This window comes from Propithecus coquereli, unplaced genomic scaffold (assembly GCF_000956105.1).
Source record: "Propithecus coquereli isolate 6110/MARCELLA unplaced genomic scaffold, Pcoq_1.0 Scaffold155, whole genome shotgun sequence".
NCBI lineage: Eukaryota > Metazoa > Chordata > Mammalia > Primates > Indriidae > Propithecus > Propithecus coquereli.
In genome coordinates this window covers 1,235,820-1,301,478 of record NW_012139969.1, presented here as the reverse complement: position 1 = coordinate 1,301,478, position 65,659 = coordinate 1,235,820, and the positions used below count along the sequence as shown (strand labels likewise).

At 55.8% G+C, this 65,659-nt stretch overlaps 2 protein-coding genes across 3 annotated transcripts; both read right to left on the bottom strand.

The window, feature by feature from the left end:
• Positions 1-14,376: 14,376 nt before the first annotated feature.
• SEMA7A (semaphorin 7A, GPI membrane anchor (John Milton Hagen blood group)) lies at positions 14,377-39,138 on the bottom strand. The gene is made up of 14 exons (XM_012640601.1): positions 38,933-39,138; positions 24,464-24,615; positions 23,924-23,965; positions 23,479-23,571; positions 23,173-23,257; positions 22,917-23,027; positions 22,138-22,277; positions 21,438-21,622; positions 20,474-20,582; positions 20,182-20,380; positions 16,925-17,052; positions 16,592-16,746; positions 16,350-16,411; positions 14,377-16,078 (listed from the first exon to the last, which is right to left on the bottom strand). The coding sequence occupies exons 1-14, from the start codon at positions 39,102-39,104 to the stop codon at positions 15,717-15,719; spliced, it is 1,995 nt and encodes a 664-aa protein (XP_012496055.1). The 5' UTR covers positions 39,105-39,138; the 3' UTR covers positions 14,377-15,716.
• A 10,606-nt stretch (positions 39,139-49,744) lies between these two features.
• UBL7 (ubiquitin-like 7) lies at positions 49,745-64,444 on the bottom strand. 2 transcript variants are annotated; one of them, XM_012640599.1, is made up of 11 exons: positions 63,923-64,444; positions 62,843-63,055; positions 61,918-62,037; positions 56,722-56,804; positions 55,845-55,929; positions 55,214-55,271; positions 54,356-54,489; positions 54,048-54,097; positions 53,620-53,787; positions 52,916-53,038; positions 49,745-49,994 (listed from the first exon to the last, which is right to left on the bottom strand). In XM_012640599.1, the coding sequence occupies exons 1-11, from the start codon at positions 64,011-64,013 to the stop codon at positions 49,857-49,859; spliced, it is 1,263 nt and encodes a 420-aa protein (XP_012496053.1). In that variant the 5' UTR covers positions 64,014-64,444; the 3' UTR covers positions 49,745-49,856. The 2 variants fall into 2 exon arrangements, with proteins under 2 accessions (XP_012496053.1, XP_012496054.1); XM_012640600.1 differs by having other exon boundaries at positions 64,368-64,438.
• Between the last annotated feature and the right edge of the window lie 1,215 nt (positions 64,445-65,659).

Genomic DNA, 65,659 nt, shown 5'->3' with positions numbered 1-65,659 from the left:
ATCTCAAAGGACACCCAGAATCTGACCACTGTCCTTTCTTATCTGAATCACTGCAGAAGCCTCCTAATTGGTCCTCCTGCCCCCACCTTCCCACTCCTGCCCCCAGCTGTTCCCTGCACAGTAGCCAGAGTGGTCCTGTTCACACATGTCACCAGATCATGCCTCTCTCCCATTTACACTTCTCTGATGGCTCCCACTTCTCTGGGCGTCAAAGCCAAGGAACATCTGGCCCCTGGGCCGCCTGGCCGCCCTTCTCTCCTCCCTGCACCCTCTCCTCTCCACTACACGCAAGGGCCTCCCTCGTCCCTCGGCGTGTCAGTTAGCACAGCCGGGCATGCCACGGCGACCGCCCCGTCACTGGACCTTAAAGCAGAGCGGCTCATTTCCCATCATGCTTCACATCCGTGAGGGTCAGCAGGGCGTTCCTCGGCGTCCTCCTCACGCGGCGACCACGTCAGGAACACCTGGCACATGCCCTGCTCCCTGGCCGGGTGAAGGGGGATACCGAATCACTCACCGGCCCTTGAACACCTCAGCAGGAGGTGACGCTCACGTCTCCTACTCATATCTCACTGGCCAGAGCAAGTTATGTGTCTGTGCCCGGCCTCAAAGGGAAGAGCAGATTCTGCAGTGCCCAGAAGCGGGTGAGAGACAGACACCGGCGGGCAGGGCTCGTGGCCACAGCACGGCTGCTCCTGGAACACGCCAGGCACACGCCCTCTCTGGGCCTTCGCCCTGGCTGTCCCCTCTGCCTGGAAGCCCCTTCCCCAAATATCTGCACGGCTCACTCCCGCCCTTCTTTATGTCTCTGTTTAAATGTCGCCTTCTTGACAAAGCTCACCCTGACCGCCCCACTTAAAACTTCAGACGCCTCCTTGACCTGGACTTCTAGTCACCCTTCCCTTGACCTTAGTTTTTCCGGGGTTCTAACAGGTTATATGATTCCATATTCCTTATGTTCATGATTTATCGTCTGTCCCCCCCGGCTGGAATGGAACTCCCAGGGCAGGGGTGTTTGTGTGTTGCGGCGCCTGACGTCAGCCCAGCTCCTGGCCCCCAGCAGGCGCCGTCATTTTGCTGCATGGATGAACTTGTGGGTCTCGGGCCCTCTCTCTTCCATAGCATCCGCGCCCCGTCACCTCCAGGTCCACTTGTCCCCGCCTCCTTAAAACCTGAGCCCCTGTCGCCACAGGCTCTGCCTTCCCCAGTTGTTTCTCGTCTGGGTCTTCATCTTGTAACAGCCTCCTGACCTGACTGTCCCTCACCCCGCGCTCCCTTCCAGCCCAGCCGCTGCGCTGAAAGGCAGGGTGGCCGAGGGCCCCAGGCCGAGCCGGTGCTGTCTCTGGCGGTGCGGTTCACCAGCTGTGTGGCTTGGGGCTGGTTCCTCGACCTTCCCGTCCCCATTCCCACGCTCGTAAAAAGGGGATGACAATGAGAGCACCTCTCTCATCTGCAGTGTTGAGAGGTTTCAACGAGACGGGGCGCGGAAAGCACGTCGCGGGTGGGTCATTGCTTTACAGTTGCCAGATCTTGTCACCTGGCAGAGCAGATCTGAGTCAGCTGAAAACTGTCCCTTGGCTCCGGCAGTTTTCAGTTTCCTCTCTGGCCCTCCCACCTGGTCCCCCTCTGACTCGTCTGGCACCGGCCCTTCGTTCCCATCCCACCGAACTTTCCACAGTCCCCCCACCCCCGCCTGGGCATGAGCCGCTTTCTCTGCTGTCACTGACTTGTACTTGCTTTTTTACATAACAAGAATCCCAGGACTTTTTTGCACATTCATACACAGAAAGCGGTCACGTTCTTGCTCACAGCTGCGTCGTGCTCCATCATGGGGACCTACCACTGGGACATACCAGTCCCAAGCTGATGACTCTAGAGAGTGTTTCCAGTCTTCTGCTGTCACCAGGGTACAGCTGTGCACAATTATATACATATGTCATATCTGTGCAGGTGTCTCTGTAGGACGAACTCCCAGAAGTGGGATGGCCCCGTCAAAAGGTAGCTAGTGGGGTGTGAGGTGCTGCTCCCCACGGCCCGGCCAGCCCAGCCTGCTCCCCACCAGAGCCGGGCTCTGGCCCCCGGGCCGCGTGACTCAGAATTCATGCCCTCCCTCTGCGCCAGCCATCCCGCCTCCTCTAGAAGCAGGCCGGAGCTCTACCGCCTGCCTCAGTCAAGGTCAGCCCACATGAGCGCGGAATGTGGGGGCACTAGGAGGCGCTGGAGTTGGCCGGGGAGGAGAGGCCAGCCCCCAGACCCTTCCAGAACGCTGTGAGCCTTCACGCAGTTTGGGGGAGGGTGCACGGGCTCTCACCCAGGTCGTCCCCGCCTCCCGTCAGCACACACCAGTACTCCCTGTGTTGGCCCCTCGGAGGGCTGGAGGGCTGCAGTGGCATGCCCAGGCACCAGTGAGCAGTGTGCAGGGCCTGTCCCCAGCTAGATCTCGGCCGTCAGACCCCTCGAAGAGGACATGGCAGAACCTCAAGACCCTAGGTGGAGGGCAGCCCAGGAGAGCCAGCCCCTGGCCACACGGCTGCAATGGCTCACAGGGGCAGCCTCCCACTGGCCCACACAGAGGCGGAGCTGAGTCAGCAGCCATCTGCCCCGGGGGGGGGGGCAGCTTCATGCAGGGGGCGTCCCTACACAGAAGTGAGAGGGGCTCAGGAAGGGCCCAGCTCTCTGCCCCCTGCCAGCTTCGGGAATGTTCCTGCTCCCTGGCTAGGCCCTCAGGGTCCCTGAGTTGCCTGTCTGCCCTCTGCCCTCCTCCAACATCCTCCCCGCTGGGGCTCTCACACTCGGTTGGTCTGGAGACACTTGCAGTTTTCTGGATAGGTTGCTCCGCTCCCTCCCTCCGAGCTTTTGACCTCACCTTTCTCTCCTGGCACCTCCTTTGACCAGCTAATTCCTACTTTTCCCAAAGCCAGAACTCAAGAATCATGTGGATCAGCCTGCTTGTACCTACGGACTAACATAGTATCTGGCTTTAAATGGCCCTCCCGGGTCCTCTCATCTGGGTTCATGGTCAGAGCTCTGAGCCCCACTGGACGGTGGTCCCAAGGGCAGGCACCATGTCCTGCCATCTGTCCACACAGCCGGCACAGCCCGCTGGGGCAGCACAGAGGCTCACGCTCGGACAGACCAGCCGTCCAGGGAAGTTTCAGCCGTGAGGAGCCCCTGGCGATGCCGAAACCCCCACCCCACAGTGCCGCGGCACCAGGACAGCCCCTAGGAAAAGCCAGGCCCTCGGAGGCCTTTGCTAAAGACCCAGGAATTGCCCCCAAAGCCCCGCAGGAGCTCTACGATGGGGAAGTGAGCCTTCCTGAGGCGAGGTGGCAGGAGGCACCTCGAGGACATCATCTTCTGGACTTCCCCCAGTTACTCGCGCTTCTGGACAGCAGCCACAGGGGCAGACTTGGGGGCTGCTGGGAAACAAGACCAAAAGGCAACGTCAGCCGGAGTAGACTGAACCCCGAGACGAGGAAATGAGCAGACGTTAAGGGGCAAGAGGGCAGGGGATGGGCTTGAGGGACACCCAGCTCCCTCTCAGCGCCCAGAGCTATGGCTGAGGCCTCAGGAAGGCGCCTCCTGCACAAGGAACGGAGGGGCTGGAGGGAGAGTGTGTCCCCTCCCCGCAGCCCGAGTCTCTCCGCCAGTGCCCCGTGCCCCCACAGGATGCCTCCCACCCCTGGAGAGACCCCAAAGACATGGAAGCAGCCCAGACACCTCCCCTGAAGGACCCCGACAAGCCGCAGGCTGTCCAAGGCCTCAAACTGGGACTGTCTTTGGTACATCCAGGGTGTGGTCTGTGAGCGCACGTGATCACAGTGTGGGAAGTGGTCCTCCGGGCTCGGCAGGCTCTGGGACTGCCAGTCCACCCACTGGGCACCCATGTCCGGCTGGTCCCGCCTGTCAGCACCCCCATCGGCACCCGCTGCCCTCTCCAGTGCCCTGACCACACTGGCAGCAGGACTGGGCTTCTCCCGCTGCCCAGGAAGACAGGGAACTGCATCCCGCCCTGTCCCTCCACGCCCGCCACACCTGCCATGGCCGGTGACGCCCTGCGGCCTGTGAGTCAGGCAGGAGTGTGAGGAAGGGGGTAAGAGAGAACATTTCAACTCGGCCCCAGAAAGTATGAGGTCATCCAGCAAACATTCCCCAAGCCTGACTTCGGGCCGGTCATTACCCACTGGAGCAGGGAAGGCCCTCGACATTGCGGCCAGCCAGGCCCTGCCCCAGCCCAACCACCCCGACCTCCAGCCTCTGCCCGTGGACAGAGGGGTGCTGAGGGGGAGGCTGGCACTGAGCCCATCCCCCACCCCACCCCTAGGGGCCAAGACGGGCTTGGCTAAGAGCCACCCCCAACCCTGGGGTCTCAGGGGACAAATGAGGCAGAACTGAAAGTAGGCAGAGGAGAAGCTGGTCCGGGCAGGCCCCAGGGGCCTCTGTCTCTCACCCCTTACCCACACACATCCTGGCCAGAGCCTCTCCGAGCCTGGGAAAGTCTTTGAAGCCTGGCTCTCTCCCACCTGGGCCCTTCCCCATCCCCCAGCGTCCTTCCCCGCCCCCAGTCTCTTCAGCCCAGGCTCACCCATCAGAGCGAAAAGGACCCCAGACTGGGCGTCTGGAGATCCGGGCTCTGGTCTTCCCTCTGCCAATGCCTTCTGGCGTGACCTTTGCCCAGTCATTCCCGCCTCTGAGCCTCAGTTTCCTCACGTGGCTTGCGCTGCTGGCACACGATCTGGAGACGAGGCCTCAACACAAAGGAACAGGCTCTAGTGGATGGATTTCAGGCCAGGATGGGACTTTTCAGGTCACAACACTGAGGCGCCCGGCACCTCGATCACCACCCGTCCCAGGGACATAGATGCCAGGCGGAGGCAGAGGCGGGGGTGGGCAGTGACAGCCACGACCTCCCCAGGGCGTGAACGCTGCCCCCTGAAGCCTGCCCTGCCGGTGCCTCCCACACTGGGCCCACTCCCTCCACTCAGCACCTGCCACCACTGAGTCACGTCTAGAGCAGCCTGGGCCCCACATTCCCTTCCTCAGCAGAGGCCTGGCACCAAGTAGGTGCTCAACAAAATATGTGTTGCAAGAATAAAGACAGAGAAAATAACAAGTGTTGGTGAGGGTGTGGGGGAATTGGAGCCCTCACACACGGGTGGTGGGGATGTGAAATGGTGTTACCTCGCTGGAAAGCAGGTGCGCAGCTTCCCCCAAAACTTAGACATGGAGTTAGCGCACGATTCTCCAGTTCCACTCCCAGGGAGGCAGATATTCCAAAGAGTTGAAAGCATGTGACCACACAAATCTCGTGCACAAATATTCAAGCAGCGCTGTTCTGGCTTCTATTCTAACAGCCAACCCAAGTGGCCATGAGCTGACAAATGGGTCAGCCAGCCATGGCACAGCCACGCCACGCAGTATCGCCCGTGTAGGTGTGGCTCGCTCATCCGAGCTATGGCAGGGTGGCCCTTGAAAACAGTATGCGGAGCGAAAGAAGTCAGGCACAAAAGGTGACATTGGGTGATTCTGTTTACATGAAACGTCCAGAAAAGACAAACCCGCAGAGACAGAACGTAGATTAGTATGGGGACAAGGAAAGAGGAAGTGACGCTAACAGGCTTCTTTGGGGTAAAGAATATTCTGGAGTTAGTGGTAGGGGTCACACAGCATTGAGAACATACTAAAAACACTGGATTGATTGTATGCTTTAAAATGGCAAATTCTATGTTACTTGGATTTTTTCTCAATACAATAAACAAATAAAGGCAAACAACTTCCCCAGGGACAAGTTTGGAAGGCCAAACCTGTCTGTCTGGCTGGTTGGCTTGTCCATTTCTGTCTCTGAAAACACCATCCCAGAGCCATTCTTTGCCCTGTCTCCAGACGGGGCCTGTGAGGAGCAGGTGGGAGGGGAGGGACCCTAGGGAGACCCAGTGGGCCTTGCAGCAGCACGGTGCCCACTCCTTGTGTCCCCAACTCAGGGCGGGTGCCCCCATGATGAGGGGACTCGAGGTCCGGCTGCAGTCCTGCTTGGTACAGGGCCTGCCCCCTTCCTCTGCTTCCCCAGCCTCACAGGGTCTCTGAGGGTGGGATGCAGCATGACACAGCTTGAGGATGGTATGCATTCCAGCCACATGGGGGACCAGCAGTTGGAAAGTTCTTTCTTTGGTCCTACCACAGTATTCCACTTGGAAACAGCAGTAGGCAGAGGTTTCCACTGAGTCACCCTGATTCAACCTTACTCAGCTTCAGGTCTCCGTGGGGTCCTTGCCCTTGGGTGCTCACTTCACCGTAATGGGGCAGGATGTGGGCTTCCGCCAGCCCCCACAGCAGCTGTTCCCTGAGATGGTTCTGGTGGGAGCCAGCGAGAGGAGAAGGCTGATCGCAGCCCCACCCCCTGCAGTGGCTCCCCAGCCAAAGCAGAGGGGCCTGCGCCCACCCAGTCCACCCCTGGACCAATTGGCAGGTGACCTGCCCCTCTTGGAGCCTCAGTGTGCCTTGGAACAGGTGATCCTAGCATCTTCCTCTGATGTCCAAGCCTCAAGTCCTAACGGGCTGTGCATGAGGGGCCCTGGTCCCCTGGGCCTGACTCTGCCCCAGGCCTGACCTTTGCCTTTTTGGCGGAGCGACACACCTGCCTGCTCACCTCTGCTGCACGTAAACCCTGCATGAACCAGCCAAGAGCCCGGCAGACAAGCGGAGTTCAATAAATAACTGCAGAACAAGCTGACGAGATCAGATAAAACAGTCCAAATCGCTGTTTCTTGAGGACAAAGACCAGATGCATCCTTCTGCTGTGAAGTTTTGGTGACCTGCTTACCCTTTCTGTGCTTCAGCCCCTTTCACCACAAAGTGGGGACAATAACAGCATCTACTTCGCAGGGCCAGTGAGAACACCAGCTACGGCCATTCACATGAAACTTCAGAACCGTCCCAGGCAGGTGTGTGACGTGCGACACCCGTTTTCCACTGTTGCTGTCTCTGCTGTCATACGCTTGCCTGTGAAGCTGAGGTAGGCCCTGATCAGTGCCCCTTTCTGGTAAGGAAGGTGGAGGCAAGTGACACATTTGAGAAAGATCCCTGGGCTTCTGTTGGGTCCTCCCCAGCCCCTGGAATGTGCCTGTGGGGGGTGTAGCTCCTGCCCCAGCAGTGGCAGGCACCCCTTCCCTGGTGCCCAGCCCCGGCTCTGCCTGCCCCACGCATGCCTCCTCCCAGCAGAGTCTGCACTTAATAGGTGCTCAGTAGTGGGTTGCCCTGAGGCAGGCCCATGTGCTGAGGGTGGGGGATGGATGCAGGCTCTGAGGACCACCTGAGTCCAGACACCAAACCCGGGGGCAGGTCTTTGGTGACCCCAAGCACTTCCTGCCTGCCCCTCCTCCAGTGGGATCACTCCAACCCTGGGAGACCAGAAGGTTGGACATTCCAGGAAAGCCCCAACCCTCCCAGGAAACCCAAGAACCTAGCAGGGCTTCATCCGGTCCATTGTCCTAAAAGGACATGAACAAAAGCCCTGTCACCATAACCACACACCCTGGGGACGGCCAGCCCCCAGCTTTCTGTGGGCGGGGCACAGGATCAGTCAGCCTTCCTCCCTACAGCCACCTTGCTCTGGGGCCTCCTGTGGTCCCGTCATCATCATCATCATCATCGCCTGTTCTCGGCTCAGGTGGGTGGTGGAGCTTCTCAGCAGGACCACAGGGAAGGGGCATCACGGGGCAGGGGCTAGAGAGCCCTCTGGGCCTGCACCATTCACTCCACATCTCGTCTCCCTGTTCCATCCTGCCCTGCTCACCTGCTCACCCCGCACAACTTGCTGTCTCCGCTGGCAGGTCATGATGGCCCAGTGATCCCTGCTAGAGTCCCGGATATCGGTGGGGATCCCAGTCTGGGTCTCCAAGCTCCCAGATGCCAGTGACAGGGAGGCAGGGACAGCCTGGAAATGAGATGCGGGTTTTCCCTGAGCCTGTGAACACCCCAAAAGGGAGCTTCGCCACAGCCCCCCTCTCCGAGTAGGTGTACGGACCCCAGGAGGGCGGACTCTGCGTGCAGATGCACGTGTGGCAGATGCGCATTTCCGCATACGTGCGGTCCTGCGTGCCTGCGTGTTGCATATACGCGTGCTTGTTTGACATACGTGAACACAAGAGAATAAGCCAAAGAGAAAATCGGGGGGACACAGGATGAAAGAGACAGAGAACAGAAACAGAGAATGGGTAGAGAACCCACAGTCCCATCTTCCCTGGTGCTGGCTGCCAGGGCGGCGGGCTCTCGACTCATTTCACTGATGCTCTGCTGTGTTTGCATTCATAATTGGAGAGGAGTTCAGGAAGGGATGTATCAGGGCTAGGATGCCAGCAGGCCCCACCTCCACACTCACAGGACCAGTCTGGGTTCTCTCTGAGGGCTGCAGTTTCCCCAAGCCGAGAAATGGGTCTGGGACCCCTAGGATGCCATCCAGGTGCAGAAGCACTCCAGGTGGCCCTGGGCTCTTGAGGGGCCTGGGGGAGGGGAGCACCTCTGACAGGCCCAGAGCCAGGGGCAAACGTGTCTGACACGTCATGGGGCCGACATGCACATTGAGGTCTCCCATCTGCTAGGAAATGAGCGGGGAGTAGAGGTGAGAAAGCCTCAAGGGTCTATAACCTTCACCCACACTTTCAACTCTGCTGAGAAGCATCTAGATTCTACCCACTGCTGCTTTCTTGGGGGAGGGTGTTGAGTGTGGTGGGAAGAGGGAGGAGTCCTGGGTCCTAGGCCAGGCTCTGATGCGCCAGGTAGCTCTGGGCAGGCAGCTCTGTCCCTGGCCTTGCACCTGGTCTGTCTAACGGGACAATAACGCCCACACCGGCGCTCTGCCTCTGAGGGCTGTGGTGAGGCTACTGGGAGATGTCGGGACAAGAAGGGCCTTTGGGAACAGATTCCCGGCACCAGCTGTGGGAAGAACTGCCCCATAAGCTCAGCATTTCCCCCCTGGCTTCCTCTGAAGCTGTCCCCCACCCCCCCAGAGGACTGTGACTTCCTCTGACCCCACTTCCTGCAGGTGGGACCCCGCTCAGCTCAGAGGGTAGAAACTGTCATGGGCCAGCAGTGTCACCCGCACACTCAGTCCTGCTGCCGGGAAAGCCCTCCACAAAGCGGCCGCCAAGCCCCATAGCTCAGACTCAGACCAGGATGTCCCCCAGCAGTGACTGCACAACCGGCAGTGAGGGGAAGGGTCCCAGGCTGGCACCAGGATGTGGAGGGCATGGTCCCAGCTGTGCCACTGAGGCACTAGTTGCCTTAAGGACTTCCCCTTGCCGGGCCCACCTGCAGTCTGAGCAGGCAAGAACCCCAGAAGCTCAGGGCTGCAAGGCACCGGCTTCCCACAGACAAAAGGTGTGGAACACCCCAGATAGGGAGTTGGGCCCTGGCACCTGAGGGTGCCTCCTGGGCTCTACACAAGGTATGGGTGGCAACAGCCCTCCTGCAGGCTGCCGGACATGCGGGCAGGGAGAGACACCACCCTACTCTGGGTGCTCCGTGCATGTGGGTCAGGCTAACAGACCTGCCGTGCTGCCTTGCAGCCTGGCCTGGCCCCGCCGCTCGCCCTTGCATGCCTAGCGGCTCACAAAGCCCACCCTCCCCACCATGGGCTATGGGCTCGCGCTGCTTCCACTGCCTGGACACTCTCGCCCCTCTTCTGTGTCTGGCTACAAGAATGGAGAGTGGACAGAGCATGGGGCTCGGTGGTCCATGGGGTCAAGGGCCAGTTCGTTTGGGAGGGCAGAGCGGGAGGCAGCCCCACAGCAGGCCACCAGCAGGGAGTGCGAGCTCAGGGTTCCCAGGACCGGGATGGGACTGGGCCGGGAGACGGGTTGGTGGCTGGGGCAGATTGCGCAGACAGTCTGGAGTGCTGAGGAGCTGGCGGCGCAGGGCCCGGCTTGGCGCGGGCGGCTGTGGGGGAGGCTGGAACTGTAGACTATTTTTAGGCTCCTGCTGATTTGAGAGAAAGGATGCTCCGGGCTACAAGCCCTTATTCGCTGGGGAAAGACGAAGGTGGCCCCAGGTTCCCCTCACTCAACCCCTGGAGCACAAGGTCTCCAGAGCTTCCTCTTTCTTCCGTAGGGACTAGGGGTTTGGGCCAGGAGGCAGACTGGAAGCAGCCCCAACACCCCAGATATGCAAACACCCACGAGAGGTGATTTCCACCCCATTCGCACGCTGCCACCTGCTTCCTGACCAGAAGGAACTGCGAAGTCCCATTGAGAGGACCCTCAACGGAGCAGTGCGCTCACCCGAGTCCACCTCTGCCTGCCGGCCTGGGTAGCAGGAAAGTCCCGACAGCAACATGAGCTCTAAAGTCAGCAAGCACAAACTCGGGGGGAGGGGATGTTAGCACCATGGCGGAGCCACCGCTAGGCTCGGGGCAGCAAATACGTTCCATCGGACCAATCGTGGTGGCTCCCGAAGAGCAATGAGGACCCATTCACCCCACGAATGACATATTGAGCACCTACCCCATGCCAGGCACCTTCTAGGTGCTGGAGGTTTAGCTGCAAACAAAAAAGACAAAAATCCCTTCCTCACAGAGCAGATATTCTATAGCAGTGCGGTCCCATAGAAATACAGTATGAGCCACGCATATCATTTTAAATTTTCCACTAGCCACATTAAATAAAAGGTAAATAGGTGAAATTAATTTTATATTTTATTTACCCCAATATATCCAAAATACTACCATTTCAGTGTGTAATCAATATAACGATTTGAGATCAATTCTCTTTTCTTCATACTATGCTTTCCAAAAGCCAGTGTGTCTTTTACACGCACAGCACATCTCAGTTGAGATGAGCCATGTTTCGAGTGCTCAGTAGCCCAGTCCCAGAAGGCAGAGCCGGAGTTCTAAACTGCTCCTCCGAGCTCAGGAGAAAGGACGCCTGCCACAGCCGATTAGCGACGTCTGCTCTGGGCAGGGGTTGGAGCTGGATGGAGCTGCAAGCCATGTGTTTGCCCACCATGAAACGAGCCCAACCCCGAACTCGCGGTCACCTCTACCTAAGCCCTTCTGAGCCCATTCGTTTCATCTGACCTGAGAAAACTGCCAGTCAGAGTTCTGGGACCTTGACCTGGCCTGGGTCCAACAGTTCTGGCACAAACGCTACCCTACAGAAAGGCCCAGCGCGCTATCAGGGCAAGTGCCTCCTGGGTGTGGTCCTGTGCTCCTTCCCTTGGTGCGGGCTGGCTCATGGCCACTGGTGACCCTGAGAATGTGGGTTTTGTTTTTGTTTTTTCCCCAAGGTCGCTTCCTCCCATTGCTAACCAATAATAACATGAAAGTGTTTCCTGAGCCTGATTTAGCCATTTCAGCCCCACTCCATCAGCCCACGTCCGCAGACCCCCTGTCTGGCGCCCTAGCCGGGATCGCTCCACTTTCTTTTCCAGATGACGAGAGGCTAAATTTGGGCCTTGGAAGGAACTGGAAACACCTGGGAATGGGGGACGGGGTTGTGCTTGGAGTGGGGCAGGCGGGGATGGGGTGTGAGAAAAACTGGATCTCAGGCCCCCATCATGATCGTCACCATCTACCCACCCCTGCTCGAAATCCTTCAATGGCTCCCTAGTACCTGCAGGGTAAAGATTTGGGCCTTAGCTCCCAGGACCTGGCACTGATGGAGTCATCCAATCTCAGCTCCAGATACTCTTCCTTCCTTCATCTTATTCATTCATTCAACAAGAATGTATTGAGCACATACTATGTGCCAGGCACTGTTCTAGGAGCTGGAGACACAGCTGTGAACAAAACTGACAAGGATTCCTGCTTCACGGAGCTCACTTTACTCCAGCCAGGCTCGTAACACCCAGGCCCTCTCATACTCCCAGGTCTTCGCAAATGCTGTTCCCTCTTTCGTCCGGTCACTCTCCTCCTGGGGGACTCCCACGCATCCTCTAAGGGCCCCACTCAAAGCCTTCCCTGAGCACCCCTGCAAATGGGCTAGGTGCCCCCTCTGAGCGCCCACCTCCAGCCTAGGATCATCACACATGTGGTCCCCAACCAGCCCCACTTCTCCGCCACCCCACCCCCCCGCCAGGCTGAGCCTCCTCTCCCAGGGACCCCAGGGCCTGCTTCCAGGTGCACCCTCCCTCTTCCCCGCAGCTTGGGGGTGAGAAGGCTGCACCATTGGGGTGGGAGGATTCAGGACTCCTCTGGAGAATTCCAGGTCACTCTGAAACCTCTGCCTGGGAGCATCCTACTCCTGGCATTCCAGGGCAGGGACTCACGGGGCAAAGGTGTGGAGTGGTTCCAGCAGAGGTAGGTGGAGGACTGAGGAGAGGTGGGGCTAGCAGGGCCTCGAATGCCGGAGCAGGACTGACTGGCCTGCAGGCGTGGGGGTGTTGAAGGGTCATGTGCAGCAGAGAGACCAGAAAGCAAGAGCCTTCCCCCAGGGGAGAGGGTGGCAGGGCGTGGACAGGGGATAAACGTTAGTGGCCTCTTAGATTTATAAGGCAGGAGGGAGACATAAAGGAGTCTCCAGTTCCCCGCTGGCTCCCCCAGGACGGCTGAGCTTTCGCAGTCTTTCCCTCTTACTCCTCCCCGGAGAGGATGCACAGGACGTGTCCCGCCTGGCCCTCAAGAGGCCAATGTTGATACCGTGTGGATAACCCTGTAGCAGATCCTCCTGCCACCAGGGCCCGGGGGCCGAGCCTGACGGTCCTGCCCACACACCGCCAGCCAGAGTTCTGCTGCCCTGCTTGTCCATCCGGGGGACAGGACCGGCCCCTCCCCACCAGCTCATTTACATGGGATTTACACGGGCTCATTTCATGCCTCAATGCACACGGCTTCCCTCCCAGCCCAGTCTCTCCCGGTGCCTCCACAGAGACAAAAGAGTGGGTTCTGTCCCTCAAACCCCCTGCCATGGGCCCATCAGAGCACCAAGAGCATCCCCGAAGGGAAGAGGGAGCCTGCTGAGGTCCAGAGAGGGCAGGGACCCCACTGGAGATCACCCAGCACTTCAGGAGGGACCAGGGCTTGAACCCATACTGTCCCCACCAGCCGCTCGGCTCACTTGAGGCTGGAACTCACTCCTGTCCCTTGCTTTGCCACCAGGCAGGGGCCCGCTGAGGGAGCCCGTGAAGCCCCCTGTGCCGACGCTGACGTTGGCTGGGAACTGGACTACAGACATACTGGGACAGACGAGATGCAAGAGAGGGCTCCGCAGAAGGCCGGGCCCTGCCCTTCCTTTGACACGTGAGACGCCTGAGGCTCTGCCCTGGACCACAAGGGGTGACAGCAGTCCCAGGTCTCTGCCTCCAGCCCAGGGCTCTTCTGGGTCCCCCAAACTCCCAAAGACCCCAGCCCCAAGTACCTGCTGCCACCTTGGTCACCCTGGGAAGGCTGGATGCGGGAGAGGAAAGAGCCCAGGAGAATCCTCAGTGCCAGGCGGCCCTTGAGAGCTCAGAGCAGACTGAAGGCGGAGGGGACCCCTGCGGGGGGCGATTCCGGTGCTGCGGGGCCTGCCAGAGCCCCAGAAGCTGGGCTCAGACTCAGAGAGGGGAACTGTCCCAAGTCTGCCACGAGTCACTGCTCAGGAAAAGCTCCCAGCAAACCCCAAAGGTCGAGGTCCCCTCCACCAGGGGCAGAGGACAAAGAGAAGGGAACAAAGGGGAGAGGAGAAGACAGAGGAGAAGCCTCTGGGGGACATCTGGGGTCCTCTCTGCAACACCCCCTTGCCCCCAAACCCTCGTCCTGACCTCCGTCCCCCCAGCAGCCTCCCAACTCCCCTCCCCACCTCCGTCTCAGCCTCAGGGCCCTTCTCGCAGACTTCGGTGTTCTAAATCCCATTTGCTTTACCTTGGAGGGGGCTCTGAGTTTCTAAGACACAAATCCCACCTCATCCCTGCCCCCAGGTCCCTCCCCACTCTCCTCCCCATCCCCTCACCTCCACACCCCTCCTCACCGCCACCCCTACCCTACCTGTTGGCCTGGCCTGGAGCAAATCCCCTTCCCTCTTCCCCGGTGCGGCACCGCCTCCCGCCCAAGGGAGCACACAGCTACCACCGGGGTATCCCAAGGGCCGCACTGATCAGCTTCCCCTCCCAGAACTTGCAGGCAGAGAGGCCTGGGCCAGGCCCCCCAGAGAAGGTGGCAGGTGGAGGCTGGCAATGGGGAAAGGGTGCAGGAGCCATCAGGGCTCCAGGGCCAAGGCTAGGGCAGGCAGCGTGCTGCCCAGGAGCTGGGGGCTCAGACCCCTAATCCCACCTCTCACTAGCCAGAGTCTGCTGAGCCGGTTCCTGGGCTCTAACAAGGCGATGTGAGAATGGAGGCCTGGGTGACAAACAGGAGCCCCACGTCCCGCCCTGACCAGGACTGCAGCACAGGCAAGGAGCAGGCACAGGTAAATAAATAGCTCGTTTATTAGTAATATGTTACATTATTAAAGTGCATTGAGAAGAGATGCAGGGGCCAAAGCTGGAAGGCCGCCAGCCCCAGGCCCTGCCCCGGGCAGCCAGACACAGCCAGACACAGCCAGAGAAGGGCCCAGCTCTCTGCTGAAATCCATGGACTGGGCTGGGCAGGGCCACCCACTAGGAGAGCTTGGCCCGGGCCATCCCCACGGGAATTTTCACAGTTTAGCCTAAGTTATAACATGTCCTGAGCGGAAGGTGGGAGGCTAGGAGAATGGAAGCACAGCCCCTGGGGAAGGGGGCTGACGGGAAGGGAGGAGGCCCCCCTGCCCCCCAACCCCCAATGCCAAGGGCAGAGTCCTGGAACCTCCCCCTGAGGACCTGGCTCCTCCTTCTAAACGAACACCGTGAACCTAGGGCTCAGTTTTCTCCTTCACTCTCCCGTCTCCCCACCCTCTCCCATAACCTCCCCCCACACCGGGGGCTTGGACGACATCCTCTTCAGACCGGGCTCCCAGGGCAGAGCCAGCTCATGCCACTCTCCAAGAACCCATGCCCGTCGCTAGACTCTTAGCCCACCCCCAGGAGCCTCAGACTGGGATCACCCCCCTCCCCAACCCATCCCTTCCCAGCCCCTCCCTCTCCCACCCCACCCCAGCATGTAGTTTTGGTATTTTCATACAGATGCAGTCGGAAGTAGCTATACATGAAATAAGCCTAACATAAAAATAGAGCTTTTTCCGTCCTTCCGTCCGGAAAGCAAACATCCTTCAATAAACATGCAAGGCGGCTGTCCAGTGGGACCCGGGACTGGTGAGGGAGCTGCAGAGGGCAGGGCCGGGCGGAGGGTGGCCACGGGCCTGCAGGAGCACCGGCCACCCCAGACGTGGGGAGGGGGAGGGGAGGAATGAGGCCATTTGGGTACAGAGGGTCCCAAAGGACTCGGGCCTCAGGCCCAAGGTCCAGAGATGGGGGTCCCAGCTCCTCCTTTCCAAACCCCTCTTCCCAGCCCATGGGCTCTTGGGCCAGGAGCATCACTGTCAAGCTTGAGGAGTTTCTGAAAATATTCTCCAGAAGATAAAGTCTTGGGTCTTTGATGCCCCAACTTCACAGTCGGCGCCTTCGTTCTCAGCCCCCCACCACCCCCGCCCCAGCTGGGCCCAGCAGCCGCCTGCGGCTGGACGTCTCCAGGCCTGGCGTCCCCCATCGGGTTGTTCAGTCCCCTGGAAGCAGAAGCAGGCAAGGAGCTCCCGGGCCAGCCGGCTCTGAGTGTGAGACTTCCCAGCGCCCCTGGGCTACAGGAGCCTGCAGCACGCCCAGCCCAGGAGGCGCTAGTGGACCAGCAGGCCAAGAGTGAGTGTGGGCAGGACCCCCAGCCAGAGGGAGGCAGCCAGGGCGTGGGCACGGCCCAACAGGTGCTCGGCCATCATGCCGTCCTCAGGCAGCAGCTGCCAGTGCTGAGCCTCGCGGAAGTAGGAGCCCTCCCGGGCCACGCAGAAGTAGTGGCCGTACTGCTGGGCCGTGAGGTTCTCAATGAACAGGATGCAGCTGGGGCTCTGGTGGCCCGGCTCGCAGCTCTGCTCCACGTTCTCCTTGTGGTGCCACGAGTAGGTGGCGTGGCGGGACTCCATGGGGCAGCTCAGGTAGTAGCGAGAGTTCGGGGCCAGGGAAACCTTCTGCAGCGGGGCCTTGTCTGGGGAGGCAGGGGGCGCAGAGTGAGGAGGGGCCGGGGAGGCTGTGCCCACCCACAGACCGGGCTCGCAGGGGCAAGGCTTCTGACTGATCGCGGGAGCCCAGCCCGCGGTTTTCTCCTGTTCCCCACCTCCCTCATACCGGCCCCACACCGCGGGCTCCCTCTGCCTGGGGCCCGCTGACAAGGCCATGTCTCTGTCAGACCAGGACAACGGGGCATGGCTCTACCTCCCTCATAGGACCACGGCCTCTGGCTGGGCCAGATCAGGTACCTGGTTTCGGGTTGGGACATTCCTCGTGTGGCGCGGCTGGATTGATGGACTGCAGCACTGACCTGGGGTTGGAAGGAGGAGGGAGGCTCAGCAGACAGGAGGCTGCAGTCCCGGCCCTTCCCCGTCCTCGCCCCACCGCAGCATCGGCAGACGACAGAGCCAGCCAGAATGGGCCAGCACCGACACCCCCCCCACTCCCACGTCCACCTTCTCCCAGGGACAAGGGATCCTGGCCAACGTACCGCTGGGAGCTGTAGATGGAGACACAGCGGCCCTGGTCCCAGCCGCAGTAGGGGTCTCGGGACATGAGGCAGCCATGGCAGCCCCCGTTGTAGACTTCACACAGGTCCAGGGGCACCTGGCTCACCTCCCACTGGGAATTCACATACAGCTTCCGCTGGAAGGAGAGTAGAACTCGGGTCACACCAGGACCCCGGCCTACGCTGAGTCCTAAGCCCCCAGGCCCAGGGGCCCAGAAGCTCTTATAAGGACATGCAAATCGCATGCTAAGGAGCCCTGTCCTCAGCTGGCTGTCACTAGGTAGCCCCAAAGGACAGATTCGGGGGTAGGCTCACCCGGTCAGCATCCAGCGACATGGCCTGGATGGCAGCCGCGCGGCGGAAGGGTTGGATCTCCATGATGTTGAAGACGAGGCCATGTTCCCGCTCCCCTGACTCCACCACCTTGTGGATGGTGCCCCTGTCTGTGGGCGGCGGGCAGAGGGTCAGCACATGGGAGCCCCACGCCAGAGCCAGGCAGCCTCTCTCTAGGCTGGGGAGGGGCGGGAAGTCACGGCTCAGGCGAAGGTCACAGGACTGGGGTGGGTGGGGCAAGGAGAGTGTGACTGGGGAGGGATGTGGGAGCCCCAGGGCTAGTCCAGAGAGGCCATCCCAGGAGGCCCAGGGCTCCCCAGAGAGGGACCCAGTGCCCAGGGCTGCACGGGAAGCGTGAAGAACAGAACCCCAAGGCCCACACCCCCAAGTACTACGTGAGCGCTCTCCACACATTAACTCGGCTAACCCTCCTGCAAGGTGGGTGTGGTGGGTGTGCTCTTCCTCATTTGGCAAGTAAGGAGTGAGGCTCAGAAAGGCTCAGCAGTTTGCTCCAGGCCACACAGCTGCCCACCGGCAGAGACCAGGTTGGAACCCAGATCTGTCAGAGCCCTGCCCTTCCGCTTCTTCTACGACTCCCTGCCTCCTGGACTCTTAGGGGATATATTTTCTTTAAATACATTTTTTTTATTTTGGAATAATTTTAGATTTCCAGAAAAGTTGCAAAGATAGTACAGAGAGTTCCCATCTGCCCTTCCCCAATTTCCCCTAACGTCACCGTCTTACATAACCACGGTACATTTGTCACAAGCAAGCAATTGACACTGGTGCATTACTACTAACTAAACTGCAGATTCACCCGAATTTGCCCAGTTTTTCCACTAATGTCCTTCTTCTGTTCCAGGATCCAATCCAGGACTCCACATTGCATGTGGTCTCAGGGGATATCTTAATTTTTATAAAATCTTAGATCTGAAAAGGACCTTAGACCCCACATCAGAGTTCCCAGGTCATATAACCAGGCAGCCTGCCTCCCAGACCACTGCTCTCTCTGCTCCCACTTGGGGACTAATGGGCATCCTGACCCCTAGTCCTCCCAATCCCACCTCACCTGCTGTCCCAGTTTCTAGAATAGCCCGTCTCCCTCTCTCCCTCCCTCCCAATCTCCCAGGGCATCACTTGCCCCAAAAAAGCAGTCAGATGATCTCCTGCCTAGGACGTCTCCTCTACGTGCCTGTGATCCCTGTCTGCACACTCCGAGATGTGGCCAGGGGCTCCCTGAGCCCGCCAAGCCCCCAGCCCAGCCACTGCCCCACACCTCCTTCCAAAGCAGCCCCAGAAACGGCCTCTTGTCGGCTAATCCTTAGGAGCAGAGTCAATAACTTCTCCCAGTTGTGAGAGTCTCCCATTCTCTGCAGAAGACTCAGAAAGTTCTGCTTTTTGTCTGGCCCCAACATTTCTGAATGCCGCAGGCTCCAAAATGGTGTCTCTCCATTGCCCCACAGAGAGAACAAACACACCTTCCCTGATCACTCAAGTGTGCTCCCACCCACCTCTGCAGGAAGGGAGTCCACGGCCCACACCCAGCCTTCTTTGTCCTGGCTCCTGCTCCCAGTCCCGCGCATGACCTCTCCTCCGCTGCTCCCCAGTGCCCTGCCAAGCCCCTGGCTGACCACAGCAGCTAGGCCAGCCCCTGCCGGAGCAGGGACAGGGGCCCGCAGGTGCAGTCATGAAGCAGGTAGGGGGTAAAGCGGTGGGGACTCAGGACCCAGAACCCAGGCCCTGCACCGTGGGAAATTCCACTCCCCAGGCTTCTAGGAGCCAAACAATGGTGCTGGGGTTCTAGTTTCCGATAAGGCCACCATGGCCAAGATAGCCCCAAGGCGAAGCAGCAGTAGGAAGTCACATGGGGAAATGTGAGCAACTGAGGAGGGAGCCTAGGGCCTGAACCACACGGCCCCAGAGGTGCTAGGGGCCCTTTCTAGTCTCCGGGAAGCCTGTGGCCAGCCAACACTGGTCTCCGAGCCCACTCCCAGGACCCCCCTTGGGCCACAGCCGGGACCGGGAAGCTGTCACAAACTCAACTCAGGGCCAGCTCCTCCATGTCCAGGGGCTTTTGGAACGCAGGAGCACCCCCAGGGCATCCCCCAAGCCTCCTCCACCGAGGCCCTTCCAGGGAGGAGGAGAGGCTGCCCCTCCGCAAACTCTACAGAGGCACTGCCGACTGGAATTCCTGCCTCACATCTCACTCAATCCTTTTTGTCCTACGGTCAACAGAAAAGAACCCAAACTCTGTAAAATAATTTAAAGAGGCTTAGTCTGAGCCAAATTTGTGCAACCGTGACCCGGAGAGCCACGCCCGAGAAGCCTTGAGCAAGTGGTCTCGCCGTGGCTGGGTTACGGTGTGGTTTTATACAGTCTAGGGAGACAGGAATTGCACATAAAGTCGTAAATCAATATGTGGAAGGCGTACATTGGTTTGGCCTGAAAAGGGAGGACATCTTGAAGTAGGGGCTTACAGGTTGTAGCTGGGTTTAAAGGTTCTTTGACTTGAAATTGGTTAAAGAAATGAAGCTTTGTCTAAAGGCTCGGAATGTTTAAGTTAAAGAAGTCTGTTGATCAGAGACAAGCCACTGGACGTATAACGAGACTCAAGTGATCTGTTAAGTAAATTTATGACCTGCAGGTGTGGTTTAACTTTTGTCTTACATGGCCTTAGGCCTGTTAATAATTCTGTATCTTATTTTTACAAAGAATAACTCCAGAAGGGACGGGGCAGAACTAGGCATGTCTGATCTCCCTTCTCCTCACGGCTGCAACTCAGCTTTAAGGTGTACACTGCCCACTCCTCAAATGTCTCCTCTCACTTGCACAGCCCACAGCAAGCAGAAGTTCTGACTTCTTCCCTCTGCCTGCCAGAGGCTCCCAGGACGCCCTGTGACCAGGTCCCTGCTCCCGACCTTGCGCATCTCTTCCCTGAGTCAGACATCGCGACCAAAGCTGCATCCAGCTTTGCTCAGACTCGCCACCTTTCTGCCTCCGACTCCCAGTGTGTGGTCTCCCCCTACCCTGGGATGACTTTCGCTTTTCCCTCTGCCCGCCATCCCCCAGGAAGCCCTCCCTGCCTGACCTCCACAGCCGCACACGCTAACCCAACAGCTGTAGTAACTCAGTTTTTCCTTCCATGTGTAAAGATGCAACCCGATGTTAACTACGTTATCCTCCACACCTTTCGTATCCATTTTTACAAAGCAAACCAGGGCTCCCAGGTAGCTCCTCACCTGTGGTTAGGTAAAGCACGTGAAAGGTCTCCCCGTGGCTGGCTTGCATGCGGTGGACGACGACTTTCTGGTAGTGGTACTTAGAGTGGAACAACGGCGTCTTCAGAGGCCCCATGGGCTCCACCCTCTGCGCCACCTCAGGGTGACTGTCGGCCACCTGGAAGGTCTCCGTGGGTATCGGCTGCTGGTTTGGGAGGCACTGGCGAGGAGAGCAGGGCTGGGTCACTGGGGCAGCTGGGAGGGGGGTGGCGGCAGGGCTGGGGCCTGGGCCACGGCTGGTGTCACCGCTTACCTTGCCCGGCCGAGGGTTGGGAAGGCTGGAGTGGTAGCCCTTGAGTGAGGAGGTGCGGAAGACCTTGTCAATGTCACCAAGGGAATACACGCAGACAGCCGAGTAGTTCCTGCAGGGACACAGAGACCACCTCAGTGGGGGGCCCAGGATCCACCCACCTCCACTCCCCCCGGCCAGCAGACAGGGCACAGCCACACCCCTCCAATCAAGCTCCCCAGCCTGCCATCCTTGAGCCACGCCCCGTGGCTGGAACAGTTATCAAACAGCACTGAAAGGAGAGAGGGAGGGAGGAAGTTCAGCCTAATTTCTTTCTGCTGCAGTCTAAAACCACAGCCTCGCGCTCTGTTCCAGAATCACTGAGTTCAGAGGCCATCTGCTCTACCCACCCCAAGGCAGGAGGATCCCAGCATGGGCTGGGAGATTCTCTGACCCTGTAGCACAGGCTGCACTGCAGAATGCTGGTACCCCAGCAGGACAGGCCCCATCCACGAGGGAGCCACGGAGCAGGGTCTTGGCTCCCCACATCCTGTCCCCCTTCTCTCCCCATGCACATAACACTTTTGCCTGCCTTGTTTTCGATCAATGAGAGCGATTAAGAAGTGCAAATTATCAGGCTCAGGCAGTGCCTGAGCAGGTGTGATAGCACCCAGCACCCAGCACCCAGCACTGCAGCAGCCTTTTCCCAGGGCCCAGTGTCCGCTCTGAGCACACGCAGGTGGCAGGACACGGGCACGAGTGCAGCCATGAGTGTGCATTCAGTGCATGCACACACCCATGCGTACAGACTCACGAGCACAACAGGACACACAGCGCACTGACTGTCCCCCAGGCAGACCCCTGTCCCTTCAGCCTGTAGTCCCAGCTCATGCCACATTGGCTGTCCCCTCAACAGAGCCCAAGTCCTCTGATTCCTACTGGACACTGAACCCATGCCAGTCCCAGCCCCAGGATGAGGGCCACTCACCAGGGGTTGGAGAAAACACCATAGACCCTGGTGTCCCTCCACTGGCCACTGGGGTCGGGGAGCAGGAAGACGTCCTGCAGCCTGTTGAAGTTCTTGTTGGTGGTGGCGTCGCTGCACACCAGCATGGCTTTCAGGAAGGTGTTCCACTTGGAAACTGACAGCGAACTCTCGCCACCCTGGTCCCCCTGGAAGAGCGGATGGGAGAGGAGGCCCCTCAGCACCTGCCTGGGCTGCCAGGAATGCCAGCACGCAGGCTGCAGAGGAGGAAGGCAGGCTGAGGGGGGCCAGGACCAGCAGGGGACGAGGCGGAGGTGGCCCCGGACTCAGGCCAGGTTTCCAGGTGAGGCTTCAGCCAGCAGGCCTGGCCGACCCAGGGCACAGGGCCAACTGTGGGGAGCTACAGGTAAGGATACTGGGTCCCCACAGAGCAAGTGGGCTCCGACACACATGTGCCCACTCACACAAGTGAAACAGTCACACTCACGCATTCACACGCACGCACACACACACACACACACACACTGCACACCGACACACGTGCACAGGAGCTCAGCCATGTTACCGACTCACACACACGTGATGCTCTGCACAGTTGCCCTCAGTCCCAGACACAGACCCGCTCACACTCTGCAGGCTCCTCCACGCGTGTGCGCACGGGCCCTCACACCCTCGCTCAGCCACCGCCCCACGTCCCCCTCACCCTGCACAGCTGGGCCACGCGGGACACGTTGAGAGGAGCCTCGGGATTCTTGTCGGGATTGTCCTCTCGGAAAAAGTAGTAGATCTTGTCATCGTAGTCCTGGTCTTGGTGCACGATGGTGGCCTTGATGAACTGCGGGTCTGTAGGGACACGGGGCAGGGGGTGTAAGACCGGGGAGCCTGCCGGGGGACCACCCGGCCCTGCGCACCCTGCTGCACTCACTCTGGGGCTGCCCAAAGCCAGGGCAAATCAGAGCTGGAATAAAACTCAGACCACCAGGTCCGACCCCTCAAGGGGCTCTAGATGCTGCACCTCCACCCCACACCTGTTTTGCCTCCTCCTACAAAGATGTCATCAGCCCAGGAGCAATGACTTCATGTCTAGGGACTGGGGGAAGATCCCTGGGGGCCCCAATGTCACTTCTGCCCAGTTGGCAGAGTCCTAATGAGGAGGGGGAGTGGGCTGCCCCCCCCATGAGCTCAGCAGAGGATAAACTTTGGCTCTTGGGGACCCCACACTGGGTCCAGAGCTTCCTCTGTTTTTGTTCCCCAAAGCGTGCTGGGCCCACCTGCCTCCACACCTTTGTCTCTGCTGTTCCCCTGCCCCCAGCCAGCCCTGACTCCTCAGCTCTGGCCGCTCAGCCCTGTGCCCAGCTCCTGCTTTCCTGAATGATCCCAGTGGTCCCCAGGGAGCCCTCCCAGGAAACATCAGGATCCCATCTGCCGCCCTGGGCATTCACACCCCCTCTCCGCCCTCAGCCCAGCCGGAGCCTGACTCACTCTGCATGACAGTGTCACTGGTGTACAGCTCACTCTCGCCCCGGATACGGCGGAACCGAGGGATCTTCCCATTGTACTCCTGCTTCCGGATGGTGGAGTACACTTCCTCCCCTGGGGAGGGCAGGAGAGGGCGTGGGCAAGGGCAGACAGCTCCTGGAAGTCCCCCCACCAGGCCGGCCACTGGACATGGAGCTGACCACCCCCTGCCCCAGCCCAGCAGCGTCCCTCTGGGGCCCCCGCTCCAGCACTGCCCTACCTTCAAACAGAACCAGGGAGTTCTCGTCCGGGCTGAAGGGGGCATAGCCTCTCATCTCGCCAAGAGGCACCACAGTGCCATTCGCCTGCCGGAGACCCAAGCAGCCAGATGGCCACATGATCCCATGGCCACAACCCCCCATGGGGGCTGGTTTCCCAGCCAGAGGCCCCATCTTCTCAGAGATTCTGCCCAGGGTAAGGCCAGCCTCAGAGTGTAACCCCCCCCGCCCCTTCCCACCGTCAGGGGCAGAAGCCCACCCAGACGTGAGCTGAGCAGGCTCATGCACACGGGGAGGGGCCTTCTCACCAGGTTCCAGCAGCTGGGGCGGCGGGCATTGGTGCCACAGACCAGCAGTCCCTCACTCCTTCTCTCCAGCAGCGTGATGTAGTTCTCACAGTCCTGCCCAGGGAAAGGGAGAGGGGGAAGGAGAGAAGTTGGTTGGTGGCAGGCCCTGGCAGGCCCAGCACGGGGACCCTCAGTCTCGAGGAAGAAGGCATCGGAAGAGCTAAGCACAGGCAGCAGCCTCCAAGGACAGCCCAGAGGAGGTGCAGCAGACTCCATCCCCCAAGCACAGAGGGCTCCGGAGAAGCACTATGTGTCCCCATCAGCCTGGGCCTCCTAGGACTGGTCCAAACCTCCCCCATCAGCCTGGGGCTCCCAGGGCAGGGCCACGCTTCCTTCTGCAGACTCTTGGGACCTCCTCTTCCTTTTCCAAGGGGCTCGACCCCGCCACGCTCCGCCCCCCACTCACCCGCTTGTCCAGGCAGGACCCCTTGGTGGAGCCGATGTTCACCTGGGGGAAGGGGAGGAGCATCAGTCCATGCTGCCAGGGGCGCGACGCCCTTTCCCTGCAGCCTCGGGACAAGCCCTGGACCAAACAGCCACTACTGTCATTTGACAGATGAGCAGCAGAGGCTCTGAGAGGATGAGTGACCTGCCCAAGGTCACAGAGCTGCTTGCGCAGTCTCACACCCAGAGCCGAAGCCCAGAGACCTCAGGTGGTGAGCCATGGTGCTGCCCACCTGGACAGGCCTGTTAGCACCCGTTTTTTCTCCACACTGCCCCAGCTCCGGCTCCAATCTGGACTACCTTTAAGGAGCCTCCCTCAGAAGCCATTTATAGGATACGGAGGTGGGGGCCAGTTTAGGAAGAGATGCCAGCTCCCCTGGATTCCCTGAGGCCCCTCGCCAGGTCCAGAGGAGAGATAGGAGGGAGATGGGAGGTAAGGGGGAGAGAGGGGAGGGAGGGGCTGGGCCGGTCCCTGGGGCCAACAGAGGGGGTCCAGGCTCACCGTTCGCACTGACGCGTTCTTGCCCTCGGGGAAGTCGAAGAGGTAGACCTTGCCGCGTCCACCCACCCACACAGAGGAGCTGCCCGGCTCGTGGAAAAGCACCGTGTGCGGCTCAGCCTGGCCAAAGTCCACCCGGTCCTGCCCTACACGGCCTGCGGAGGAAGCAATCGGTAGAAATATTAAAGCGGGGCCCTGAGAGAGAAGATTCTGGATGCCCCACCCGACCCCCAAGCACACCAGAACCCGTGTGGCAACTAATGCTTGGTGCTCGGGGCACTGGCAGGGCCTCAGAAACAAGGTCTGAGCTGGGGTGGCACCAGGGCTTGGCCACAAGCAAGAGACCCTTGGCACGGTCCAGCAACCAAGCTGTCCTCACCAGAGCCACAGCCCTCCCCCAGGATGGCAGCCTCTCTCCCCCTCAGTATGTGTGACCTCAGCGTGGGGCAGGGTTTAGGGACCTCTGGAGAAAACAGATTCCTCCTCACACACACAACACTCTCGAGGGGCTGGGCCGCCTGGCTCTGCTCTGTGAGGTCTGTTCCCCCAGGGCAAAGCAAGCAGCCACCTGCACCTGGGCCTTTCAGCAGAAGCAGGGCCTCTAAGCACCCCACTTAGAGCCCAGGTTCCCAGGAATCACTTTGTTCGAACCCCACCCCTCCTTCAGGAAGCCCTCTCCAACCCCTCCTGGGCCACCCCCAGTCCCTTAGTGAGTACTAGATCCTAGCCGGAAAGGAATCTTAACATCCACTCCCTCCCATTTCACAGATGGGAAAACAGAGGTCAAGGGAGCAGCAGCCCACAGGCACACAGAAGCAGGTCAGTAACAGGCCCCGAATCAGAGCCCATGCTCCTGCCCGCCAAGCTGCACTCTGCAGCACGGCCGCTCCGGTGTGGTTTCACCCACCAAGATGCCGGCTCTCCTGGGGGAAAAGATCAGCTCTCCGGCCCCAGTAACTGGGACAGGGGGACCTTCACAGAGCGCAGCCTGGGCCTTTCAGCAGGACTGACCGGGACAATTTTGCCCAAAAAAGAAACTGGCTACAGCCATTGCCTCCAGGGAGATGTCTCATCTCCGGTGACATTGCTGAGTTTGTCCCGGTTGCAGGACTAAATTACAGGGATGGGCTGCCTGTGGCCGTGCCCCCAGCAATCAGCCAAGGCCAGCATCTTCCCACGTCTGACCACCCCGGGGCCTCACCCAGGAACTGGGTCTGACCACTGTTTTTCCAGCTGCAGCAAACTCTGGGGCAGCCAGAGTGGGTGTCACTCTGGGGCAGCGACACCCGAACTCCAGCCCCAACAGAAAAGAACCGCCATTTCCTCAAGTCTGCCCCAAATCCTTCTTGCTGCCGTTTGAGCCATCCCTACTATACTGCGTTTACCAGGGCAAGGAGCGGTGGACCACACACTGCAACGACTGTCATTCGCTTTCCTTAAATACCTCCCTGCACGGCCAGTCATCCCTGGAAGTGGGAACATTCTCGTTCTTCACCTCTGCTATGGCCTGGCTCACTGTTCAGAGGAGGAACCTGAGGCCCCCTGGGGGACATGCCTAGCCCAAGGTCACACTAGCAGGTAGGACAGATCAGCTCGTCCAGACTGAGTACGGGTTCTCAGGAACGTGCGGGGAGATACTAGTATGGCTGCCACAGACAGTAGTGCCGAGCTCACCGCCCTTGGGTGGCCTGCCTCTCCTTGGGCATTCCACAAACAGCCACTGAACGGTGGACGTCAGCCCCAGGTGTACCGGGCAGGGGCTGAGAGCCCAGGTCTGTGCTGGTGGTTCACGGGGAGGGAGGGGTGCTGGCCAAGGCCTGGGCAGGGATGGCAGGTCTCGGGCGCTGCCCTGCTCCCCCTCCTTCCGGCTGGGTCAGCGCCCGATGGTCTTCCTGACTCAGCTCCCACGGCTCCCTTTCACCCGCAGCCTGAGCGGCAGCCCAGGATCCAGTCCATAGCCCCAGCCCCCAGCCCCCAGCCCTTCCCCCACGGCCAGCGGGCAGCCAGGACAGGTGTATGTCTGCGCCTGGAGATGTGGGGCTGGGCCTCAGAGCCACAGCCCCGCAGGGACCAAGGAACGCCCCAGCGCTCAGGCCATGCTGACCGCCTGCACCAGTCACCTCAGCCCCGGGCCTCAGAGGGGGCTGGCAAGGGCTTCGCAAGGAGATGGAGGGGCCTTGGTCTGGGGGTGCAGGACCGTCAAAGGGAGAGGGAGAGCAGTCCTGCCCAGGGAGTCAAGCCTGGGGGGAGAGGCCCAGCCACACTCTGAGAATGCGAACTGAGGGCTGAGACAGCCACAGCTCTCAAGCAAAGCTGTCTCAGCACAGACCTCGGCGCCGCTCACAAAGTATTTGCTGAAGACAGAAGGGAGGGTGAGAGCCGGCGGGGGTGCGGGGAGCTGCTGCAATGCTAGGACCAGGACAATCCCATGCGGGTCTGCAAGCCTGAGCCCAGTTCCCCTGAAATCCTAGCCGCTGCGGCTGGGTGGGAGGGGTGAGCACTGCTCTTCCCATTTTGCAGAAGAAGAGACAGGAGCCCAGGAGCATTGCCTCCCCTGACCCCCAGGTCCCTGGCCCTCCCAGCTGTGTGCCTGGTGATGTGTATGGGCAGGGGAAGGACACGAGCTCTGCCCCAGCACAAGGCCTTGGCCCATTCTCCACCCAGCCCCGGCCTGGGCTCCTGCACTGCCCGCGGCCCTCAAAGGGCCTGATTGTGCCCGGGAAGTGTCGAGCGGCAGCAGCCCGATGAATACATGAAAGGAAGCTTTGTTCAGGTTGGCAGGAGCGGGGGCTGGGGGCTCGGGGGCAGGAGGCCTGCCTGGAAGTGAAGGCAGCACCAAGGCATCGCGGCCAGGGTCTGTGCCCCGCCGGATCAGCGCGGAGGGAGCTGGGCCTGGAAGGGGCGTCCTCCAAGGCTCTGCCAGCCAGGGGCTGAGCAAGGCCAGGGCTGCCCCTAAAAAGGCCCAGGCCACGGGAGTGTCACATCCCTAAACACTTTCTTTTTGCTGCTTTATGAATCCAAAGGGATGAGGAGGGCGGATAAAAGCTAGATGGGCAGGAACAGGTGGGAGAGAATTCCCGGCAGGGGGAACAGGCAGAGCGATGGTGGGAAGCCAGTGTTCGTAGGTACAGGGGACAGAGGCACCGTGCTGCAGACCAGCCAGTCCTGATGACAGAGTCAGGACGGTGGGCTGAGGCCCCGTGCGTGGCAGGGGAGGGGAGGTGCAGCCAGCCCAAGGAGACTCTCACCCACTGGCCATCCGTCCCCCTGCTGCCTGCTCTCTATGAGCCGGGCGGGAGTGGACAATGCCTCCCCTCCTCTGGCGAGCCCCCACCTCCCGGCTCCCCCTGCTTGCCGTCCTGCTTGTCTAAAAGGAGCACCGTCTGGCACCATGACCCCCCCTCGCTCCCCAGCCTGACGCATTAGTGGCTGACTAAGTGGTAGCTAAAAGCTCCCAGAATAACCAGGGGTTCAAGCAGGGAGGGGCTAGGGGCACATGGGGAGGGCATGGCCCAGAGGCAGGCTGGGCACAAAACAACTCACCTCCACCGCCATGTGACTCCAAGCCAATGCTCGCCCTTGCTATACCAAGAAAGCACATTCAGGCTGCCCCGCGCCCAGCCTGACTCCATGGTCCTCCTGAGTCCCACCTCCTCACGGTGACAGGGCCAGCAAGGCCCACCCCAGCCAGATGTGAGGGCCACGAGGATGGCTGGGCTGTGGGAGACAGTCCCCCAGACACAGCCCCCTGGCCAGGTGCTCGCGGAGCTCTGAGCCTGCTGGAAAGAATCAGGTCTGACTCCTCTTGGGGCCCTCGCTCCCATCGCCATCCCAGCAGCGGATGACGGCAAGTCTGAACTTCTGCGGAGTGGGTTTTCCTAAAGCAGGACTGCCTGGCGGAGCACCACTCCTTGTCCTAGTCCCTCTGGGTGCCGTCGCCATCTGTCACCCGCTGTCCCCACAGCCTTGTTGCTTGTGCAAGAGGACGGCCTGAGGGAGGGGTGGAGTGGGGGTTGTTTTTGCCAATAAAAGGACTGGGTCCCATGGTCCAGCCTGACCCACTGACCCAACAGGCCTTGAATGCTAGCCTCAAGGAGCCCTTGGCAGGAATGTGGGCGCCCCACAGGGAATGCCCAAGTCAGGCAGCCAGGGAGGCCCTGGGCCAAGGGGCAGGAGCCAGGCTAACCTCAGGTTAGGGACCCAGCCACACCTGGCAGGAGCCACCACCCATAGCTGTGCTCCCCCCTGCATTGCCAGGCCCACCTCATATCCTCTCCTAGGCACAGGATGGCACAGAGAGGAGAACGCGGGCCCACGTGCGGCTCAGTAATTAGCCTGCAGCCTCTCCACCCTTTGGAATCCCACATCCCACAGGTCAAGGTAGAAGGGCAGGGATCTGAACAGTCCTTGAGCTAAGGGGGCACAGAGATCAGAGAGGCTGTGCCCCTGGCCCAAGGGCACACAGCAAGGGAGGCTCAGGGTTTCCGGTACCCATCACCCAGCTCCATCTCTCCAGGACCACATCCTGGATTTCCTGGAGAGCCTCTGATTTGCAAAAAGCTGCATATTCAGCCTCTCTCCACTTCTCTGAGTCATTCTTGCTCTCTACCCTTCCCTCCCTCGTTCACCAGGCACGAAGTCGCTAACCTGATAACTACAGGGAATCACCCACCCACCCACCTTCCGGGTGAGACCCTGATCTCCCAGGGCCTTTAGCAATCAAAGCCTTAAATCCAAGGGAATGACTAATGGTGGAGCTGGAGGTGCTGTGTCAGTGCGGTGCAGGGAGACCTCTCCGCTAGGGTGGGGGCGCAGGAACAAATGTTTCATCGGTTCTGTCTCTCTTGGTGTGGCCGGGGAAGAGGGCATGAGAGCCCAGTGCCAGAGCGGCACTGACCATGTGCTAAGGACAGGTCATGGTTGCTGTTGGGGGTCACGCCAACACACAGGCAGGGATGGGTTCCAGAAAGCTGCCTGGCAAGGGCAGGGCCCGTGTGCTGGGGCAGGTGGCGGGGCCTTCCGGAGGAGTGAGAGGTCTATCCGTCTTTATCAGCCGTGGGAACAGCGAGCTATGTACTGAGCCAAAGGGGAGCATCCTGCCATCCACCAAGGTCAGCTGTGGGTGGGAGGGGGCGTATGTCACGTGTGGGCTCAGCCCTGGCTTCAAGGAGCCTCACGCTCGCTTTGGCAGCCAGGCGGCTCACCGGCTGAGACGGTGATCAGGGGCTGGGCCTTCCTGAGTCCGTTTTCCTCCCCGTGGATTGGCAGGGGCGGGGAGAGGCAGAGTGCTGGGATTTGTTTAAGACTGGCTTTTATGACCCACCGTGGTTCTTGGAACAAGTCACAAAACAATCAGAGTTAAATTCATGGGTCATTTTGGGAAAGTGTGAGTCTATGAGCAACGGGGAAGTCAGAGTCAGCAGAAGCTGACGTTCTCATCCGTCTCCACTGACTAAGCCCACCAGATCCCCACCCACCCTGCAAAGAAGGCAGGACAAGGGTCTGCACGCTCATTTTACAGACAGGAAAACTAAGGCCCTTCCAAGCCACCAAGGGCTGGGTGCTCTCTGCACTGCACCTCTGTGTTCAGGACCAGGAGGCTTGGCTAGTGGGGAGACTAGCTGGGCAAAGTCTTGGGGAGAAGGGGCAGTGTGGAAAGCAAGCTGTAGGCGGCTGAGCCGAGTAGGACTCAGGGGCTCAGGGAGGGAAGGCTGGCACTGAGACCCAGCCAGAGTGGGTAGGAGGCCCTGAGCCCAAGCCCAGGGAAAGCAGGAATTCTGGGACCAACACTATGTCCTGTCCACCTTCTCCCTGTTCTTCAGCCCAGCAGGTTCCAAAAGCCCTAGCGTGGGGCTGAGGTCAGCCGGTGGCACCTTCAAAGCAGAGAATGGGCAGAGGTACAGGGCCTGTCCTTGGGCCCAGAGCCAGGGCAGGGGTGGGGAGAGGCAGAGGATGGCTATACCACCCCAAGTGTAGGGAGGGGCAGGTGGAAGACTGCTGAGAAACAGAAGGTTCCCGGGCCTTAGCCTTAGCCTGAACCAGCAGGGGACACGGTGTAAGGGCAGCCAGCCAGCATGGCCCGTGGGGACAGCCGGCAGGGGCTGGGCTGCCGGGGCTGCGTTCCATCAGAAGCCAGAGATGCCCAAGGATGATGACGATGCCGACGGCGGTGATGATGCCCCTACCACCCAGCCTTTCCACAGCATTCACGATGTGTCCAGCACTGCTCTAAATGAGTTTTAGATATATCAACTCATTTACTCATTGGTGAACTCTGCGAGGTAGGTGCTCTTCTTGTCCCCGTCTCACAGATGAGGACAGTGAGGCACAGAGAATTTGAGTGACTTACCCAGGGTCACACAGCCAGTAAGTGGCGGAGCAGACGTTGACACTTGGGCCAGCTAATTCCAGAATCTGTGCTTCTGACGCGGAGCTCCACAGACAGGCTCTGGGGGCTTCCAGGACAGCCCTTCCCAGACAGGCAAGGGGCCAAGGCCCAGCGGGTGGAGCCCAGGCAGGGGTCATTGGCCAGTGAAGGACACCCTGAGGATACCGTGTGTGAGCGAGCGTGGGGTGCAGGCCCGGGTGGACACAGTGAAGTCCTACACTTTACTGTAGCCTCGGCATCCACTGTGAAGAGCAGCCGGACTCTGACGCCAGCAGCAGGGCGCAGCCCCAGGACAGGTCCCCGTCCTCCCTCCTCCCAGCTCCTCCCTGTGCGCATCCAGGTCCCTGCCTTACACAACCTCCCCCCATGGGACAGCTAGACACAGCCCGCCTGACTGATCCCGCTGACTCCACCCCGGCGCGGACTGCGGTTGTGCCACGGTGACCCCTCCCAGTCACTGAGTGACCCTGCTTGCTCTAAACCCACCAAGTAAAAGTCCCTGTGGAAAACTTGTTGGAATAACACACTGAACCTAATAAAGATGTTGGCCCAAGGCACGTGCACAGGCGCGCTCTCTCTCCACGTGCTCCCTGATATCCGTCTGTGTGTGTGCATGTCCTGTGGTATGCTGTGTACACCCCAGGACCTGTTATTAACAAAATCTGTATTTCCATCTGTGTCTCTCCTAATCATTGAAGGGTGTTCTCCATCTCGAAGCTCCTTAATCACAACAGCGGGGCAGGCATCTGGGGTGCAGCATGGGGTGTGCCCTGAGTGTACCAGCATGACTAATTGGGAAGATAAGTCTCCTGAGATCTCTGCCCAGAAGAGAAAATGCTGTGTGGTCTGGGGCTGACCACAGCAAAGGACAAAGTGCGCTCACCAGCCCTTCTTTCTGGGCCCACCCAGCCAGGTTCCCACCCAGCCAGCACTTGGACAAGGCACTGGCCAAAACTCTGGCCTCCACCCCTAGCTCCTCAGTTCAAGAACCCACCATGGGCCGCGCACGATGGCTCACGCCTGTAATCCTAGCACTCTGGGAGGCCAAGGCTGGAGGATCACTTGAGCTCAGGAGTCCGAGACCAGCCTGAGTAAGGGCGAGACCCCGTCTCTACCGAAAAGAAAGGAAAAAAAAAAACCCAACCGGGCGTTGCGGCGTGCTTCTGTAGTCCCAGCTACCCAGGAGGCTGAGGCAGGAGGATTGCTCGAGCCCAGGAGGTTGCAGTGAGCTACAATGACCCCACTGCACTCTACGTAGGGCAACAGAGTGAGGCTCTGTCTCAACAAAAACAAACAAGGCAGCTGAGCACCCCTCCTCACAACCCCCCACCGCGGCTCCCAACTGCCCATCCAAGCAGGGCAGGGCAGTCAAGGCCCACCTCATCTCTGCACATCTCTGCCCTGGCTCATTCCTCTCTCCATACTTTGCTCCTGTCCTCCCTTCCCCTGGAATGCCCTTTCCTCTTCTCTCTGTGCTCGTGGATCTCGCCTGTCCTTGAAGATCTAAACCCCTGGATCCAGGAAGCGTTCCAGACTGCTCCAGCCCTCACCGCCACCTCACCCCACCCCCATCTTGTGCCACACACCACCTGGCACAGACCGTCTTCCCTCAGATCACACTGTCTGGTGGGATTTCACCTGGACTGTGGGGTTCTGAAGGTGAGGGCCAGGCCTCCTCTCACTCCACTGTCATCCACTACCAGGGCTGAGCCAGAGGGGACAGCTCAGACAGCAGGGTGGCGCAGCACTGGGGCAGGCCAAGCCCCCATGCCAAAGGGGTAGACTTCTTAGAAGACATTCCTGGGCTGTAGATGGGGCACAGAGCTCATCATGTGACCTTGCTTCCTTAATAGGCTGGGCCAGAGCCCTGGGCCGAGAAGACAACATGAATGCCTCTCTGTGCTGTCTCTGTCCCACCCCAGGCCTCTGCTCCCGGCTCTGGCCTGGCTCCTCCCCTCCCCCAGGAAGCCTTCCTCAATTGTACCACCCCACACGGACCTTCCTACTCTCACCTCCTGTCACAGTCCTAGGCTATACCTACAGGTCATTGTTGACCTCCGGGGGTCCTCCCAGTGACACAGGCAGGAGACCTGCCTCTTCAGGCACCTGGGGATTCCCCAGGACAAACCCGGGGCTTGTCCTCCTGCTTCTCCCCAGAGGCGCTGAACACAGACCTAGGCTGGCTGCCCTCCACGATGAGGGGTCACCCTGGGGGTGCTGGCACAGGGCCCAAGCCTCTGATTGGAAGCAGGGGGTGCAGAAGGCACAGCAGGTTCAGCTTAATCCCAGGCTGCCGTGACGGTTAAACCCAGATTAGCCTCAGCGATGACACAGATCAACCTGCCTGCGAGACCCAAGGCCCAGCCGACCTGAGGGAGGACCAGAAGAGGTGTATGGTCCAAATCTAAAGAGAGGAAGGTCACAGCTGGTGCGGCTCCTAGGAGTAGACAGAACCGGGCCAGGAAGGGTCTGGGCCTGGCTGAGCTGGCAGAAGACGACACAGGCTCAAGGAGCCCACGCCTGGGACAGAGCATGAAGGCAGACAGGCAGCTGGAGAGAGGCCGAGGGCTGGGGCCAGCAGCAGGCTCGGGGCAGAAGACAGCCCTGGTCCCAGCTCTGTCTGTCTCACCCAGTGACCTTGGGCCTCAGTTTCCTCATCTGTGCCATGTGTGGCTGGCCCAGCTGATCTCTGACGTTTCTTTTCTGACGTCCTAATCTCTGTGTGTCAGGCTGTGTGGGCTGGGGTCATCCAAGAAGGTTCCTCAGAGGAACTGAGAAAGAACTGGTGCGACTCTGCCGGGCAGAAAGCAGGAGGCGGGTGAATGGGTGGAGAGAGAAACAGCAGGCAGGGCTGTGGCCCGAGGCAGGAAGCGGGGAGCTGGGGAGTGGGAAGGGAAGAACCGTGGGTATCCAGGTGGCAGTGGGGCCAGGCCACCATGCAGGCGCTGAGTGTTCCAAGTGGCTGCTCAGCACAGGGACGTGGAGGAGGGAGGCGCCTCAAGGAGGCCAGGGCTCAGTCCCAGAGACTCAGCAGGGCCAGCGTGGAGGCCGGGTGGAGAAAAGGGCTTGGAGAACCACCTCGTACCACAGGGAGCAGAGGGGACAGGCCCTCAGGAGGAGGCAGGGCCCAAGAAGGGCCACGGTCCTCTCTCCTCCAGCTTTCCCTCTGGCCTGCCTGGCTCACTGAGGACGGGTCAGCCAGCCACACACCTGGCAGCGGCCCTCCTTGCAGGGCCAGGGAGCCCTGGCTCTTCTGAAGGCAGGGCAGGTGAAGGGCATCCTTCCTCCGCCCACCCTGGGAGACGAAAGGCTTGGAGGAAGCCAGGCAGCCCAAAAAAGGAAATCAAAAAAAGCGGAAACTCTTCAGCCCGAGAGCTGCCAGCCAAAGCAGGGGAAGTATGGTGTGGTCAGTCTCTTGTGACTCAGCCAGCTGTCCGGCAGTGGGTGACATGAGGTACGTAGGGCTGGGGGAAGAAGACAGGCCCTCAGCTAGCCACCAGAGCTGCCCCTGGCCCTCCTCAAAAAAGGGGACCCAGCTTTCCTGCTCCCCTCATGTCTCCAGACCCCATCCTCAGCCAGATAGTGATCTACCCCCGCCCCCCACTAAGGAGGCCAGGGTTCCTGGAAGGGGAAGCTGGTCAGAAGGGGGTCTGCCCCCTCCCCCAGTAGAGCCTGCTGCTGCTGGGGGAGCTCCTTCCTCCCTGCAGGGGGAGTCTCAGCAGAGGAAGAGAGGGAGGAGACAGCGCTGGGGGACGCCTCCTCACCTGGAGCATCCCCCATGGTCAAGAGTCCATGGGAAAGCCCTGGTCCCCCTGGACCCAGACCCAGCTTCCCACGAGGGAGTCAGGCATTGCCAGCACCGGGGAGGCTTTCCCTGCCTGCCACGGTCCTTCTCCAGAGGATATAGCCTTCGTCCCCACTGCTGCCCTGACCACAGAATGACAGGTGGCCCAGCTCAGACATGCCCTCCTACAAAAAACTGTCCTGGAGCCCCCATGCAGAGGCCTAGGCTAACTCAACACCTCCCTCTTAGGGGCCCTCATGTGGCTTGTCTCCTCTCTGTGGTCCTAGCTGCAAATTTTTGAGTCTGAAATCCTATCAGGTGGAGTGGTTCCTCCTGTCCCTTCCTTCCCCAAGCCGACTCTTACTCCTCTTGCCATCTCAGCTTGCCACCTCTTCCAGGAAGCCCTTCTGGATTGGGAGGACTGCATTAGGCACCTCCTTAGCCTCCACAGCTGCCCTCTGTTACAGGATCTGGCACATTCCATTATACCTGGAGGTTGATCTGCCCATCTCCCCACCTACACTGAGAAGTCTACAAGGGCATGGTCTCATCTTGCCTCTCATCAATGGATCCCCCAGCCAAGGCCCAAGACCAGCACATAGCTGGCCCCAGCAAACGTCTGCTGAATGAATAGGTCCACCCCTGAGGCCACAAGCCAACAACCCACTTCCTCTAATTGATTCTCAGCCTTTAGCCCGAGAGAAAAAGACAGACAAGAACATGAAACTGGAGGATTTCCCCTGACCTCCCAGGTTTTAATTTCTCCTTCAGGTTTCTTGAAATCTAAGATTTGAACAGGCCACCAAGGCCCCTGCCAAGCCCTTACCACCCCCAAGAGGCAGGAATCCCAAGACATTAGAGTTCAGAAAAGAATGAGGCCCTCCCCACACCCTCTTTGGGCATCTGGGGAAAACGAGGCTCAGAAAAAGGCAAAGATTTTAGAACAGATCAGGCCTTATAAAAAAATAAAGAAATAAAAAGAAAAAGGCAAGGATTTGCCCAGAGTCACACAGCAAATCAGGCCATAGCTGGGGCCTGAACCAGGCTCCCAAGAGCCCACTTCTTTCCCCTTTGCATGGTCATCCTCGGACCTGTGCCAGTGTCCCTTCCGGTCCCACCTGCTCCCAGAATCTCCACCATCCAGGGCAGAGAGGTCACGCAGCTTAGTAGGAAGTGCCTGGTGACCTCACCGAGCATCTCTCCCAGCTCAGGAAACTCCCCTTCTCCTGGGAACTGGCCCCCCGTGCCATTCTGCAGGGGGAGTTCACCTTGAAGGTGATGAACACATCCAAGTCCCCAAGGCGGCAAGGATTTCCACTGGAAATGCTGATGCTTGGGGAGCCCCAGCTGTGATCTCATCCCCTGGAGGAGGTGACAACAACCCCCTGCCCTTGGGGAATGGGCCCATAATGGCTCCACAGCAGCCACCAAATCAACAATAACATCCTGCTGTTTAATTGGACAAGAGAGAAGGAGGGCAGAACCAGCTGGGCAGGTAGAGATAGGAAACTTGGGCTCTGTTTCCCCTCTGTGGACAGATTGGCTCACCTCTGACCTGAGGGGTCAGGACCTTCCTGGGCTTCTCCAGCTCCTCTAAGCATTGCTGGAATGGGGGAGGCGTGCACAGCTTACACAGGCATGCCAACTTCCTGCCAACCCCCTGCCCTTACCTGCAATCCACTCCCCTCCAGCCCCTGCTCACAGAGAGGGACCACACATTTACATCTCCGACTGGCCATGTGTCAGTGACAGCCCTTGGGGGATACAACCCCCAGAGCCCTTCCTGCTCTGGTGAGCTCTGAGGGTCAAAGACAAGTGTGGAGCTCAAGGACACCCAGCAAGTCCGCGCTGGCACTGCCCCCTCCCAGGCCCGAGCTGCTCTGCCAGACTTCATCAGGCTTCAGAGGCAGCAACCTTCCAGATCAGTGCAGGCTGGGACCCTCTCAGAATTTCCCCACTCAAATCTTTCCTTAGGGCTTGGAGGTCCAAGCTGCAGAAAATAAAGAACTTTCCATAACTATTCCAGTTCCCACACTTGTCCTGGCTCAAAACTAAAACCCCAATAGAGCCTTATAGAGAACTGGCTCCAGAAACAATCATCATTGCTGATCTTGTCATTCCTGGAGGCCTCCCTACCCCCACCCACCCCCTGGTGGACTGGGCTCTAGGCTTACAGCAAGCAAAAGAGGGTCCTCCCCCGACCCCATTCTTGGGTTTGCCTTAGCCAAGCCCATTCCTGTCCGACTGCCATGTGTCACCCCACAGGAGACAGGAGGCAGCTGTCAGCCAGGCACACCATCACCAGCTGGTGGCCCTGGGGGGCAAGGGGGAGAAGGTGAGTGGCAGGCCCTGTCTGGCCAGTAGGGCACCTGGCACCGGGTGAAGGAGACCACAGACTGTCCTTGGACAAGACTGCTGAGGGGCTGGCAGACCCCAGCCAGCAGGGGTCAATAGTGCATTACTCAGCAGAGGGCATGGCCAGTGTGGCTACAGCAGTGAGCTGTGGGCAGGGGAGGGGGGCACGGGGCTAGGCTGGAGATTTGAGAAGTGGGTGAGAGGACTGAAAGCAGCTTTAAATAGCCTCAGGGTGGAGACTAAGTGCTTGGGATGGGATGTATGCATTAAGTGCTAAGAGGTGGGTATACATTAAGCAGGGAGGGAGGGTCATGGAAAGACTTTGGGGGAAAAGCAAGCAGAGCCAAATCCAAGGGGTTTGATGCAGGGAAAGATTCCAGAACTCTCAGACATGACCATTCGTCCCCTCTGGAGTGCCCACGCGCTGTGATGTCCAAGACAGCCAGGAGGACTGAAGGAAGGCAAAGCTGCTGGGAGGACAGAGGAAGCCTGCGCTGGAGCTAGAATGACAGAGGGGTGTGCAGGTGTCCCCCAGGAGAAGGTGGTCAGAGCTCTGGCTGCACTGCACCTCTCCCACCGGGAACGCATCAGGCTGGGCAGCAGAGCTGGCCCCCAGCACACCTCAATCATGGCCACAGAACCACCTAAATCCTTCTCCCCTCCCTAACCCAGAACCAGGATTAGTCCTGCGCCAGATCAGAGCCCCTGCCTGCACCCGGATCTGCTACGCTGCCCAGTGACCTTGGGCGAGTCACACTCCCTCAGCTGCTGCCGCAGTTTGGGCCACTCGTTTTGTGTGTGGGGTTTTTTTTTCCCCTCTGCTAAGAATACCTGCCCCAGATAATGCTCAGACTCCTGCAATCCCTGCAAACTGTCAAAGGCATCAAAAGGCTCCAGGTGGGCCCAGACCCGACCAGTCCCCCCAGCCCCCACTGTGAGTCCCCCACAACCACCACAGGGGGGCTGCAGAGACGCCAAATTTGGGGACAGAGCCGAGTTGGCCTGGGGGTGGGGAGGCATTTGTGTGCAATGCAGGGGAGAGGAGCTCAATCCCTTGCGGCAGAAAGCTCAAACCCCCGCCTAGCAGGCTTTCTGTCCCATAGTACAGAGGTCTCACCTGAGGTGCCCGCGGGGGAGACTGCTCCCCCAGGCTCTCACAGCCACCATGGCCTAAAAGCTGCACCCCTACCCCAGATCAGCCGCCCGGGGGGGTCCCAACAGCCGCGCCCCACCCAACGGGCACTGCCCCCCACGCTGGCGACGATTTCTGGTGACAACTGCCACGTGCGGGCAAGGGGGGAGCGGCCGGTCCTGATATTGCAGAGGCAGAGCCCGGGTGCCCCAAGCCCCCGCACCGCACCGCGTCCCGCCTCGCCGCAGGGTGCCCACCCCCTTGCCTGGCCCGCGCTCCGGGCCGGGGCGGGGGCGGGGGCAGGCGGCGGGGTCTTTGTTCCCGCAGCCGAAGCGCGGCAGCGGCTGCAAGGGGTCCGCGCCCCCCTCGCCCGCCCAGCCTGCGCCCCGCGCGCCAGCAGAGCCCGCAGCTCAGGTGGAGGCGGCCGGAATGGGGGACCCGGGCGGGGAAAGGGTCCTGCGCAGAAGCCCCCGCGCCGGAGGACCGCGAGCGGCTCGGGGCCAAGACAGGGGCCCGCCTCCTCCCCCCGCGCCCGGGCGCTGCGGCTCCAGGCTGCCGGCGGACTTGGAGCGACTTAGCCGGGGCTCCGGCCCCCGGCGCGCGCTCGCCGCAGCGTTCCAGCCGGCTCCGGCATGCCCGCGCGCACACTCGCACACACTCACCCAGACCCACACGCTCCTAGCGGGGACAGCGCGGGGACATCCCAGGACCCGCAGAGCAGCGCGCACTCACTCCCTCCGGGTGCCGCACATTCCGCGCCCGCCCAGCGCAGCGTCCGATCCCGCGCCCGGCCGGCCGCGCGGCGCCGCCTACCTTTCCAGACGGCGGAGATGCGGGGTCCGCTCCTCGGGTGGCCTTGGGCCGAGGCGGCGGCCGCCCAGAGCAGCAGCAGCAGCCGCAGCGGGAGCCCTGACCGAGACGGCGGGCCAGGGACGCGGGCGCGCGGTGCGCTGGGGGCGGCACGTCTGGGCGGAGGAGGCGTCATCCCGTGGCCCCGGAGCGACAGCGGCAAGCAGCCGAGACTGAGCCAGCGCCCGGCCGCAGGCAGAGCCAAGCCAGGAGGCGGAGTCAAACGCCTGACCCCACCCCGCCCCTCCCCCGCCCCCTCAGCCTTTCCTCGCTTCCCCGGCTTCCCAGATGCGAAGCGGAGCTGCTGGGGGCAACCTTCGCCACCCCCTCCCGGCAACTCCACCGGGAGAACCCAGCTGCGGACAAGACGGAATTGCGATCTTCTGTCATCGGCTGCAGGCCCATCCCTTCTCTGGGCCTCAGTTCCACTCCCTCCACCCCATAAAAGGATTGGCCTAGAAGTCGTGGAGGACCTCTCCGCGGGCACGGAGGAGTCTAACACCAGACAACCTCGCTGTGGCCAGCTAAGTGGTTTGGACCCTGAGGACTATGGTTCTCGGAGATGGACTTGCCAGAGTGGACACAGCTCTCTGCTGAGCCTACCAGCAGGAGCAAGACGCTTTCCCCTAAGGGGGGCGGGAGGGGGTGATGGTGTGTGGGGAGCACTCAGGGCCCCATTATTGCTCTGCCTGTGAGAACACTGGGGATTTTTCATCTTGGCCTGGCTCCTTCCCCTCCCTCTCCCTTCCCCTCCCTTCCCCAGCCAGCAGCCTTCTGGGCTGCCTCCCCCCCAGCCAGCTGGTGTACGCTCAGAAAATCCAAACTCATTTCCATGTGAGTGGAGGGGGATATAATTAGGAGGGCTCCTTCCCCAAGTAGAAAGAGAGGGGAGCATCCTGCATGCCCAGGACTCACTGTGGGGGAGGCAGGGTCAGACCAGCTTAAGGGGATCTCTGCTCACAACACTGCCTAGGGCTCAGCTACCATAGGCAACCCGATGGCCCAGTGGTGACTCCCTTGGAGGGTCCAGGCCCAGCCTCTCGCAGTCACCTGAGCAGCCTAGGCTGCTCCGCCAGCAACTCATCCTCCCAGAACCGGACTGCCTTTTGTAAAAGGGTCTCGTCTCCCTCGGGCCAGAGACGGGCCCAGACCTACCGCCTCTGCTTGTGCCCCTGGGACCCGTGACTGGGAAATCCACCCAGCTCAGTAAGCACTCATCTGGTGCTCGCCGGATGTCTAGCCCAAGGTGGGCTGCACTGAAAGGAGACAGAGGTGAATGTTCAGCCTTCAGAACTCACAAAGCTAGACTTGATTCACGCACTGCAGACAGCAGCAAAGGCCCCAGCCCCAGCCCCGTGCCCAGCTCCATGACCAGAAAAGTTGTGATACCAGAAAGTTCAGCTTTGCCACACCACATTTTGCTTCGAATTGTCTCCTCCTTCTTCCCTGAGAGCCCCAAGGTATCCCAGCAGGCCAAGAAGGTGAAACCAAGATGCCTCCAGAGAGAGTGTAGGGCTAGGTTCCTGGCCCACTGGGTGAAGCCAACAGCCTCATGATGCTCTGGGCAGTCTAAGAGCTCCTCCCCAGGCCTGCACCTAAGCCTGTGGCCCTTAGGCCAGCAGTGGAGCCTGGGCCCGGCTAGTCTCCAAGACACTCGGTTTCATATGCTGGACAGCTGTGGCCCCCAATGTCTGCTCTGTGCAAAGTTAAGGCAAACTAAGAAACACCTGTCCCTGCCTTTAAGAACTAAGAATTCAAATAGTTTCGGAATCAATGAGAAAATTTCCTGTGTGCACAAGAACTCCCAACACACAATCCACTTCACCTACATCATCCCTGCCAGTCCTACATTCCCTCCTTCCCTGAGGGAGGGAGCATAACTCCTTTTAAGAGAAGGAAACTGGGCCGGGCACAGTGGCTCACGCCTGTAATCCTAACACTCTGGGAGGCTGAGGCGGGAGGAGTGATGGAACTCTGAAGTTCAAGACCAGCCTGAGCAAGAGTGAGACCCCATCTCTATTAAAAAAAAAAAAAATAGAAAACTTAGCTGGGAGTGCTGGCGTGCACCTGAGGCAGGAAGATCGCTTGAGGCCGGGAGGTGGAGGTTGCAGTGAGCTATGATGATGCCACTGCACTCCACCTGGGGCGACAGAGCGAGACTGTCTCAGAAAAAAGAGAAGGAAACTGAGGTACAAGAAGGGGAAGGGACTTGCCCAAGGTCAACTGGTAAATGGTCAAACCAAGATGGGAACCTGGGTTTTCTAGCTCCAGTAACAACTGCTAACACTGTGGTTACTATGTGCTGTGTACATTTCATAGCCTCACCTGAGCTCATTTCATCTTCACGATCCTATGAGATAGGAGCTATTATTCACCTCCCTTTACAGTGAGGAAATCAAGACACAGAGAGGGGGTGTGATGTGCCAGGGTCACACAGATGGATAGAGGCAGAGCGGGATTGACACTCAGGTGCCGTCTCTCTGGAGAAACCACACAACTTCTCTCAGCACGACGTGCCCTCGCACTGCTGCCTCCTATCCGTGGCTGGATTCTGGGTCCAAACCGTCCTCAGAAAGATGCAGACAGGGCTCACGTCACCAGGTGCTGGCAGGAGGGCAGGCCAGGGGCCTCGCTCAGCCTCCCAATCAACAGGGCAGCAGATGGAAACTGGGGTAGATGCCAGATGATTTTTTTTCCAGGCTGGACGGGGTTTCAGGAGTAGTACTGAAAACCAGCCTCCCCGCAACCCAGCCGACCTGGGGACGAAGGGCCAGGGCCAGATGGCAGCCCACTCCTGGCTGAGAACTGGGTCCATGACTGGAGGCAATAGCTCTACAGAGAGAAAGGCAGCTAGACTGTGGGGCAACAGCGGGGAGCAGGTACTGGGACCAGTGTTTAGGCTCAAACTTTCCTGCCTCAGGCAGCACAGAGAAATCAAATCAGGACGGCATAGGTGGTGTCAGGCACCTGCCTGCTCCACTGGAGGCCAAGGCTGGCTCTTGAACCTGGATCAAGCACAGGGGCACAATCCTCACTCAGCCAATGATGAGAAGTGGACCAGCAGAGGCAGGAACAGATGCAGATATCGACAGATCTGAAGCGGAGGCACATTCCTGTCCTTCCTGTCCCCAAGACTCCACGTTCAGGGGAGGGGAGAGGCTAGGAGAAATAAACAATGCAGAGGCTTCTATCTGTGAGAAAAATACCTCGATGAAGTCACTTCCTGAGCCCCACAGGCAGCCGAGGCACAGCCAAATCCAAGAAGGCCCCTTGAAGGTATACGGATTCAGTGAGGAGATAGCACGTGTAGGCATGTGGTCACCCACAAACAGTTCACTTTCTTTCATGGATTTGATGACCCAAGAATGCCAGTTACAGAAGTAGCTCTCAGAGGGCATTCAGCCCCCAACAGCCCCTCATGCTGGACCCCACCCCTAGTGTGAGGCCCCAGAGCCTGGAGTCAACCGAGGCCTCTTGGCTACTAACAACAATTCCTACTGCCACCACCACTACCACCTATTGTGGGGGCAGAGAGACCAGGCAAGGGATGAGAATGAGGGAAGTGGGTGGGCTGGGGCCTGGGGACACTGGAGGGCACCTGCCCTGTCTACAGAGCATCCTACTCCACTTTAGCCCATTTCACCATGGAGACGTATACCTAGTAGCAACAGGTAGGTCTGATTTTTCAAGAGAAGCTAAAAATTGAGTCTTTGTTGAAACTCTCGGTTTTAAAATACTGGCGAATAATTCAAAGGTTAAAGAGGAGGGATATGGTCAAATAAAAACAGGTCTGTAGGCCACATCTGGGACCCCCACATGCCATGTGCTCACTGTGACTGTCTCACAGGCACCACGTCCTTAGCTACGACCACACCTGGCCCAACTCTCAGAAGACCATGTCAGTGCTAGGGGCTGGACCAGGAGAGAAGTGCAGAGGAAACCCTCCTTGGGCTGTGCAGACCAGGCCTCACCCTCCCCACACTGCTCAGCCCACCTCCAAATCTCTTCTAGCACATTCCCCTACCTCTTCCTCCTAGGTGCCGGCTCAGAGCCCACTGCCTCCCAGATGTCTACTCAGCCCACTGTGAATGGAGAACTTCTCAAATTGCCACCACCCTTCTTAACCCCGAGGGTCAATGCTGGCCAGTGGCATCCCATTCCTGTGTCTCCTTTTTCTGTCCTTGTCATTCTAGGTGCATTTTTATTTGATTGGCCCTACCCTAAATTGCTAAGATCTGGGTCTGGCCAGCCAAGTTAAGTGAGGGGCAAAATGTAAACGTCCATAGGGGAACAGGCAGTAATGCGCCTGGGACTGGCAGAGGAAAGATAGACTTTTTCTCCTTCCATCAGGGTACTCAGCTCACCTAAAAACATGACAGGTCCCAGGCCTTCCAGGGATAGCCCAGCATCTTTAGCCAACTTGGCCAACATGGCACTGGGCTTGTGGCGGGAGCGCCATCTGGTGGCCACTCTGGACAGGGCCGAGTCAGCAGAAACTGTAGATTTCTACTCTCAAAAGACTTTCTGGAGGACAGGCGTAGCGGCTCATACCTGCAATCCTAGCACTCCCTAGGTGGGAGGATGGCTTGAGGTCAGGAGTTCGAGACCAGCTCCGAGCGAGAGCGAGTCCCCATTTCTACCAAAAATAGAAAAATTATCTGGGTGTGGTGGTGGGCACCTATAGTCCCAACCACTCGGGAGGCTGAGGCAGGAGGATCGCTTGAGCCCAGGAGTTTGAGGTTGCTGTGAGCTAGGCTGATGCCATGGCACTCTAGCCCAGATGACAGAGCAAGACTCCATCTCAAAAAAAAAAAAAAGACTTTCTGGAGACAAACTCCTTCCTCCACCCAACTCCCGCGCCCCAAGTCCATCTCTGAGCCTCTATTCTCAGTGCCCATGGCCTGAGGCAGAGCAGAATCTCATGGAAGTCATGTGAAATCCATCTGGACTAACAAAATCTCCTGACTAGACGTGGCTGGGAGGCCAACAGTCAAGTCCCAGCTTGGCCACTGGTGAGGTAGGCAAAACTCTGCCCCAGCCCGGGCCTCAGTTTATTTATAAAATGATAGAGAGGTCAAACGGTAGCTCTTCTCCCAGTCTGTCCCCTCTAGACCAGAGATAGACAAAGCTTTCTCATTCTATCTTCTGCATCTCCTTCTGTAGGTTGAATTAAACATGCTTTTTAAATGCTCTCCACAGGATAGAGTGTGTCCCAGGACCCTCCCAGGTCTGACGTGATCCATGGGCCTGCGGGGCGCTTCGGTGAGGAGATGCACATGCAGCACGCAGACACATGGTCAGCATAAAGAGCTCGCTTTCTTTCATGGATACAGTGACCCAAGAATCTCGATTCTCGGGATTGGAAGTAATTCTTAAAGGGTACTCAGTCCAACCTGAGCGCCCGTCACAGGAGCCCGTACAGTGGCCACGCAGCTTCTGCTTACCTACCTCCAGTGGCGACAAGCTCCCCATAGGCCACCCTGTCCATCTGGTTTAGCTGACACAAAGCCTTCTTCTCCAGTGCCCCGTGGTCCTAAACCTGCCCTGCGAGGCCACATGGCCCATGTCTAACCCCCCTTCCTAGAATAGAGTTCTTCAAGCATCTCGATAGAGAGGTCGTGTCCTTCTAAATCTGCTTTTTTCAGGGTAAATAACCCCAGTTTCAAATAGGTCCCTCGTGGGGCTTTCTTTGGAGTCTCTCTAATCCCGGTTGATTCCCAGGACATGATCAGTCATTTGACAAACTTCCACAGAGCCCTTCCTAGGTGCTAAGCAGTCCAGACTGTGTCCATCCCTTTCAAAGATCAAGTTTCAGATCAAAACACAACCCCTAGGGTGGAGGCTGAGCAGCAAAGGGCTAACAGACTGGTTTCTTTGCTCCTGGTTCTGGCACCTCCAAAGGCACTGTCTTATTGGATTGAGACACCAAGCTGTTAAATCCTGCTGATCTTAGCCCAGGGTTATCCCTGGGTCAATTCCCAACCATCAGTAGTGGCTCGCTGGGATGCTGGTTTGAGAAAGATTGTGAGTTTGAATGTGGGCCCAGGAGGAGAAGAAACAAGACCCCATGCTGCGTAAGAGCAATTAATTTTCTGGTTCCCACTGCAGTACCTTAGACTTTCCTTGTTCCTGTCCTTGTTAGGGTTATTTCATTGTTTGGGCTCTGACTCCACCTAGAACGTTCACCAGCCCAACTTTGAATGCCTGGCCTCTGATACACACCGTCAATATCCACTTATATAAATTGAGGGAAAATGTCAAATGGGACACAACCGAGACACCAAGAATTTAGTTTACCTGTGGAAAAGTGACCTAAACCTCAGATAGAATGACTTAGAAGCCTAATTCCCCTCCGAGGCCTGAGCCGCTGCTCCCAGGATGAGTGGTTAGCAGACCCATCAGCCAGCCTGGCACAAGGCCCCAGGTGGGTGCATTGACGGATGGCATCATGCTGATAACAATCCCACCCAAGCCCTGGAAAGGCCCATTTCCCAGCATACAGTCACGTCCTACTAACCGGAAGCACATGTCTGTACATGGGGATAATCTGATCCACTTCTCAGAGTTGCTAAGAGGATCTGCTGAGATGGCACATGTGAGTGCCTAGCTCAGTGCCTGGCACAGAGAGGGTGCTTGATAAATGAGCAAGATTGTACTGTGTTGCTGTTAGCTAGTTTCACCAAGATACAGCAGGCCAGTGCCTGGGTCGCCGCAAAGGCATCGAGCATGGAGGAGGCTGAATTCTACTCCTAGCGACCTCAGAGCTTATGGAGGCAAGACGGCCAGGCACAGGGAAACCAAGGGCACAACCTATTGGAGAGGCTGGGTAAGCAGATAGAGAGGCCTGAACTCACTCCCCACCATCCTCACCAAACATTCACCACCAAATCCCGAGGCAGAGGAAACAAGAAGCCACCTCAGGGTAGGGCTCTGAGAGCTTGGTCTGGGGCCCCCGCCAGATGGGGCTGAGGCGAGGAACAGAACTGGGGCCCATGTGCCCAGCAAACTGTGCCAGCCCAGCCCATGCCAGCCCAGCCAAATCTGAGTTATATTGGGAGAAGGGATCTGTTCAGAAAACTCACCCATCTCTACATATTTGCATATTCTATTTCAGGGTCTCTTCCTTTTTTTCCCCTTAGCTTCCTAGAAAAGTTCTTGTGATCATTTCCAACTTCACCTCTGCTGAACTGCAAAAGCTCACTCTCAACCCCACCTCCCTCCAACCGCTACCCTACCCCTCACTGGCAGGGTTCTCTGCCCTCCCTGCGTCACTGCCTCTCACCTGTTCAGTCCTCAACGTCTGCAATCTGGCTCTGGTTCCACCGGAATGTCCCAAGGTCACCATGGCTTAAGTCGGCAAGTTCTAGGTCAGCCCTTCTGTTACTAGGTTTGTCTGTGGCATCTGACCCCACTGACCATGCCCTTTGTCCAGTTCCTTCCACTCCCTCAGCTTTGGTGACTCCTGCTGTCGCCTTCGCAGGAGATCCTGCCCCACTTCTGTGTCTCATGTCTCAGTCACCATTTCCTATAAAGCCCAACTCCTTAGTGGGTAGCCCCTTTTCCTCTTTCCCTGAAAAGTTGAATTACCTTCTCACATGACAAAAGCCCAGTCTTCAGCTTAGAACTTCAACTGATCACTATCTCAGCCCAGAGACGTGTCTGTAAGACATCCCCACCTGGCTGCCCCATGGCACCTCACTCCAAGTCCTCACCTAAGTCCCTTATTCTTGCCACACCCCCGTCCACCTGCTCGCAGCCTGCCCGCCTCCCCGCTCTCCCTCCCCCAAAGCTAGTCTGTCCTTCACACCTCACAGCACCCCCAGCCCCGCTGCAGCAGCTCCAGTGGAGGCCCCCACCACGTCCCATCTGGAGGCCCCAGTCAGCCTCCTCGCTGGTCGCCCACCCCAGTCTCACTTCCCACAAATCCAGCCTCCACACAGCTGTCAGATTATCTCACACGCGGATCCGGTCCCGCTCCCCTGCCTGAAGCGCCCCAGGAGTGTTCTTTACCCCCAGGATAAAGTCCCAGGTCCTCAGCCGATGGGAGCCCTCATCACCTTCCATTCTTCTACACTTCAGAGCCGTGGGCGGCGGGAGGGAGGGCATCAGCTTTGGAGTCAGACAGACCTGAGTTTCCAGGCCTACCTGTCTACTTCTTAACCATGAGATTATAGGCAGATGACCTCACCCCTCTGAACCCTGGTGTCCCCATCTGTTCAAGGAGACGACTGCACACTCACCTTTCCCCAAGATCTGAAATCAAGTGTAACTCCTAAACTCTCTGCCCACTCCTTCCCTTCCCCACTGCCAGGTAGCCCACCACCGTTCTAAGTGGATCACTGCCACAGCTTCCTCCCTGCTCTCCCTCGAGCCTGCCCGCCCCTACCCCAGTCTATCCTTACACAGCTGCCAGAGCAACCTTTCTAAAATACAAATCTGACTGCCCTGATCAAAATTCTAGGACTCCCTATTACCCTTGGGATAAGCTTAAACCCCTTACATGGCTTAAGATGATCTAGCCCCTGCCTACCCGTCTGTCTTGCTATCCACCCTCACAGACAAGGCTACAGGAGCCGTATCTTCTCCCCAGTCCCAGCCTGCTCAGCACACATACCTTCCTGCCCAATGCTTCCTTACCCTTCACATCTCAGCTTAAATGCCACTTTCTCCAAGCAGCCTTCCCTGACACACACACCCTCCCCTAGCCCAGGTTAGCCCCTCTTCCTGTGAGCCCCCACAGCCTCTGGACTTGCCTGGCCCAGTTCTCATCAGGCTTGAGTGTAAACACGGGTTTGTCTGTCTTACCAACGACACAGCTGAGAGCAAGGATGCCATCGTGTTTACCTGGCACAGAGCAGAGGCTCAGTGTTTGCTGGAAGGGTGAAAGGGACAATGGCTAGGAAGGAGTCCTTGGCCCATGGAAAGCCCCAGGCTCAGAGAGGGCACTTATCAGACCCAACATGCACTATTTAAAACATAGCCACAGGAAGCAAAGCCAACTTGCCAAGCCCCTGGAGGAAAGACCCGACAAAGAAGGGAAAGGGAAACCCTGGGGCGCCTCAATTCTGGGAAGCAGTATAACTAGCACTGGGGGTCGGTTTCAGGGACAGGGCAGGATGACCCAAAAGTTCCACAGCATAAGTGAGGTGGGGGAGTTCGAGAACCTGAGCGCCTGATGGCAGTCCTTGGAGGCAGGGGGAGAGTTGCCGCAGTATGGAAACCAGCTGTGGGGAGGCTGTATCGTGGGGACAGGAAGGGCTGTGTCAGCCCCATTTGACCAACACAGACCCATGAGGATGGACTGGCCTTTGTTTCTACCACAGGCAAGCAAGGGACAATGGGTTCAAGCACAGAGCTTCCTGGTCTTTGCTCCAAACCACAGGGAGGCAGCTGGGCTCCAGGCAGACCACTGAGGCACAAAGAGAGCTGGCGCCAAGAAGTCCAGAGAGTTTTGAAACTTTTCTGCCAATGCAAACACCTCTCAACATTAATCCCAGATTGAGCGGGAAATGCAGAGAGATTTATCAAACTTTCTGGAGGAAGCAAAGAACAACGTGATGTTCAGGCCGTATGTGGAATAATGGGTCCCTCTGAGTACCTCTCTTTGAGAGCATCACTGATAAAGTAGCGGTCATCCAGCGAAAAGGACATGCTGGGAACCCAAACCAGTACAGGTCAGAGGAACAAGTGAGTCACCCACCACCACTCTCCGTGAGTAACTGTAGCCCTGCTCGTGTAGGAGAGGGAGTAGGCTTGTTCTGAGTGGTTCCTTAGGGCAGAAAGGGGACTAAGGAGCAAATGCTCTGGGGAGCAGTTAAAGGACAGGATAGGCTGTCCCTAAGTGGTAAACCTCTTGTCCCAGGAGAAGACAAGCGGAAGCTGGATGACCATGACTGGGAATGGTGGGGAAGGAATGTCTGCCAAGGCACAGGGCAGGAACAGACCTCTGAGCTCCTTCCTGCCCACGTTAGGTCCCAAATGAATGGAGGCTGAAGGAGTGTTTTCCTTACAAAGAATTCAAAGCACATGAAATGTACTTTCTCAACTTGGAAATGTCTGCGATGCCGCAGAAATGCCACAGGGAGCGCCATGCCAGGGGGAACGAGCACAGGCAGATGGAGCAGCAGCTTGGGGGTTGGTGCCCTCTTCAATATTAAAGCTGAGCTCTGTTCGTGTTGGTGTTGTTCAGTATTGTTATTTAACTGCTCTTGTGTTTACGCTTTCAGGACAGAGAAGAGGGTCCTGCCTCCTGGCGCAGCTCTGAGACCTGGATTCTGGCATCGTTACAGAATAGGCATCGAGAAATGCTTGGTGAGAGTTGGCTGGGGAGGGACAGCCTAAAGATTCTAAAAGGAATCTTTTAGACGCCTTTGGGAGAGGGAGTGACGTGGAAGGCAAACTGCCCCCATAGGCTCCCCGTGAAAGTCCACCCAGTCCCTCCCAAGGCTGTGGACATTTCAGAAGCGTGGGCCTTTTCTGGCCATAGCTGTAACCCAGCAGCCACCCTGAAGACTGGGCAGCAACCCTGCCCCAGCCTTGGGCATGTCCTGAGGCTGCCATACCTAAAAGCACCCAAGAGTCCAAGGGCTACCACTGGCAACTTCTCCCAAAGGTGAACATGGGTATCACAGCATCTCATAACATGGATCTAAAATCCTCCATCCAGGGACCAGCCTTGCATCCTGATGCCACAGCACCAAGGCCCACACGGCTTGCTTGCCCCACTGCCTCCACCAGCTCAGATCAGCCAGAAAGGCCAAGCACTGGACAAAGCAGGAGAGTTGACCATCAGGTATATTGGGGAGGGGAAAGATGGAGGCACCTTCCTGGGTGCCTCCTGTGGCAGCAGCCTCTACAACATGCTAGGGACTCGGGAGGAATGGGGAGTTCATGGGGCTCCTCCGGCAAAGATGAGCTCCAGGGCCGCCTGGATGTCCCCCCCGGTGGCCTGCAGGGCCCTCAGGCTCAGCTCATCATCCTGGATGCCCATGTCGCGCAGCTGCTGGAGCTGGGGCTGCCACTGGCTCTGTGGAGAGACAGGAGCAGGCAGAGGCTGTTAGTTGGGACCCTAATGAAGACTCGCGTAGCTCTGTTTTCAGAGGAAGGAAAGGAAGATGGGAGTCCTACAGCAAAGTCGCGGATGCTAAGTTCCACAGAACACGGGGCTTCTAGGAAGACTAAAAGATAGGCTTAAGAGTAAAGAGAACAAATTCAGTTTTATGATTAAAAAAAGAAATTCTTAACATAAGGATAAAAAGAGAAAGCACAAATTATTCAATGTGTAAATTCCAAAAGACTAAATTACTTTCTTTCTCTTGCTATATGTATACACACACACAAAAATAAGTGGGGATAGAGGAATAAATTTTTAAACTAGTTTTGTTTGGCTTCTTTTTTTGTTTTTGAAACAGGAAACAGGTTCTTGCTCTGTTGCCTCGGCTAGAGTGCAGTGGCATCATCATAGCTCACGGCAACCTCAAACTCCTGGGCTCAAATGATCCTCCTGCCTCAGCCTCCTGAGTAGCTAGGACTATAGGTGCCCACCAACATGCCCAGCTAATTTTAGTTTTGTTTTTTTAACATAATACACAGTGAAGTCTTACTCTCATCCACTCCTACCCCCTCCCCAGATAACCAATTTTATTTTCTTTGAGGAAATATAAATATATATTCTTATATTTACCCTTTTCTTATACCCTCATTCTACATCTGTTCCCCAACCCTCTTTTTTTTTTTTTAACATAATCAATCTATCCTGCAGACCTTTCTAAGCTGGTATATAAAACATTTCTTTTTTTTTTTTTTTTTTTTTTGACACAGAGTCTCACTGTGTTGCCTGGGCTAGAGTGAGTGCCGTGGTGTCAGCCTAGCTCACAGCAACCTCAAACTCCTGGGCTCAAGCGATCCTTCTGCCTCAGCCTCCTGAGTAGCTGGGACTACAGGCATGCGCCGCCATGCTTGGCTAATTTTTTTCTATGTATTTTTAGTTGTCCAATTAATTTCTCTCTATTTTTAGTAGAGACGGGGTCTCGCTCTTGCTCAGGCTGGTTTCGAACTCCTGAGCTCAAACAATCCTCCCGCCTCGGCCTCCCAGAGAGCTAGGATTACAGGCGTGAGCCACCGCACCCGGCCAATAAAACATTTCTTAATAATTGTATAATATTCCAACACGTGGAGGTCCTGAAACGTACCATAACTGGGCTGTTTCCTATCTTTTGCCATTACAAATAATGCTGCTATGATTGACTCCATACAAATGTCATTTTCCACATGCACATACATTTCCAGGATAAATTCCTAGAAATGGGATTGTTAGAAATTACATGGGTTTAAGGGTGTGTACTTCCTTTTCAGTGAATAGTTTATTCATCCTTTTCCCATTTTACTATGGGGTTATTGGTCTTAAATTTCTAGAACCTCTACACATCAGGGAAATTTTGACCTTTATGTTATACGTGTTACAGATTTTTTTCCCAGTTTATTGTTAACCCTTAGGCTTTGCTTCTTTTTTTGTTTGGTTTGCCATACAGAAATGTTCACTTTTACAAGCTTAAAATGGATAATTCTTTTATTTAACAGCTCCCAGATTTTGAGTTGCAGCCATGAAAGGCCTTCTCTACTATAAGGATTTAAAGAAAGTCACCCACATTTTCTTCTAGTACTTTCATAGCTTCGTTAATCTATTTCATAACAGGAGGGAAGTATGCAACAGGGAAAACAACGTGCTCACCCGCAGGGAGAAGGCAATGCAAGCTGCAAGCGGGAAGGGGAAGAAACGCAAATTCAGAGAGGCCAGGAGGGGTGAGATGTGGGGAGCTTAAAACAAACCCGCACATATCCACCCAGATTCATCTTGCAGGCCAGGTAGAGCAGCAAGTGCTCCTGAACCAGGGAACAAAGCAAACGGGCATCTCGCCACGGAGGATGACAGAACAGAGAAGACCAGTTGTCCACGTGTCCTGCTCCCGTTCTCACTATCTACGAGGACCTCGTGGGGTAGTGAAAACCACATGAGCTTGAACCCTGTCTTTACCACTTCATGGTTCTATGACCTCGGACAAGTTCCAGCACTAAGGCTCGCCCCCAGGCCTACTGTGACGAGTAAAGGAAACAGACGTGAAGCAAGCAGCTCGTCACGGAGGCACGCGATAAAACACTGCTGACCCCTGGGTCTCCCACTTAGCTGCCAGGGTGACCACTCCCCTCCTTAAAGCCTCCCATGGCTCCCTGGCGACTGCTAGACCAAGTCTAATCCTTCTAGGGTGGCATTCGAGGCCCCTCACACGCAGGCTCCTGCTCTCTCTTTCTCTGGCTCCATCTCAGGATCTTCTACATTAGGACATGGCATTCTAGCCTTGTAGTTTTGATATGTCACACAGACCTCATAGTTGCCTCCACCTGTAAATCATCCCCTCCCTACCTCAAACACCCCTTCCCTGCCTGGCTAACCTCTAACGAATTCTTTGACAATCAGCTTAAACACCCCTTCCTCAGAGAAGTTTTGCCTGACCCAGGACCCCATCGCAAGTGTCTGGGCTTCTCACCTTGCTGCTCCCCAGGTCAGTACGTGCCCGGTGCCCACAGCAGGGAAGAGGACCAGCTCACCCTAGCCCCGGCATCTGACCCAGGCCTGTTGTGTGCGTACTCAATGCTCAGTCATCACTCACTCAATGAATGAATGCCTGCTTGACTAAAACTGCCGGGGTTATCCAAGCCACGTGGTCAGGGGAGTCAGGCCACCGTCATGGGGGGCAGGGAGGAGAAGACCACAGGGACCACTCCGAGAGTGTGCCCTTGCTAGGAACACTCCTCACCTGTCACTCCCATGCTCCAACTGTTCCGAGAGTGAAGCATGCCAAATGGGAAGGACCTCCAGAGAGTAGAAAAAGGCTCAGCATCCAAAGTAACCAGGAAGCCACATGGAAACCAGGAAGTGGGAAGACTGACCTGAAGGCTGGGCTGCCCAGAGGCCTGCAGGGCATGCTGTAGGGCTTGGCTGAAGAGATCATTAGTGATGGGCGTCCCTGACTGGACACCAGAAGACATTGGCGAGGTCCCTGAGGAATGGCCCTAGAGAAAAATGAGTGGTGGTGTCACCCTCAGATCCATCGCTACATCAGAGTAGATACCCACACGGTCACATCACCCCACAGTGTTCCTGGGGTAGCCAACTACTGCCTCCCAAGAAGGGCCTGCCATGAGATAATTGCACAAAGCTCTCTAGGTGGGCAGGAAAGATTTCATTCTGTTCTGCTCAGAGCCCCCTGACCCTGACCCTGACCCTGACCCAGCCTAGGACCCCAGCATTGGGAGAGATGGCCTTGAAAGCTAGAATGACTTATCACCAGAAATGCTTAAGTCAGCGATGCCTGCCCGCTGTCAGAGATGAGGAAGGGCATATTGTGTGAGGGGAGGTTCTTTCTAAACTACAAGGAGGAATCAATCAGGACTATGCTAAACTCTGGACTTCCGGTCCCTAAAACCAAGTGAGGGGGAAGTCACCCAAGATGCAGTAAGAATCCCCACCAGGGCTCCAGGGCTCAGCTTGGGCCAATTCTAGCACCAGGGTTAGCAAAGGCAAATCTACCCTACTGCTAGGGAGCTTCTCCCTCAGGAGCCTGGCCTTGGTCTTCCTGGCCCTCTCTCCATACCTGGGTGCCAGGAGTCGGCGTGTGAGAGCTGCTCTCCGGAGTGCTGGCCAGGGCCAGGGCAGTGGCCAGCTCACTCTGGGTGATGGGCCGAGGCCCAGCAGCTCCACTGTAGCCAAGGGAAGCTGGGCGGGAGCTCGGTGTGCTGCTCGAGGGCGTGGACCGGGTGCTCTGGAGAAGGGAGGCACCAGAATCAGGGAAGCAGCACTGTGAAATTCACAAATGAACCCTACCCTGCTCCAGAAACAGTTCTCAGGGAGACTCTCTAAGCTCCCAGGTTCAGAAAGGAATCCAGAAAAAGGAACAGCATGACATGGTCTTGGCCTCCTAAGGGCCTATGACCACCTCCCAGCCTTGGGCGTGCCTGGTCCCAGGGAGTGGCCCATTCCCAGCACCACCTTCCCCAAATGCCAGGCAGACAGGCCACTTACTGGGTGAAAGTCATCCTCATCATCTGAAAGCCCTTCAAACAGGAAGCCACCTGGAGGAGGGTGAACAGATTTTAGGAGGAAGAACAGAAAGGCACAGGCGCAGCTCCAGACTCTCAGCTCAAGTTACTCTCCAAATTCATATTTTTATCTCTCCCCTTGGAAAATTACAGGACAGATGCACTTCCTGACTCAAACCGAGAGTTCCCAAGGAACGCCCTCTGCCAGCACTATACATAGCTGCTGAGTAAAGCAAATCCCTGGGCCACTGCCGGCTCCTGAGGCCTACTTGATGATCTTCTGGGGCTCACCTGGCATCTCCCGGTACGAGCTGGAGGGCATGCTCCGGGAAGAGGAGTCAGCCCCTGGCATCGGGGCACTGCCTGCTACTGAGTGCAGAACCAGGACGATGGCATTGACCAGGGCTGGGTGAGCAGGCACCAATCTAGGACAGGGCAGGAAGAAACCCAACGGTGACTAAGAAGGAAAGAGTACCCTCACCCATGGCAGGAGTTCTGGCAGGAGTTCCCCTCACAACACTGGAGCCACCTGTGCCTGCCCTCAGATTCCTCAGTCTTCAGCATCTTCCACCAGGAAGCTTTTTCTGCCTGTGGATCTGCCCCAACCTCAGCAGCAAGGCCTTCAGTTCCTGGGCTCTGCTGCGGACTCTTGACCTTCGCTCAGGCAAGGCATGATAGGAGAGAGACAGCTCGGTGGCTCAGCGCTCACCTCTGCTCTAGGCATCTTCGCCCCTACACTAGGCAACCCTGGACAGGTCCCTTCTCTTTCCAGCGTGGGGCTATTTTCTTCACTTACAAAATAAGGGGACATGTCCTTTCCAGGTCTAGCATTTTATGAAGCTGTATGCCTGCTTCTCCTTCCCTCAGCTTAAAACCCTTCAAAGGTATTAGGTTCCCTAATATCTACTGAACAAAACCTAAACTGAACCTGGCAGGCAAAGCCCTCTCCCTCAGAATCCTGCATCCTCCTGACGCTCTTTGTGCGTCCCTGCCCTTGCCCTTTCTCACCTCCTCACATTGTGAGAAGGCAGACTTGCTGACAGACTGCAGATAGCCTCCAAGAGCAGATTCCAGCCAGGGTGACAATTAGGCTTCTGTTCTGACCACGTGAGGAGAGATGAGGGATTCTAATACAACAGTTACACTTACGTATCAAGCATGTTGGGATCAGCAAAGACAGAGAAGAGGTCCTTGTCCTGAAGAACCCCTGGAAGAGAACAGGGCTCACCTCAGAGAATGGAAATCTGGTCAGTTCCAGGAGGGAGAAGATACTTTAGGCCTCAGAGCAACAGGCTCAACAGGGACATAGGACCATAAACCTCATGGGAAGTAGAGGAAGCAAAGCACCAAGCGACACAACCCAAGTATTCTCTATCTTGCTCCAGTGGGGATGTTCCCCTGCCCTCCACACCCCCTCCTCTCACTTACGTCACATACTGAGTACCAATGCGCTGGTCTCTGCCCCCTGGATCTCTGGGTTCTTCCCTTACTCATCAAGGTGTGCAGAACATCTTCCCTGATTGCTGTGATCTGGGCTAACTGTTGCCCTCATTTGGCATCCTCTTACCCTAATTTATGATGTTAGGCCATTATCTCTCTGAGGGACTGAGAGCTCTTAGAGGACCATGTATATCAAACACATCTTGATTACTCTCCCTCTTCCTACAAGACCAGTGACTCTTGTTCAAAAGACAGTCAAAGTCTCTTTAGGGTAACTGCCTTCTTCTGGTTTCTCCTTTTCCAACATCTCCTATTTTCTCAAATTCAGTCCTGCACTTACCGAGAGCAATGGGGTCACTGCTGAGGCCTGGAGTGGCCACAATGATCTGATCCAGAGACTCCTTATTGCTGAGCATCTTGAAGACCTGCAGGAGAAACGGGGAGGGCTGAGCACTCCAACCAGCTCAAAGCGCTCATCCAATCCCCGCACTCTGCTGAAGGACTTCCTCCTGCTAAGTGCTTGCACGTATACCGCAGCACAATAGAAAAATAGCCCCAGAAACTGATCAACCTCTTTTTGCTCTGAGATCATGGCTGACTGGAGGGAAAACAAACAATTAAAAAAAAGAAAGAAAAGAAAAATGCAAGACTACAGTAAACCTTCAATCTCTGTGGTGCTTTCCTCTGTCTATAGCTCTAATGCTTCGAAAATAAAAACTCTCATTACGAGCCAAATAACAAAGGTTTCTCTAGGTCCCAAAAGTTCTTTTCAATCTCTGTACAATTACTATTTCATATTCATACGTATTGAGAAGTTCACAGCTGTATTAATTTTGCCTGTCAACTCTCCTATAGAAAGACATCAGCCCATTTTCCCAGTGAGGACACTGAGGTCAAGGGGTGGTAAGCAGGCAGTTCAGCCAAAGTTAAAGAAGGAGGCCCAGCTGAAACGGTACGTTGGCTGTCACCAAATTCACTCCATGAGGTCAGTATCTGGAGAGGTTGTATCATTATCATTAAAGGGAATCAACAATGCCTGACTGAGACAGGCTCTTTGGGGAAAGACAGAGCTCTACTGAGGCCCACAGACGTGGCAAAAACTCCCCAAGGATCTCCTGGTTGCCACGGCAACGGGCATCTAGCTCCCACTCCACAGCCCTTGCCTGCATTCACACCCTCTCCTGCAGTCCTGGCTGGGGGCCGTGGCACACACTCACCGCCTCCCTGTAGGAGGAGCTGCTGTGCAGGGCAGTGTGCAGCACCCGGAACTCCCTCACGGCAGCCACTCTGTCCACAGGTTCTGGGGAGCAAGACACTCAGAATTACCCCACAGCTCAGGTCCTGGCCCTGCCACAAACATGGCAACAACATTTTAGCATGTGCCCAGGTGTGGCCTGGTCTGCACATTCCCTTCCTTCATCCCCCCCTAAGAATGTGAATGCCCATTCATAAAAACCGATTTGTGCCACAGATGTGCAAACTGCACACCTTGTAAGCATCTTCAGCAGATAAAACTGACAAACAAATTCAAGTTCCAGCAGAGAGGAATCTTACCACATGAAAGAGATTGCTCTGATCAACATCCCACTGCAAGAATCCTGTGGACTTCTTATATTCTAATCAACTGGTCGATTCTTACGCAGTGATTTACAGTAAGTGAGCTGAGTTGGCTGAGACGTGAGCAGGGCTGCTGTTGGGGCTTTTTCTCCCGGAGGCGCCACAAGCGAGAAGTGTTGGCCATGCTGTCCTTGATCAAAAGGTGATCAGCACTGCAAAAGCCCCAGGGGCCACTGGTCCCTATAGCCAAGCTATGTTTGTGGAGAGCACCATTTACATTTCAGGACAGACAGGCATGGACCCTTCAAGGGAACAGCTTATGCCAGGAGGGGTAGCAGAAGAAGCTAAACAAGCTCTTAAAAACGTGGGTGAAGGCTGGGTGCGGTGGCTCACGCCTGTAATCCTAGCACTCTGGGAGGCCGAGGCGGGAGGATTGCTTGAGCTCAGGAGTTCGAGACCAGCCTGAGCAAGAGTGAGACCCCCGTCTCTACTAAAAATAAAAAGAAATTAGCCAGACAACTAAAAATAGAAAAAATTAGCCGGGCATGGTGGCGCATGCCTGTAGTCCCAGCTACTCGGGAGGCTGAGGCAGAAGGATTGCTTGAGCCTGGGAGTTGGAGGTTGCTGTGAGCTAGGCTGACGTCACAGCACTCTAGCCCGGGCAACAGAGTGAGACTCTGTCTCAAAAAAATGGGTGAAATTCTGAAAGCTGCAGGCCAACTTCACTAATGTAGTAAAAACAGCTGTTTTGCTGGCTGACATAAATGACTTCAATACTGTCAATGAAATCTGCAAACAGTATTTCAAAAGTAGTTTTCCTGCTAGAGCTGCTCAGCAGGTTGTTGCTTTGCCCAAAGAAGACCGAATTGCAATTGAAGCTGTAGCTGTCCAAGGACCTCTCACAACAGCATGACTGTAAGTGGGCCCAGGGTTTGTTTAGTGTGGAACTTTCAGCATCTTAATTTTTGCAACTGCTGATAGCGTAAGTTTGACTAAAGTACCTGGTTATTATGGAAATATCATATAATAAGGGTAGTTGAACATGAATTGACAATTAATGAATCCAGTTACTGATGTTATAAATTACACTTATGTACACCCATATTTTGATGTACAATACACAATTACTCAAATAAATAAAAGTAAAGGGAAATAACAGGTAGGAAAAATGAGTTACTGTGCCTGAGAAATAATCAAGAGCACACCTAATTCAAACTAAATGAATGATGTGAAATATTTAGTTCTCACGTCAGATGTGTGATTCTTCTTTTACTTGAGTAAAATTAAAGTATTTAAATTTGAATGGCAGAGGTCAAGGAGAAGAAAGTGGAACAAAATTTTATATAGATGGTATTTTTCTAATGGAAATAAAATAGACATGCAGATTTTAAAAAATAAAGTAAGTGTGCCCCAAGCCATCTTAACAATATAGAGCTATGCTGACACAATGTTAAGAGAAAGAAACAGAACACAAAGTTGTATATGCATTCTCTGGTAAAACTACGTAAAATGTGTCCGTGTGCACCTGGTCCAAGGCTGGAGGGAACAACAGGAAGACAGCACTTAGGTAGGATTACAGGATCCGGGTAATTGTCACTTTGATATTTTCTTTCAGGTTTCTGTAATAGTATTTTGAATCTTAAAAAAAACACCAAGGACCAAGAAAACACACTGTACTTCTAAAGCTCTTAGCAAATTTTCAGCACATGCCCAACAGCAAGTAATCTTTGGACATTATGATTCAAACATATGGGAAAGGTTAGCAGTTGTATTAGTTTACTTGGTTATTCTACTATTTAGGACATCAGCCCATTTTACAAGTGAAGAAGAAATGTGGTTAACAGGAGGGGAAGTAGGTAGGAAATTCACCCTAGGACACACTTTTTAAAGTGTAGTTATCCTCATCTAGGACTGCGACACTGACCGTGCAGACTGGGTACTGCCCAGTTCCAGGGACGCCACTCCCAAAGCAAGGTGAATAGCGCCACTGGGGTTCAGTGTGGCAGCCACACCCTTACCTATAGTTCTGATTATGATTTTCCTCTTTTGAAAAATATTTATCTTAAGTAAATTACCTAATTTATTCATTCAACGAACATGTACTAAGCATGTATTCTGCCGCGGCTTTGGGCAAGGCACAGGAATGTGAAAAATAAGAATCCTTGCCATCAAGAAACTCTTACAGCAGTAGGAGAAATGAGACTACATCAAACACACAATTACAAAATATTAATACCATGCTGAGGACCTCAGCAGAGATGTGGATCCAAGCTAGGATGCTAGGAACACAGAGGCAGACAGCTATCACTGAGAGGGAGGGCTAGGACACAGAGCTGTCTCCCAGAGGAGACCATTTGAGAGAGGTATGAAAAGTAGGGCAGATATTTACTGGGGGGTAAAGGTAGTCCAAGCCTTTTGCACATATGCAAAGACACGGGAGAATAAAAGAACACAGGGCTTTGAAGGAACAGCAAGTAGTTCTTTGTGGCCAGAGCTTGGGGTACACATTCCTGCTCAAATAGCAAGCTAAGGTGACGTCCTGAAGGGATCTATCATCTCCATAAAGAACCACCAAAGGGATCCAGGTGGGAAGGGAGGGACTAATGGGTTCTCCTCCTACAGGGTCTAATCTAGTGGGAGAATAAGAAATGTGCTTCCTTTTGGAAGACAAGCACTCAAGTAGAAAATATCTAAAATACTGTCACAAAACAATTTCTTCACAGATCTAAAAGTTTGCTTTCACCTCCCAATAAAAAGTCCATTTGTTTCAAAAATAAATCTCCAGGCAGAAGGTAGGAGGAAAATGACTCTTCATATCTAATCGGCTAAAAGTAATGGTTGTCTCTAACATCTCTGAGCTAAGCTCACCCTTTCCAGGTGAAAAGCAGCCAGCCCCATGGGAAGAACATGGGCTCTAGAGCCAAGAAAACCCAGGTCCATATCCCAGCTCTTGCATTCCCTTCCTAAGCAGGTGACCTTGAATAAATACCTTCCTAACCCTTTTTCTTCATCTAAGATATGTTAATGCTGCAGAGCCCCTGTAATGATTAAATGAGGTATAAAAGGGAAAAAAATCTGGCTCACGGAAGCCACAAATGTTATTTTCCTTCTGTCAATGCCATCCAGCCAAAGGGCCCGTATTTGAATAAGTTGGGTTTACTGCTCAGTACAGAGAGAATGCACACCACAGGGAATCATGGGGTGTCTCAATAAGAGGATATTAAAAAGGACTTAGTATAGGATTTGGGTTTTGGCTGGGTGATTCACGGGATAAGTTTAAAGAAATGAGGCTTTACTCTGTATTGGATACTGTCGGGAAGTGGGGGAGATTCTATAATTGGGTATCTTAATAATCCTTATCTAGAAGGAACAAAAAGTAGAGCAAGGTGAACACTGTAATTATTAAAGCAGTAGCAGTCACTCTTATCAGCTGGGATAGAGGGATATTTGGTCACTTCTGTGCCTTAGACAATGCTCAGGTTTTTGTCTCTGTTTAGAAATTATAAGAATCTTGTTTTTGTTTCCATCCATGACAGTCTCAGAGTGACCTTGTCTGATGCTGTGATCTGTACAATTGTTTGCATTCCACAAAGGGACTCCAAGGCCTGGCTGTGAGTGCCAGGCAACCCCCTAGATGTCAGGGGGCTCCCTTTCTTTCTCACTTCCCGTTAGCATACAAAATAAGATGTTTTTGTCCTTAATGTTTAGAATTGATAAAAGGGTAAATTTCAAGCTGATAACTAGTCACAGCAATCACAAACATTATAAAAATATGTAAATCTGCCAGTTTAACAAAGCTACTCTCTGTTACACAGCTTAGCTTTATCCTTGGGGAGGCTTGTAAAACACACATGCAAAATTTAAATTATGAATTCTAAGCAGCACCTTCCATTAATAAATCAAAAAGGCATTTGAGGCTTTGTATACTTTTTCCAAGAGCTATTTTAATACTGTTCAAATATTTTCAAGAAAGTAAATTACCAGTATAGCAGGAGTAGTTAGCTGACTGAACAAATCACCACCTGAGGCAGTTTGCAGGAAGATTTGTTAGCAAGAGAACAATATGTAGCATTAGAGAAGTGCCAGAAGTTTCCAGCTTTTTTTCTAATGAAAACAAATACAACAATAACAAAAGGATACAAAGTTCACTGAGAAATAAACTGTTAACCTAAAGGAGTTTAAGTAGACACACTCCCTATCCCACTAGAAAACAGTGGCTAATTAACTTAGAAAGCAGAGAAACAAATCCCCCTTCCTTAGTTGTGTTGGCAGCAAAAAGTCAAAATTGGACTCTGCTTACCAGACAAGATTGGGTGCATTCAGAGTGGCATGGCCGTAGACAGGACCCTGCTTATCAATATGGTCTTTTTTTTTTTTTTGGAGACAGAGTCTCACTCTGTTGCCTGGGCTAGAGTGCCATGGCATCATCCTAGCTCACAGCAACCTCCAACTCCTGCGCTCAAGCAATCCTCCTGCCTCAGACTCCTGAGTAGCTGGGACTACAGGCATGTGCCACCATGCCCAGCTAATTTTTTATATATGTATTTTTAGTTGTCCAGCCAATTTCTTTCTATTTTTTTTAGTAGAAAGGGGGTCTCGCTCTTGCTCAGGCTGGTCTCGAACTCCTGAGTTCAAACGATCCGCCCGCCTCGGCCTCCCAGAGTGCTAGGATTACAGATGTGAGCCACCATGCCTGGCCTCAATATGGTCTTATACAGTAAGTAATAAAGACATCTCCTATCATCAGCTCAGTAAATCACCCCTCTGTTCTACTCAGGCCATTGCTTTAACACACAGGCCCTTCCCTTATAGATACCATAGAAACTCTGCCTGGCTAAGGGCCACCCCTCACTCACCAGCTTTCTGATCAGGTTCGGGCCAGGACTTGCGCAAAACATGAACTGTGGACCCAGGTTGAATGCCATAGAAGTCAAGGGTCTGGTCATCTTTTAGCTTCCGGCCACAGTAGATCAGATCTAAAAAAAGAATTGTTCATTTATATTTTGCTCCTCAAAACAATTTAGGTGGTTTCTGTCCCCTGAGAACCTTATTTTGATTGGACAGATAGCTGGAGAATGATATATGCTTTAAAAGATACTACATAATAAATACATTTTAAAAACAATTGTCAGCAAGTACAAACTCATAAAATGGATTTATACAGAACCTATCCACAGAAAAGCTCTGGAGCTTAACATTGCAGAGACTGTTCGATTTAAATAAATGGAAAAATTCAACCACCAAAAAGGATTAACCTAATCCAGGTATGACTAAAAACACCTTTCCGTCAACCAGATTCCTTAGCTATTATAAATTACCTTTTATTATGTTATATTTAAGTTCCTCCTTCTTCCACCTGGACTGCCCTTGCCATCTTCATTTTCTTTTTTAATGTCTTTGTTCTAATCAACCAAACAAAAATCCTTCTAATCATCCCTTAAAACCTACCTCAAAAGCCATATACCGAGGAGCCTCCCCTGACCAACTCCTCCTTCCCTAGCCCACCCCAATTTCTGCTCTTTCACAGAAAGAATTCAACAATGTCATGGTTAAAGAACTTTGTGATAAAGTAGTTCTGTATAATGCATGACTGAAATAGCAACCAATAGTTTTATTATATGATTTGTGTTTCTATAATATTTATGTAACACTTACTTCCCTGGAGTGTTAACATTAAGAGGCAACAAATCCCAAGCCCTTAATTTATTCTTGTAATTCCAGAAGTAACCTCCCCCAAAAGAGATAAGAGCAGCAGCCCAACCCCAGTCCAGAGAGACTCACCAATCAGCTCAGGGTCTGGAACAGACTCCTGGAGTTTGCCAGCAATAAGCTGCTTCAGAAATGAAATACTATAGCCCCCTAGCGAGTATTCTCCCAGTTCTGTCTCTGGTAACCGAAGAATAGACTTTGGAGCAAGTGGCTGGTCAGCCAGCTTCACCGCCAGGTGCCAGTCTGAGAGAGACATCCTCTCTCTTTCGCGCTCTCTCTTTCTCCCTATAAAAGAACAAAGCCTCAGTGGTTAAGGTACAGACCACCACCCTACTCCACCCCCACCCACCAAAGGGTTTAATGAGAGACAAAGCAGTGTAACGCTGTTAGAGAAGCAGAGGGTGCAGCATTAGGAGGCCAGAACTAGAATCTGGGGATCTCTCTTTACTCATCCTGATAGACAGCTCTTTAGGCCTCAGTTTCTGCATCTTTAAAATGGACATAAAAACACCATCCAACCTAATAGCAATGTTGTGAGATTCAAATGAGATCATCCAACTCTCTCCCTTCTGTACACTCCTTATTTCTAATTTTCTTCTTCTAGTTTTGCTTGAACTATTACAACAGCTTTATAACAAGTTCCCTGCCTCTTGTCTCTCCCTATCAAAGGTCTATGCTGTCACCTAACTCATTCTAAAACACAGATCTGATTAAGTTACTTCTCTGCTTAGAACTTCTTCAACGGCTCCAAACCATCTATATGAGTAAGTCTAAACCTCATAGCCTGGCTTCAAAAATCACTAACATTCTGCCCCCTGCCAGCTTTCTTCCCCAACAGAGCCCTGCCCCACTGGGCCTCCACAACATGTAAGTACACCCCACTAAGCCTCCATTCATAACAAAGTGCTCCCCCATTTTACATCTCTGCTCATCTGCTAACTCTGCATGTAATTTCTCTTCCCTTTTTGGCCTCTTGGCAATCTCCTACCAAGACCAACCCAAATTCAAGCACCTAGGTCTCCTCTCTTTCCTCTGTTGTTCCCACATCCCTTTGGGGCAAATACCTATCTACGTCTCAGCCTCTTCTTCCAACTCAATTCTTGAAGGCCCTGAAAGCAAAGACTAGAATTTTCACCTCTGTTGTCCTCATGCCTAGCACATATGAATGCCCAGAAAATAAATCAGAAACTCTGTGGGTGGAAGAATCATGCAAAGCAAGACAAGTTCTTGTTAGAGTCGTCATCGCTTCCCAAGAGGCCTCTTGTAGGGAAGAGGAAAGAAAAGGCTGTGAGGCTGCCTAGCTGGCCTTAAAGCATCCTCAAAGTACCTTCCACCTCCAAGTTTATGACAAAGGAAGGAATAGGTCTTTTTAATATATCATATCTCACTTAATCCTCACAACTGTTCCCTGAGGCAGACATTATCATTCGCAGTTTACAGATACGGGAACCAAGACTCAGAAAGGTAAAGCCCAAGGTCACAGACAGCTAGTTGTGGGGCAGGGACACTGCCTGGTGACGACCCCATCGCTCCCGTAGGACTAGTTAACTAGCTACACACAACGAATCCGCGCTTGCCCGGGGCCCAGCGCCCTCACCCGTCCCGCGGAAGGAACCCGGCCGCAGAGCCGCCGGTTGTAAACACTCACTCTGGCCCGCTCGCCGGAAACCGGAAGCCCCGCGCTGCATTCTGGGAGTTGCAGTTCCCGCTGCGGGCCCCCCCCCCCACCTCCTTATAAAGCGCCAGCCAGCAAGGGGCGCTAGTTGCAACGCTTCCGGTTCCGGAGAGGGCGTGGTTCCTGGGCCGTTTGAAATACCCGGCGCGAGGGCTTCACTAGGGATGGCTGTATTTCTTGTCAGTCTTCAGGGTCGCAAGTCGGGAGAGGGAGGCCTGGTGTGGGCTTTTCAAATTGATAAACAGCTGCGTGATTCCCACGCTCTCCCAAGAAGCATAGGAAGTCCGTCGTTTCTGCCGGGTTGTGCGAACGCCCGCTGCTGGAGGGTGGCGGACCCTGGATCCCTTCCCGCTCCGACCCTTCCCTTTAGAAATGCCCTTTCCCAAACGCCTCTTCGGACACGCCCCAGCGGTTCCCCGCAGCCCTCATAAAAACGGCATCCCTCGGGTGAAGTCAGCCTGTTTTGTGCTCCTCGTGGCGGACTTAACCTATGGGGGTGTACCAGGAACCAAACGGTGACCCCCTCCAAAAGCTGGGTTCTTGGGAACTACTAAATTGGGTTCCTGGTACGCCCTCAACATGCAGTGGTGGGGTTCGTCTACCAGTCATTCATAGAATCAGTTTGAGGAGGGGAATTTCCACTGAACTCTTATAGAGGAAGTACATATTTTAAATGACTGAAAAAGTTCTGCATGGCTAAAATTGGATTGTGTTTGCTCAGAAATCGGGGTTAGCTAAAATATTGAGGAGGGACTATTTTTGATTGGACTCTCCTCAAGTACTTAATTCAAGAACTAAGGAAAGCAAAAAGAAAAAAATGAGTATAAGAAAATGAGGAGGTTGATCAATGCAGCTAAAGCCTTATCCTACCTGGGCAAATGTAAAAGCCGAACTCTCCAACATCCCAATGTACAGCCTGAGACTAGGGCAGCAATTGAGCAGGATAGCTTGACTGAGGAGAGCAAAGAGATTTGTAGGGTCTGGGAGGGCCTGACATTGAAGGCTGGTCACCCTCTGCTGTTCTCATAAATTATGTAGGAATTTTCACTGTCTTCAGGCTGAAGCCCAGGTTCCTAAGACTGTTCCCAAAGTACCGCTTCCCCATCCTACACATCTTTAGATATACCGCCTCTTTCAGCAATCCTTCCTAACTAACCAGCCTTCTTTAGGCTCCTTCCTCTCCTATCTACTAAGTTACTTGCATTTATTGTTTT

Excerpts from the sequence above, each read along its gene's own strand:
- SEMA7A (XM_012640601.1), bottom strand. The coding sequence starts at position 39,104 with ATGACGCCTCCTCCGCCCAGACGTGCCGCCCCCAGCGCACCGCGCGCC. Across the intron at positions 23,572-23,923 it reads GGTCCTGCCTGGACAAGCGG|GACTGTGAGAACTACATCAC; the intron begins GTGAGTGGGGGG and ends TTCCCTGGGCAG. Across the intron at positions 16,747-16,924 it reads TGTCGCTGGATGCTGACCGG|CGGAAGCTGTATGTGAATTC; the intron begins GTGAGCCTACCC and ends CTCTCCTTCCAG.
- UBL7 (XM_012640599.1), bottom strand. The coding sequence starts at position 64,013 with ATGACGACTCTAACAAGAACTTGTCTTGCTTTGCATGATTCTTCCACC. Across the intron at positions 53,788-54,047 it reads ATGAGGATGACTTTCACCCA|AGCACCCGGTCCACGCCCTC; the intron begins GTAAGTGGCCTG and ends TCCCTTCTCCAG. Across the intron at positions 53,039-53,619 it reads CGCCGACTCCTGGCACCCAG|GGCCATTCCTCAGGGACCTC; the intron begins GTATGGAGAGAG and ends ATTTTTCTCTAG.